Raw genomic sequence first — 63457 nt, forward strand, 5'->3', positions numbered from 1 at the left:
TGCATATCTATGCATGTTTGGCCAGCTATATAGATGCTCATCTATGTTCTTCATCAAGTTGACAGCTTTTTTTCTCCCCTGGAAAGATAACATTTATTATAAGTGTAAGCAATACATATTGGCTGGAAGTGAGTTTGTGGCACATCCCTGCACCTCATAATCACTCCTGTCTGGAGTTAAGTATCCCCCATGATCTATTGGCTCCATTTCTATTCACTGCTTTTACCAAAGCGCTAGGTAGCTACACAGGGCTCCGTTAGGGACAGAATGTATAATAGCTTTAGTTCATAGAAGTCCCTGCTTTGCATGTATAGGGGGTGACTGTTTAGCATTATGACTGAGGTGATTGAGGCTGGTTTCTAACAGATGTTTAACGACGGTGTTAAAATATATGACAATGTAAAGGCTTGTGAGTTACACGGACGTGATGCCATTAGGGTCGAGGTTTTAGACGTGATGACAATTATCAGTTTGGCTGAGAGTCCATTGTGTTTGGATTAATTATACCATGGGTTATTGTTATTTTGTGGAATACGCAAATCAATTCTTCAGAGAGTTGGACCTACAGTCACGGAGTGAAAAAAAAAAAAAAGTCACTTGGAAATGATTGTTTTATGAATTTTGTTGAGGACAGTGTAGGATAAGGCTAATTTCACTTCTTTCCATAAAATAAATACAAGATAACAATATCTCAAGGGAGGCCTGGATTCTTTAATTAATCATGAAATTAGCTTCCTTTGCTAACTGCCTTGCGTTTCAGTTGCATCATGGGAGTTCACATTCTGTTGTCTTCCATTCTTATTTTTAATCACTTGTGGGAAAGACATTATTCTGCCCCCAGCATTGTAGTAATAGTTATTTTGGTTCAAATTACCCAGCTGTTTACAGCAAATGTTCCAGGCTCACTGAATGTCAATATTCCTGATGCGATTGGGTTACATATAATTTCCTCCTCTTAGCTTTTGTATTCGTCCTCACAATAAGTTCTTAATACATTCTGGAGTACAGCAACTTCGCCAAGGAATGCAATTCACAAAGGTAACTGCCATCAGTGTGTACTGTGACTCAAACTACATTAGTTGTCACCAACTTACATTTGTCTTCCATTGTAAACAAACATTGCAATGACATTGGGGAAGTGTTCTGTCATCTCACCTGACTGTCATATCAGTTGTGGTAGCTATCCATCTCAAACAGTTAGCCTACTCTAACAATGTAACAGTGTTGTCATTTGGGCATGAGTTTGTTTTTTGCTACAGATGACAATCTGCCTGTCTTGCTAGCCGAATCCACCATATGGCCAGTGCCGGTATGTCTCACAAGTGCCTCTCACCATACTTCAAACATGCCAGGCCCCCTTTCCCTCTCCATTACCTAGCGAGGGCGGCCCATTTCCCAGCGCTGCTGCCTGATTAAAAAGATGACTCTCTCACAGCAAGCACTGCTCTCAGCCTAACAGCAGGCTGCAGCCCTGGCCACTGATTGGCTGAAACCGAAGGATTAATGGATATTTATATTTCATTATGTTTTATGTTCGCCGTAGAATAATGTATCACTCTGCAGATATTGAAACATATGTCAACCCTATCCACTTACGTACAATTCAATTTCACTTTAAATGCATTGATCAAATTTTATTAAAGTCCAATGCATCTTCTAAAAAGGCTCACTAACGCAATATGGCTGCGCCACATTTATCAGATAAGGGGGTTGGACACTGCGCTGTAATCCTGTTCAAACCACGCTGGTGACTTGTGAGTGGTGAACGCTGAGGAAGCTCTTCACTAAGTGAGGCCATGTGAAGAAATCCTGTATCGACACATTTCCTTCTCTCTGCAACATCATCCACCCCGTTACATGTCCTAGATTAACCCACGTCTGGCTGCACCCATTTCCACATGTGTCCGTGCAGAATTATTAATGCTAGGATCTTGGCGTCTGACATGGGGGTAAAGGAATTATCATCGTCAAGCATGGATCTGTTAGACAATAGAAACAAGTCTTCAGATAAAGACTGATCGCCTGAATCAAACACAATGTCTTTCTTTACGGGGTGCTGAGGTTGACGCGTTTCTCATGGTTAAGCCTGGGATTAGGGCCGAGTCTGACAACTTTAAGGAGCCCCATCTACGTCGAAGAGATTACCTTGTATAGCATATAACAACCAGCCACCGCATTATTATATTAAGTTACATTCTCAATAGCCCCTAGAAATGTCTTTCCACGATAAAGGGTCATGCATCGTCCACGGCCGAACGAGTCGCCTCCGAGAAAGAACTTCTCAACGTAGGAACAATGAGTCGGAAACAATGGCTGTCCGTTTTGTAGCCTTGCTTGAGTTTGCAGGCCGTGACAGACAGTGGGTCTGCTGTCAGCTTGTGTTCTGGCTGTCACAGTACACTTACCTCCTGGTGTTTCCAGTAATCAATACAGGACTGAAATCACCTACTGTTATCCACCTCTGTTACCGCCTGTTTTGTCCGTTCATTAATAATGAATTGGCTCCCCCTCCTGTCTCCACACCGGTGACTCTCTAGCCCTCTGCCACACACACACACACACACACGCACACACACACACACACGCGCACACACACACACACACACTGCCATAGAAACAGACACAGACAGACATACACACACACGCACACCAACATCAAGTCTAGCATTTCTATTGCATTTGCTAATCACTGATCAATAATTCAGGGGCTTCTCTCATCTTGAAGGGTCCCTGGCTTCCTGCAGCATATGGCAGAGGGCTGGTGGCGGTCAGGTTACCAGTCCCTTATCACAAAGGCTGCGGAAGAAAACAACTTGTTTAAAGTTGTTTTTCAGGTCTTGACTTTTGTTCGCAGCGTGTTGCGTTTAATGACAACGTGGCTACAGTGGTTATAACAGCCAGTGTAATTTGCAGTGTTAGTTGACACGATGGTTATCTAAAAGGGCCCTTTTCATTTCCTCCTGGGCGACGTCTGTCTGCCATTCAGCCTCACATTATCTCCCACACACGCCTTTTGTAATTTGTCCAGCACGAATCGAATCACAAAGGTCTCCCTCCTCACGCCCCCTAATATTCCTTCATATCTCACGTTTTGATAACTGTGCATATTAATAGCATATCTCACATTAGTATACAGAGTACTCAATATGCTGGACTCATGTCCGGGGTGCAGAGGTCTTTAAAAAGAGAGAGAACAGTTGTGTCGTGGGGTGTTTTTGGCCGAACGTTTGTTTTCACGTGGAAATCTCAGTGGGCGTTCGTCCCCAATGAGGGATGGCACCTCTCCGGCCTGCCCAGTGCATGCTGGGAGTGTGATTAATCGAGGATGTCCTCTGCGTTCACCGGATGGCCAACTCTGACCCTTTCTAAACCTAAAACACCATCTCTTTTTAGCCCACGTAACAACAAACAATAATGTATATAAAACATACCGATTATTTTCAAACTTATCTTTTCTGTTTACAGTGTGACTGAGGAACCTCGTGACACACATATTTATTTCAGTGTAAGCTACGCAAGTCAGGAGAGCAATGAATAAAATGGCACTATAGGGCAAAACTGTACAAGCCTACATTACATTAACATGCACGGCAGCAGCTGGGACGCTGGCAGAAGCAGCTATGTAACACTTTCTTTGTAACAAGTGACTGGTCACAAATAATTACAGTTGATAGTATGATCAGGAAATAATCATGAACCTCATATGTTGTCTCTTTGGATCACTGCTTAAATCACCTAGAGGAGAGACGAGTAGGAGAGAGGGAGGGAGGGAGAGAGGGAGAGAGGGAGGGAGGGAGGGAGAGAGAGAGAGGGAGAGAGAGGAAGGGAGAGAGAGAGAGATGAAAAGAGAAGAGAAGGGGAGCGGAGCAAGAGTCGGTTATGAAGGGGGAGGGAGAGAGAGGGGGAGAAAGAGAGAGAGAGAGGTGAGAGAGGGGGAGAAAGATAGAGTGAGGGAGAGGGGGAGAAAGAGAGAGAGAGAGAGAGAGACGAATAGAGAAGAGAGGCTGGAGCGTAGCAGGAGTCGGTTATGAAACCGAATCCGATCCTTTATTTATTAATTTCCTCCTCGCGCCTCCGTCACCTCTTCCTCGGCTAATTCTAATGAAGATGCCTCAAATGACTTCATTTAGAGTGAAGTTAATTGGGTTTGGTGCTACATGGGTGCGCTTCCTGCTGGAAACTTTCCCATGTTTTTTCTCTTCCCCCCCCTGGTTGAAAGAGTGGCTGGGCCCTTCCGTGTGTCACCCCGTTAGCCTGGACTGTAATTAGATGTGGCACCCGGCTCATAATGATAAATGCTGGGATGATGAATGGAAATGCAAATGTGTGTGAAGTGGCCCCAGCCATCAAAGAGGGAATATCATTAACACTTTCCTGCTGTCAAATCCATCATTGTCAAGGCTGGTTCTCCATGTCCCACTGCAGACGCAGAAGGGCTGGTTAGGAGTAAGGAGTTGGGGACTGGGGTGCGCGTGTGTGTGTGTGCGTGTGTGTGTGTGCGTGTGTGTGTGTGTGTGCGCGTGTGTGTGTGTGGGTGGGCGGGGGGGTATTAAGACATCAGCTGGCTCTCAATGCCTTTGTGTTTTTTTAATCTATTCTCAATTTTTTTATTGCATGTATTGATACGATCATTTTCAGTCATTTTCGTACACTACACATTATTAGTTTGTTCACGCATTGCATGGTTTGAAATTAATATCAGGATTCAGGTTCCTTTTTCCATCGGTTGTCTTCCCAGGTCACACCGGGGCATCGGGGGTCACGGCTGTGACCGAATCACCCTGTTTCCTCCGAACAGGAAGAGGAACAAAGTGCTGATGCTTCGTTTCTTTGTGCTGCTTCATTGCCAAGATCCTACACTCCATCACATACAGCTGAAGACGACACCTGTGTTCAGGACAGCAAGGGCTCTTTAAAACACATTATATGGGATCTTGGATTACATGAGGTGTGTGTGTGTGTGTGATGTGTGTGTGTGTGTGTGTTTGAGCGTGCGTGTGTGTGTGTGTTTGAATGTGTGTCTGTGTGTGCATGTGTGTGTTTGAGTGAGTGTGTGTGTTTGAGCGTGCGTGTGCGTGTCTGTGTATGTATATGTGTACATTTGTGTTTGAGTGAGCGTGTGTGTGTACGTGTGTGTGTTTGAGTCTGCGTGCGTGTGTGTGTGTATATGTGAGTGTGCATGTGTACGTACCTGTGCATACCGTGCATTATGCACGTGTGCCCCCTGCTTGTATACCTGCATCTACATGTGTGTTTACGTACCCAGATGGGTGTCCGATTCGCCAGCCAGCCAGCTACTGGGGCGCTGCCCCTTTCTGGCGCGTGTTCAGTCAGACCGTGGTGTCTCTGTCATACAGGCTCTTTTAGGCAGCAGCCACAACAACACTGGCTGATGTCACAAGCCCGTGCCTTCTTTTGTTTTTTTCCTTCCTATCTATAATTCAGAAGCCGCTGTCGGACAAAGCTGCCTTGCCGTGTAAAATAAACCACTTGCTGATTCACATCTTCCCCCTTGTCGCAATTAAACATTTGTTGAGGTGTAAAGAAATGGTGGATTTGTCCTCCATTGCGCGTCGGCAAGTAGGGCGGATTTCGGGTGACTCGCGAGCATTTGAATGTATAATTTTTTCTGGAATTAGAAGACGCTTCTTTAATTGGACCCTAAACGGCTTTGTTGTCGTTGGTGTCGCCCCTGAAGCGACGCTCATTTGCGCGCCGCGCATCTCGTCAGGATTGCAAAGTCACTGTTTACCGCATCAACTTAATGCGATGATATGCCGGGTGTCTGGCTTTTGCCACTGGCTATAGTGTCGCTAGCTCATTCTTGGTCCCTGTGACTAATCGAGTGAGGTTTACTCATGTGTAACTTACACAGTTGTCCTTGAGCAGGTAACTCGATAGGGTCTGTGTCTCAGAGGGCAATCCAGGCATAGCATCAGGGAAAAAGAGACAGGTGTCATAGCACTGCTCACACACAGAGAGAGAGAGACAGGCATCATAGCACTGCTCACACAGAGAGAGAGACAGGTGTCATAGCACTGCTCACACAGAGAGAGAGAGACAGGTGTCATAGCACTGCTCACACACAGAGAGAGAGACAGGTGTCATAGCACTGCTCACACACAGTGAGAGAGACAGGCATCATAGCACTGCTCACACACAGAGAGAGAGAGAGAGAGACAGGCATTATAGCACTGCTCACACACAGAGAGAGAGACAGGTGTCATAGCACTGCTCACACACAGAGAGAGAGACAGGTGTCATAGCACTGCTCACACACAGAGAGAGACAGGCATTAAAGCACTGCACACACAGAGAGAGAGACAGGCATTATAGCACCGCTCACACACAGAGAGAGAGACAGGCATTAAAGCACTGCACACACAGAGAGAGAGACAGGCATTATAGCACTGCTCACACAGAGAGAGAGAGACAGGTGTCATAGCACTGCTCACACACAGAGAGAGAGAGACAGGCATTATAGCACTGCTCACACACAGAGAGACAGGTGTCATAGCACTGCTCACACAGAGAGAGACAGGCATTATAGCACTGCTTACACAGAGAGAGAGAGACAGGCATTATAGCACTGCTCACACACAGAGAGACAGGTGTCATAGCACTGCTCACACACACAGAGAGAGAGACAGGCATTATAGCACTTCTCACACAGAGAGAGAGACAGGTGTCATAGCACTGCTCACACACAGAGAGAGAGACAGGCATTATAGCACTGCACACACAGAGAGAGAGAGAGATAGAGAGACAGGTGTCATAGCACTGCTCACACACAGAGAGAGAGACAGGTGTCATAGCACTGCTCACACACAGAGAGAGAGACAGGTGTCATAGCACTGCTCACACATACAGAGAGACAGGCATTATAGCACTTCTCACACAGAGAGAGAGACAGGCATTATAGCACTGCACACACAGAGAGAGAGACAGGTGTCATAGCACTGCTCACACACAGAGAGAGACAGGCATCATAGCACTGCTCACGCACACACGCACACACACACACAAACACACAGACACACACCTACACACACACACACACACACACATACACACAGACAGGCGTCATAGCACTGCTCACACACACACACACATACACACACACACACACACACACACACACACACACACAGACAGACAGGTGTCAGCACAGGTGAAAGTGAGAAATGCAATGACACAGCACACACATTTGTACAGTTTTGCTTCCTCACACGCTGGTGATATTTCTTGTAATATACTCATTATGTAGAACAGTCTATATCGTGATGGTTTGTATATTTACCAATTCACCCGATATAGTCTTTGGAAATTGTTATTGTTTGCTTTCCCTTTTCAGATTGACATTGGGTGTTCTTGATAGATTATTCTGGTTGCTGATGGTACCCTTAATGTGCTTAAGTGTTCCTCTACTTAACTATAGAGGTCACCTAGCTCTCCAGATCCACTGTTCAGATATTTTACACTGGCGAAAAACACCCCCAGGTTGCCAGGTTTTATCTCATACCTGCTCACTACAATACTACGGTCTTATGTACAGTACGCCCCAAAATAGCTCAGCATCAACTGCTGCTTTTTACAACCAACTAACAATTCCTGGATGGTTTTCTTTCCTGTAGCGTGTAGAAAACGGGTGAATCCACCGAGCAACGCCAGGTGACGGGCCTCTAGCTGGGGTCAGGGGAACACAACGCGTCCTACGATGAGACCTGTCCAGTTCATACACCCTCTCCGGCCAGACGATGAGCTCATCTAATAAGAGGCCTTATTTGTAATCAAATCTGTCATTAAGTATTCATTGGATCAAAAGTTCAGCGGCCGTAGTTGCTGCATCAGGCAGATTGTTAGGGACTCGGCGGGTGAAACCAAATTAGAGTGAGGCGGGGGGTGGGGGGGGTGGGGGCTGATGGTGGTGGGAGGGTGTGGAGGTGCGGGGGTGGGGGTGGGGGGGGCGTTGCTGCTTATAAATAATTTCCGCAGGCGACTCTGCTTACCAGTGGCTGTGTCCGTGAGGACGAGGTCACTCTGTCGACTAGCGGGAGAGTGGCTTAGCGTCACACAAGAGCTGAAACCCAATCACAATAGCCGGCTGGCCCTGCAAGCCGACGCCCGGGGCTGGACAGGAGTGGTGAAGGCGGCGTAATGAACGATGTTACTGTGTTATTGCTCCGCCTGCATCAGATTGCGGGGGTAAAGTTACCCCCGCGCTCTCTGGAGAGGCGACGTGCCCCAACTGTGAAATGATCGCTGGGAAATTCGTATAATCAAAAAGGTGCAAAGTGACTAAGCGCGGTCGACAGCAGATCAACATCCCGAGGTGGTGTTGGCTGCGACGTTGTGAGGACCGTCATCTTGAATGGTCCGAGTCTGTCTGGTCCCTATTTCCAAGACACCAGGGCACTGCAGATATAAGGTCATCTAACAGGTGATAGGTCAGTCACTGTATTGTCTTATGAGTCTTATGAGATGACAAGGTAGCCACGCCCCTGTCGCCGCCCGTCTCACGCCCTTCTAGATCCAACGTGTCAAGGATTGCACAGAGGAGGAGCTGTGGGGTTGTTTTTGTACAAGGCCCTTTTTACTGGAGAGAGAGAGAGGGGGGGGGAGAGAGAGAGAGAGGGGGGGGGAGAGAGAGAGGAAAGAGAGAGAGAGAGAGGAAAGAGAGAGAGAGGGGTGGGGGGAGAGAGAGAGAGAGAGAGGAAAGAGAGAGAGAGAGAGAGAGGTGTGCGGGGAGAGAGAGAGAGAGAGAAAGGGGAGAGAGAGAGGGGGGAGAGAGGGAGAGAGAGAAAAGAGAGAGAGAGAGAGAGAGAGAGAGAGAAGAAAGAGAGAGGGGGGGAGAGAGAGAGAGAGAGGGAGAGAGAGAGAGACACCCAACCTTCTATTTCATTTACTTTCCGCCCTGTTATCCCTCAGATTCTCTCACATATGACATCTCAGGTGTGTGCGTGAGCGTGCACGTGCGCGTGTGCGTGTGTGTGAGTACTGGTCTGTGTTTCTAAAGCACAGAGGGCAAGGTGAAACAAACCGCCCTGACGCAGCACAGACAAGCTAAACAGACGACGCGTCCCGGTCTCGTCTGCTCCGGACTGGACAGCTTGAGAGTTTGATGGACCTCTTCTCAACCTGAATATTTCATGCCGAGGTCCATGGAGGCTTGCTCTACTCTATCCTGAGGATATGTAGCCTCCAGCAAAACACTCTCTTTGGGTGACTTTGGTTGTAGTACAATGCTTCTTCTTGTTTCCTGTTGCCACATTGTCCACAAAGGTAGACATTAATGGGACTGACTCACACGGGCGGACCAGAAAGCAAACAAGACATGAGCATGAGAGAAAGTTAGAGAGACATGTAGACCATTTGTCATTTCCAATATTGCCCAGCCACAACAAAATGAAATGACTTGTATTCTCTTGTATCATGACTTATTAATTGTATGTTCTCAACCGACCTAGTCATTGTAGCATCGCAGCCTCCTCTGAAAACGTCAAAACTCCAGTGTTTTGAAACTGACAACGTGTCTGAGAGATGTAAGGTCATAACTGTAACAGCACTTCCAGGGAATAGATATATCACATTTCAGAAAGATTGATTAAAAAGACCTTAGGAATCTTGGAACAACTTTAGGGAACAGCTACAAAAGGCCGTGTTGCCTTCAGCGAGGAAGGAAGGAAGCTGCTTGGTAGTCTCCATCCCTGCGCTGTGATCTATGATGCCATGCTGTCTGAAGCTGCCAACTAGATTGCATCAGGGTTCCAGACGAACTTCACCTGCAGCTACAGACGTCTTGTCAGCTTCCCTGTAACGTGTGTACACACACATAAACACACACACACATAAACACACACACACACATGCACATGCACACACACATGCACACAAACAAACACGCACGCACGCACACGGACGCACACACACACGGACGCACACACACACATACACACACAGACACACATTCAAACACACACACACATACACACTCACTCAAACACACACATACACACACACACATGCACACACACACGCACACGCACACAAACAAGCATGCACGCACGCACACACACACACACACACACACACACACACACGGACATACACATACACACACACGGACGCACACACACATACACACACAGACACACATTCAAACACACACACACACACTCCCTCAAACACACATACACACACAGACACACATTCAAACTCACACACACACACACATCCCCCCTCCACAAACCTCCAGCACATCGGGGGCTGCCTCACAGCGAGTGACAGTCACGAGGCTCCTGTACACAATGTCAAACTGCTGCTGAAATATTGGAGGCACACGATAATTGGTTTGGATCTGGGCAACGCTAGATCTGGGCTGTCGTAGGCTAGTGTGGCGAAAGGTATATTAGTTCTCCCTGCCTCCCTTCACCACTACCCCCCCCCCCCCCTCCCTCCCTCCTCTCTCTGCCCCTCCCTTTTTTGTCATGGTAGCGTTTTGAAGGTGATGATATAGTCCCGAACCCCGACTCAGAGACATCTGGGGTTATTTCATCAAAACGGATGACCACCGTAATACGCCGCGATGCCTCGGAGGTCCTGCCCAGCCGGCCGCCCTGCGAGGTGCGTCCTGATCTACGGCGGAGTGTGTGTGGGGTGTGTGTGGAGTGTGTGTAGCCCCGAGGACACGGCAGGACACTGAGAGTAACACCGCTCAGCATGTTTGCTGGAAATCCAATTATTCTTCCGATGCTTTGAATTCAAAAGTGGATTCGGAGAGTCCTAAAGCAATTATGACTGGCTGAAATAAGTACGGACGGTGGCCCTGCGAGGGCCAGCGGCTAAACCAATATTGTTTTTTGTTCACAAGCACCTCGGTGTCACCCTTATTCCTTTCACACATTGGAGCCTAAGTACCTCAAATGTTCTGTCATTCAGCTATTTTGGAATGCATTACTGGCGCCCGTTAGCGAATGAAAGGCAGATAATATCCTTGATGTCTTAATGTTCTGTCTTTAAATCCAGCATATCATTTTATTTGTTTTGATTTGCAGTACAGTTCAAGGGTAAATCACATTGGGGTCACAAGTTATAATTATAGCGTCGGCCTGTTGCTCATTTAGCATCTGCTAAATGACTGTAATGTAATGAAATGTAATAGCTTAGCTCCACACAATGATCCCCGAAAAGAGTAGGTTACAATGTAGTTTAGACAATCCAAAATGCAACTTATAGTCTATTCCTGCCACAGTCACAATCAGTCACATGATGCGTTCACTATGACATCATAGAACAGGTCTATTCTGTACAATGGACTGGAACTCCTGGAACTGGCCGCCATCATGGAAGTAGAATGCCTCATACACCATCGCAAATCTGACCCGCAGAAGTAATGTAACTGCATTGTACTTGACTTCCCTATGGAGGACCAAAGCTTGTTTTGGGCGGTTGATGTGTTTGTTTGGGGGAGTCCTTGTCAGATGCCTTGTCAGATGAGCCGGGACGCTCTCATCAGGACGAAACAAGTGCACCCTGTCCGTTTTAAAACAGCATTCTTCTTCTTCTTCTCCTTCTCCTTCTCCTTTTCCTTCTTCTTCTTCTTCTTCTTCTACTACTTCTACTTCTTGTACTTCTTGTACTTCTTGTAATTCTACTTCTTCTTCTACTTCTACTTCTTCTACTTCTTCTACTTCTCCTTCTTCTTCTACTTCCTCTTCTTCTACTTCCTCTTCTTCTTCTTCGTTTGGGTTACTTGTTATTGTCCCCCCCCCCCCCCAGGCTTATGATAACCTTCAGTCCAGGACACAACAGTGAAAGTCTTAAGAGTCTCAATCTCAGGGTTAGGATCTGGACAACCGTCGTGGGTTATTACATAAACACACCGCAGTAGCATTGTTGCTTCACTGTTGAGCCAGATAAAAAATAAAAGTGAAATTCCTTTGAATGAGCAGCCATTATGTACATTGGTCTAATTGAATGTATGAATCATAGGGAGAATAGAACATGAGGCACATCCAATCAAAGATGATGCAAGGGCATCGGAAGAGGAAACATAATCCTTACAAGCAAACCCTTTGATGAGGATTACCATTGTCCCACATTAGCTAATATGAAGACACTCATGAAGCAAACCCCATTAAATATATAGTTTGGCACCCGTGACTGAAATCCTCTTTGCATATCGGTTGAAGGTGAAGACCATCTGACAATGCTATTTTGGAGATTGCTGGTGATCAGTGCGATCAATCATTCTGACAGAACCGAAATAAACAAGATCGAATGAGGCCGCAGCCTGTTTGGGACCAGGTGTCTCTCTGATTTTATCTGGGTGTAATCTGTCTTTACAGACACACGTACACACCAGCCGCAAGACACTACTTGACTACGTGTCATAAAGACCTTTTCGCTGTATTGACAAGTTTTTCCTCGGTTCCCATGTTGGAACCGATAGTAGAACACCACATCACGACATTATGACAATAACTCGAACTTCTAATGAGCAGGCCTACTTTTTTTTTGTATGAGTTGATTAAACAACATGTCTCCAACGGAATGTAATGTACCGAGCTGTACTTGGCAGATTTAGATCTGCTTGATCAGTCTACAGATATAGTTTTGTCCTGATGTTTTGCAATCATTTTTTCTTCTGAAGAATTATGTTCATCACAGCCAATGCGATATCTTTTCTTTTTCACAGCTATGAACATGTAATTGAGGTTATCTTTAATATTTCAAGTATAAACATTAGATTCATAAAATAATTAGCTATATATTACATTAATCACTACAGTATTCCGACTGCTGTTATTCTTCTCACAGAGAGGCTAACGTTGCATACAGTAGCTACTATCATTTAAAATGTCTGTGTATTGGTATGAAAAGCTAAGTTGGCATACTCCTATTTTATTATAAGGCTATTTTCTAATTCAGCTTTTTCTAGATTGCTTCCCCAAAAAGCAAAGTTAACAACACACATGGTTATAGACGATGGGCCTCATTCACCAATATCTTCCTATAAGTTCCGTTTGGAAATGTGTTCCTAAGAGCGTTTCTAAAGAAAGCTCCCGTCTGATTCACGACGTGTTCATAAACCGCCGGATGAGTTCTCACCTGCCTTCTCATCATGATGAATCCCATGGTTTCGTAAATTGAAAGCATGCGCCAACTGTTCCAAATTAGCATAGGTAAACACCCCACCAGCCCATATAAGGACATGCGACTAAAGGGTCACACAGATGTCAGTTTTCTGTATGACGGAACTATAGCATGGGCTATTTATATTGTTTACCATGCTATATTCATAGCTTCTTCTTGGGGGCTAAGTAAGCACATTGCTATCGTTTGTAAACAGCATTCACTGAACCAGTCGGCTAATCCAGTGGATTCCATCTGAAGCACCGACGATTCTAGGATCAAATCTCTAGGCTCAGCCCCTAGTGCTAAAACAGATTTGCCCTTTTTAGAATGACATCCACTGACATGTTTTTTGGTATATCATAAATACTGGTTATACCATGGTCTGGGTGAATACTCACTGGCTGGAGGGTGGTGGTTAAAACCGTATATTGCACACCTTATAATGCACACCTCGGCTGAAGTTTAATCACCGTTCTAAATTTAAACAATATTTAAAAATATCTCAGAAAATAATAATACAAATAAAAATAATGATTTAAAAAAATGTTTAAGGGGTGCTAAGATGAAATTTAGGGGTGCTTGAGGACTCTAAAATCACCCCTGATCTGAAGTCCTCTGACTTGCCGACGCATCTGACACAACACTGCCTTAACCATTATGCTATCGAAATGTAAGCGAGCATGTTCAGTTTACCACCACCTTGGCTTGGTCCTGAAGGCTTACTGTAATTACTGTAGCATAGTCCACTTCAGGTAAAGTGTTACCCATATTTCTATAATTTACAATGCTATATGCTTAGCTTGTTCTTGAGGGCTAACGTATAGCATATTGTTATTGTTTACAATGCTATATTCTTAGCTTGTTCTTGAGGGCTAACTTATAGGACATTGCTATTGTTTACAATGCTACTCCCCCAGGCCTGTTCCCGAGGGCTAAGTTGGCAGCGCTAACAGGTCATAGCAAAGGCAGCGCTGGCCTGTAGCAGCTCCTCTCCCCACTGCTGCTCGCTGACCGCTGGGAGGATCATAAACCTCTCAGTTTGATGATCAACTGAGCTTTAAATTAATTAATCATCATTTTATGCCTCATCAAGCACTTTGCCGAGCCTCGCAACGGGGGGCCGTCCCGATTAGCCAATGGAAAAGCCAATTGTTTTGTTTAGCTAGGTGAGTGTGCCCCCTCTCACAAACAGGGGAGTGGGAGGGAGGAGGGGATGTGTGTGTGTGTGTGTGGGGGGGGGGGGGGCAGGGGCGGGGGTCTGACAAGCTAATAAATATGTCATCTGTCTGTGTCAGTTCCCGGGATGCCTGAGCACCTGTAAGTGGTGGGATGCACTCGGCGGGGCAGGTTGTGACGCGCTTGGCGGGGCAGGTAGAGAAACTCCATCCGCGGGGGTCAGCAGCAGCGTCTGGCTGTGTCCACAAATAATGTGCTTTTCCAGCAAGATCCTCCGTGACCTCCCCCCCACCGCTAACCCAGCTACCGCCAGGGCAGCTGCAGTTTTAATAAAGGTGTGTGTGTGTGTGCGTGTGTGTTGGGGAGTGGGGCGGGAGGGTCGACTTTATTCCTTACTATGCAAATGCACCAGATTATCTCCATCGTCGATGTAATCCATCGTTTCTGCCGTCAGTGTAAGTGCAGAATGAATTACAACGATTACAATGCTTACAACAGTACCACATTACTGTCTGCGATAATGCACATTTGGTTTGAGGGTCCAGTGATATAGTTTCCATCATACAGACAAGACTAACGCTAGTGTAATGTTCATTCATAAAGATTTACTGTACATCCTAATGAGTAAACGTACAAGGCACATCAAGCATTGTACCCAATGCATCATTGGGACAAAATCTATTTGTGAAAAAGAGAAGGTATATTTTCTGATAAAGAGAGAGAAACACAATTTGAAAAAGGGGGGAGAACAAACACGTACGTTCCCAGCAGGAAGGCAGTGTGACCGCGGTGTGTTGAACAGCACCAGTGTTCAGGTTCCTGGAGCCCGGCTGAGGAGAATATAACAACACAAAAGGCATATCATCTCTGCTGTGTAGGCTGCAACTTGGCAGCAGAGCCTAAGCTGGCCAAAGCCTCTAAAAGCCTTAACATTGTCACTACAAATTTCTGTGCTCATGACAGAAAATGACACTGTGCTCTGCAGCCAGAAGGGTGGCGAAGCCTTGCCAGGGGCAGGGAGGGATAAGCAGATGTTGGGGCCCGGGGTGTTGGGGGCCCCGGTGGTGGGGCTGGAGTGTTTGCACCTCTGAAGGGCCTGAGGGAGGGAGAAGCTACAAAAGCATGTGCAAAGGAGAGCCAAAACAACAAAGATAACCTTGCCTCGGGTTCTATTCCGCTGGGTGTCTGTGTGTGTTCAGTCTGAATACTGTATATTACACATTAATTTCAGTCACAATCAACTTTTTAGATAGGTTCTTTGTTTAAATTAAAAGCAAATGGATGCTGATTATAGTGTTGAATTTTGAGCATGACTCCTCTTGTATAGTAGAAAACCCCATTAGTGTGAAGCCACTCATCTAAAATACGGTAACTCTCCGAGACTCATCCGCTGAGGAAAGTGGTGTAGATTAGAGTGATCTACTGACGGGTTCAAGGTTTTATCTGCACCTGCAGCGTCTGGAGCTCCTGAGGCAGATCTGGCTATTGACCCGGCGCTACCCTGTAGGGCCCTCCCCAATGTAGGGGGTCACAGAGCAGATTGGTTCATTTGCCCATCAATCAATGATGGCTGGCCCACCCAGTCCAGGATGTGTGGCAGTTAGGGTTTTCAGGACAAACGTTCCCTTAGGGCCGCGATAAGAACGTAGAGACCTCCCGAGTCTTAAATCACTGCACTGGGCTGAAGAAGCCAGAGAGAGAGAGAGAAAGACAGACAGACAGACAGACAGACAGACAGACAGACAGACAGACAGACATTCTACCTGCAGGTACGCACCTATACACAGGCCCACATGCTAACCACAAGCACACACACACACACATTTTATTCATTGATTTATGTCCACATAAATAAATGCAATAAATGTTTCTGAATTATGTTCTAATTAACTAAACCTTCGTATTTCCCGAAGAAGACTTGGTTTGGGAAGCATATCATTGTATGCTGTATTGGAGAGTGATAATCTCAATATCTCAATCAAGATTTCTATAATTGGCTTTTATTGTAATTTGCTGGGAATATGCTACCCATTTTGTCTGTGTTCAATGAAACAATTTCCTTGCTTGATCCATTTATATTCTGACCCACATCAAAAATGCCGAACACCACACATGGGTAAGGCTTTCGAGCACCAGAACCCAGTCTGACAGATCACTAATTGCCCATTTCTGATTTCAAACAGGCTCATTCAGGAACCTTCCCATGCTGCAACTGTGACAGGTCTGACTGACAGCACAACAGAGATAGAAGTGTGGGAAAAACACTCACTCTCACACCCCCTTCATGTTTAAGTTATCGCCTTGAGAATTTCTGAGGAAAGAGAGAGAGAGAGAGATTTAAAAAATGTATTTTGCCATCTGCGCTTATCTTTCCATCAAATATCCTACAGCAGTGTGCAGGTGGGAGGTTATCGAGCGATAATGGGAGGCAATGTTCGACACAGTCAAAACTATCCTAATGCCGTGGGTACCCATTTGTCAAAATGAGTAGTGGTCAAGAATCCTATTAATAACTTCAGCTGAGAAGTTGCTGCCCCTCTTTATGTCTTCGTTCTGTTTTTTTTCCGCCACAAGGAAAACTCCAAAGTTGCTTAGAATTCTCTCAAAGGCACACCCAGCACCTGAGCTTGATAAATCATTGTCCAGGTGCAGCCCCAATTTGTCAAAGTCATTCATTCTACCGAGCTTTAACCCATCTGTCATTGACTGAACTGAACCTGTGAGTGAACCTACGGCTCTGACGCGTTCAGGCGCGCGCACGTATGTGTACTTACATGTACTTATATTCCTCTCAGTGGTAAAACACCTTGAATGAAAGACCTAAGGTGGTCACAGGCAGACCTGGGTCAATTACTGGAATGTAATTGAGGTGCATTTGATTTGCCTCTCAGCTGGCACTTATAGGACTGAACCATAGGTGTTATTGCACAGGGCAAGAAAAAACAAGCTCACCCCAACTCTATTGGCAAACAGCATTTGAACCAGGTCGGTCACATGGACTGCAAATGTGTTTTAATGTTCACATCAATGACAGATTTGGTTCATTCACTATAAAGGCCACTTGTATCATTGTTGGGTCTTGGGGTTTTTGTCCTATTTTTTCCTGCTCTTTTGCCTTCCTTACCAGCCAGCCACGTCCAAAATAACGAAACCCAAATAAACGAATAACAACCGGGTTAGCAGGCAGCAGAGTTCCTGGGGTGCGGAGCATCTGGTGCATCACAGACCTCTGGGGTGGACAGACTTACAGACCTCCAGGGTGGACAGACTCACAGACCGCCAGGGTGGACAGACTCAGACCTCCAGGATGGACAGACAGAAAGAGAAGGACCCCCCCTGCTCCAGAACACAGCGCATTCCATCAGCAGATGAGGGTCTGGTGGTACTCCTCCTAACAACAGTTAGGAGGAGGGGAATGATAGATAATATACTTTAATAAACACAGCACCTGCCGAATTATTGTTTCAAGCCCCGGCTAAGCCACTTGACAACCGTTGTGGCCTTGAGCAAGGTACACCAGCTTAAAAACGTTGCGTGTTGCTTTGGATAAACATGTCTGCTAAATGACCAGATTGTAATTGATTGTCCAATTAATTGTAGTCCAATTAACTCCAACTATGGATATACAACAGTTGGGTAAGGTTAAGGTTGGTGAATAGTTAGTAGTTCAATGTTTGTTGATAGCTGGTTGAGTGACTCTGATTCCATGGTGAATTCGGGGTCTGTGTGGGTGTTCCTGTCTCAGTGTGTTCTTTCAAACCCGACTCACTGGTTCTTCAGCCTCAGTTGTACTTGGCAGGTGGCTGGAGTGTCACATTAGTGTAACAGTTCATGCTCAAAGCCTTTTGCATAGTCATTTATTGGTTACATAGGAATGTACTTGCCTCAGGACAAAGCCAACGCAGGTGTTTGCAAGTTAATTCGGGTCATGTAATGTGCCTATTATGATCGAACGGCCTTAAAGTTCAGTTCATGCACAGTAATGACATCCATGGCGACAATTCAATACTTGGAGGTGTCTCATGAAGTGTGTTGGTGTGTTGGAAGGTTCATTTGTGTGAGTGTATAATGTGTGTGTGTGTGTGTGTGTTGTGTTGGGAGGTTCATGTGTGTAAATGTATAATGCATGCCGTGTGTGTGTGTGTGTGTGTGTGTGTGTGTGTGTGTGTGTGTGTGCGCGCACGCGTGTGCGTGCGTGCGCGCATGCACGAGAGGGTACATGCGTTTTTGGTAGTGTGTTTGTAAATATGCATATGTGTGTGTGTGTGAGTCGCTCTAGAACATCCTATCAGTCAGAAGCCATTTCATAGTCCCCCACATCAAAGCGGACCCAGTGTTTGGGGACGGGAGACATTGGGGAGGAGGAGTGGCGAGAGGCATCGGGACGCTTAATGCGAGCCTGCAGACACACTCTGAGTACAGTTAACTGTATGTTATCAGCCACTGCCGGCAGATCCGCACAAACTAATTCCCTGGCTGGGCAGGGGGAGACTGGGAGGGAAGTGGATGGGATTTAACCACCGTTCTGAGTCAAGCTGCATCTGCATTGCAAAGCACACGGTGGATGTGGTAATTGACAGTGGGTTGGTGTGGGGGGGTGGGGGGTGGGGGGGGGGCACAGGGAGGGAGGGGTTGGCACGTTGACACTGGATCGGCGCGGCATTTCTCTGCTGGTGGAGCGGCTTTGTGTCTGAAATTAAGAGCGTGTTGTAGCTGGATGGTGTGTGTGCAGAACGGTCCGTCCGCAGCCAGAACAAAAGCTGGGTAGTGGAGCCCAGTCTCTACTGCCATGGTGATGATCACTCCAATGTAATTGAATATCGGGGGATTCTTAGAGTATATATATATGTGTATATATGTATATACATATATATACATTTATATATGCATATTGAATCATCCATTTCTTTACAGACGTCTTCTTTGGACGTCAAAGAAGATGCTACTAAATGCACTCGTTGGTGACACTAGCACAATTCATCTCTATGACTAGAATAGTGTCACTGGCCCGAAAATCTGACTTATAGACATATCTCCGACCAATCGTTGATAAAGTAACAGCTATTGGCAGCTACAGTATAAGTGCTTTAGGAAGCGGAGGACACAAACACATACATACACACACACACACACACACACACACATACACACACCGGTCTGGAACAAAGGCAATCTTAAAACCCATTCAGCTAATATGCAGTGACAAGGAATAAAGATTTAATTTTCACCTAATCAGATCATGTAAGGTATGCCCAGTCGCCCCGGCCTGTGCTGGGAGACAGGAGGGCGGAGAGACGCGGTCTTCAGAGAGATCCACTCACCTCTCATAAGCGTTGAGTCTCTCCCCCCTGTCCCCCATGTAGGTGTTTATTTGAAACGGTTGAAAGAAAGCTGCCAAGCCTGTTGTGCTAATATGGTTCACTGGTGCTTGAATGTTGTTTTTTTGTGTGTATGTGTGTGTGTTTTCCTTGACCGTGTGTGTTTGTGTGGTATGTGTGTGTGCTGGCGCTGTACCTTTGCAGGTCCATCAGTGCATTCAAAGTGACAGTTTTCTTTGAATTTCCCTGAGTTTTAATAGTGTCAGAGTGCGTTGATACCCTCTCTTCAGAGAGCCTTGTCAGCAGTAACAACAGAGCCGACTGCGCTACATCTCATATTCCAAGATTGACACGGCTTTCAGATTCTTCCCAGTAAATATTCTCACTTGGCTGGGCGCACTATGTAGAAAGCAGCCTCTTGGATCTTTTCAAGTATCATATTTCCCACAGTGCAATAGAGAAAGGCTGCATGAAACGCTTTGTGCATGTGTGTTTGCACGAGTACATGTACAGTATTTACATGTACTCACGTATGTACAGTATGTGGGTGTGTGTGTGTGAGAGAGAGTGCATGTGTGCATGCGTGTGTGTGTGTGCGTACATGCATGTCTGTATCTGTGTCTGTGTGAAAAATGAATGAGTATGACTCCATTCTCTGAGCCGGGGGTCTAGAGAGGGGTTACAGATGTTACTTCTACAAGCTGAACAACATGGAGGGATGCATACATTACCACACCTAGAGACGGTGTTTACACACCTTCACCGGAGCCTCATCCGTGAGGCTGCCTCCTGTAGTTCAATGGCAGTTGCCTCACAGCATTGCATTTCTTCTGACGTGAGACCATGCGTGTGTAAATGGTTTGCTTTTGGCAAAACAAAGAGTCTCTAGTGCCGACTATCCACCTTCCCACATACACACAATGAAGATACTTTAAATAAAAAATAAAAATAAAAAAAAGAGATTGAAGTCAGGTGATGATATCCAGGTGAGATTGTTCTGACAAGCTTTTAATTAAAGTTGTCCCACACCATCCTTCTCCCCAAGTCCCCGGGAGCGATGAGTCATTATGTGTATAGTGGATTGCCAGCCAACTTAAGAGTCAAAAGGGAAGTGGTTTATTTTCAAAGTTTCTGTTGACACTAATGGGACTCGCTGTTAGAAAGTCTGTTTATATCCTGCGGTCGGTAGAATCGTACCCAGCTATGGGGAAGTAAAGTGCCATATATGTCAACCTGTTTATGGCAATCATTAGGCTCATTTGCAGTTGACGGTGTTTGAGGAGACAGAGCCAGCTTAGAGACTTTGTAGACGATTATCTACAGGCTCCGACGCCATGGCTTCCTTCACTGTGGGGGCTTGAGTGCTCAACGCCCCACGTGTGCAAACAGGTGTGCGGTAGCTAAGCCAAGGGCAGTATGGTGTCTAGTCTATTGATATATCAGCATGCAGCATGCTGTGAGAACCACATTGTGAATTGTGCAACCCAGGCTTGGTTATGTCACAATAATACAGCCATAAAAAGAACGGAATCACTCACTTTTAAAGGTCAGTCAGATCATTTATGATAAATGTGCTTGAAAGCATTTCTGATTTCTATGGTACTGTACTCACCCACAAGTGTATTTTAGTTTGTCACATCTGTTTTTTTTTTCCCCCCATGCATCCGATTTGCCCATTCTTACACCTTCACACGAGAAAATACAGATTGCAATGAAATATGTCATTCTTTCCATATCAGCTGTGCGATTCCTTGCGGTATTGTTAACTGAACTAAGAGGTCAGCGTCACTCGGAACATATGAATTGTGTATTGAGCGTGGTTTGGCGCAATACTTTCTTTCTGAAATCGGTAAAATGCTGACAATAAACGATAGTAGAAGCATGTTGCAGTGCTGCTGGGGACGCAAGCGTTCATCCCGGCAGAATCCACAGTCCCCTCGTCACATCCCTGGAGAGGCCGAGCGTGTGGGAGCATGGCTGGGTGCCACGGGCCCGGAACATTCTCTGGGCACCGCCCGGGTAGCGTAGCTCTGAGCTGCGTGCTCCACCAGGGGGGAAAACGCTCGACACACACTCAGACATCTGCTGTTCGTGACTGTAAATCACTTCACCACAAATATGTCTTGTCTACATCTCCATTTGACACCAACATCGCATGCGTCATCATCAGCGATTCACAAAGTGCTGGCGTATAAGCTTCCAAATCCAATTTCTTTTTTTTTTTGCGCATCCGATAATTCTCTGAAAACCAGAGTCAATATTTTATCACAGAGATACAGCAAACACATGCAGATGCGTTGTTGATAGGTTTTCTCCTTAAATATTGATTTCCTAACCCACTCCAGCCATCTGGAGAGGACGTCAGAGTGCATGAAACGCATACACACACACACACACACACACACACACAATCATCCTACACTGCCATGATCTGAAAAAAAAACATAGCTATTATTTTCCAGAAATGAACAGAAACCCAAAACTAAAGGTTGTAGATCTCAATGTAATTTTCCAAAACACCTCACACCACAGCGTAATTGTTTACAGCGTTGACTCATCTGTTTTCCTCTCTCCCCCTCTAATGGCGTTAAAGTATTAGCCAAAAGGCTGCAAGCACAGACATAGCTGCTTCAGTCAGTACAAGCATATTTCATCCGGGTAATTGTATTAGTATGTAACCCCAATCTTCTGTAATAGAAAGATGTAAGCCACTTCCACTTGTGGTCAGATCAGCAGTCATAGCCTCCACCTGAACGGCTGGAAGTGGGGAATGGATGTATAATTAGCTAGGTGGCAGAGTTCTGCTGAGCACAACCAGGCATAGCTTAGGATTGAGTTGCCTGTCTGTCTCCGCCTTGTCCTCAGCCAAGAGGCAGAAACCAGCTGGCCTGAATTTCTGAGTGCCTTTAATGAATTGAAATCTCGGGGCGTGAGGATCCAGTGATTAAATGCAATACGACTAATATTCCTGGGTGAGTTGGCTGAGAGCCGCTGGTCCTGAGAGGAAAAGCAAGCTGGGCTCAGAAATGGGTCTCCTGCCATTACCCCCCCCCCCCCCCCCCATTCAGGGAATAACCCTGTTTAGAGCAGAGTGGAGGGTTGTTTGTGTGTCTGAGTCTGTTTGTTTGTGTGTGTGTGTGTGTGTCTGTGTGTGTTTCTGTCTGAGTCTGTGTGTTTGTGTATGTGTGTGTGTGTCTGTCTGAGTCTGTGTTTGTGTGTGTGTGTGTGTGTGTGTGTGTGTGTGTATCTATGTGTGTGTGTGTGTGCGTGTGTGCGCGTGTTGGGAGGGTCATTTGCACATTGTAGGTTTGCTTGGAATTTATATAATGTGGGAGAAACACAGAAGCCCGTTCAGATGACCTCAGATGTTCTAACGTCACGGTGGGGGACGTAAAAGCTTCAAGTCATCCACAGTGTTCATCATTTAATGTTTGGTTGAATTTAGGATGCAATGCAGCAAAAAAAAACTCTTAATTTCATTCAAATCATACACATGCACTTCCCCCATCCACCATGCATAATATACCCAGTACCTGGGATGGGAAAGAAGCCCAATTTGAAACCTGAACTTAAAAAAACAACACAAAAACACTCTAATCGACTCTAAATCGAATGCTTAAATCAGATTATCAGGCTTGCCTGCCAGATCATATCTAACATCCTGACCATGATTCCTAAACCTGACAGGGGGAAAGTTACTAGACTAGCTAAATGCTAGCTAAATGCTATTTAAATGTTAGCTAAATGTTAGCTAAATGCTAGCTTAATGCTAGCTAAATGCTAGCTATAGACGTGTCAGGCTCATTTAGGATGGCTCAGACAGGTATGAAGGGGAGAGCATGTCTTTTCATGTCTGGCTCATCCACCTGCTGATCTCACCCATCACAACCCCTGGGGGGATGGGGGGTAGCAGGAGGACAGGTTAGAAGCAGCGTTCACAGCTGCAGGCGAGGAAACAAAATAAGAGCGCAATGCTGCTTTGTCTCTAAGGCAAACACTCTTCATGTGTTGAAGAAAATACTTCAAACAAAACTCTGAGATTTCTTCATCTTGCCTGGCAGTATGTGAGGCCAGTATTCGTAGTGAATACTTAAAATGGTAGTCCTGCCTGAAAAAACAACAACACAAAAAACACAAGCCATGTATTCAGAGGTGCTGTGATAGACGATTTCCCCTCTTAACTTATAGGTCTTTGTTGCGAAATGTTATAATGTTTTAGATATTTCATGGCATGACTGACAAAAACTGCAGTCCACGAAGACCCTGTGTACAATAGTGACCCCTGTAGTTGGACCAATGCCAGGGGTGTAGATCTTAATATTAACTTCACATAAGCAACTGTTCTGTCACCTACAAGACCGAAATGGTTGTTTGTTGTCTGTGTATTTTTCACAAACATCACAAATACTTTTCAAAGTAAGAGGATTTCTGCAAGAGTTCTTTTTTTTTTTAACTCTCTCCTTCAATGAAACACAGTGAGATCAAATTTGATATTCTAAGACTTGGTTGACCAGGAAAACGTCTCACACACTTTGTTAGTGGATCAAGCAGAGGGGCCTGAAACTCGCTGGGGTATCAGGGAATCATGGGATTTGTAGTATTCAGTGCCCAAAAGAATTGCCAGTGATTAAATCCTCCTCCTTGAGCCTTGTCAAAACCTGACTTAATCATGTAAAACTTCTGTGTCAGCAAACCAGCTGAAACTTCAAAAGGGTCAACAATCCTGCTCGGATTCCGAGTCGGAGATGGCGACGATAGATCCTAATCTTCCTGTTGAGTTTGGAGCTATATTTATCCAGGCAGCAAGGAGCGAGCAGGCGAACTGAGGGAGAGATAGTGGGTTAATGCTGCTCTTATCCCTTTCCGAGGGTACTGGGCTTCTCCACAGGCCAAGCAGCGGTGGGGTGGAGACGGTCCCTGCCTGGTTGTGGCAGGCTGGGAAGAAATCATAGCAGTCATTTAAGCTAATGACTTTGTAGCGGCTTTGAGGGTGGGTGCTGGGGGGGTGTTGAGTAGAGCAGCGAGCAGAAGATGCTATCAGCCCCTGAACATGCCCTGTAAAAATGCAGGGTTTCTCTTTTCTGGCCTCTTGCACCTGTGTGTGTTCCCAGTCCAAGCCAAGCTATTTCAGCAAATCCCTTCCAGGGTTTATAAACAGAATGTTAATTAGCCTCCATATATTCTGGTGTGAGGGCTTTCTACAGCGGATCTTCTAAATAATGGCCGCTGTCAGGACGCTTGACAAAGTTCTTCAGGGGATATTGAGTTTGCCTGCAAAGCACGACAGAAATGTAATGCACAGTGCAGAAAACGGGTGGGTTGAGGGGAGGAGAGTGTGTGTGCGCACGTGTGTTTGTGTGCGTGTGTGTGTGTTTGTGTAGCTCACAGAGTGAACTGAGCGGCTAACTGACCCTGGACTCACATGTATGCGTTGCTAGGCTTTCCTTCAATGCTTGACGGTGGGCGGGCCTGACGCTCGCAACAACATCCGATCAAATTGTCCAAAACCACTTATTTGGAAGACTATGGAGGACAATATCTCTGATAAGACAAAGACAAAACTACACCACTAATATATCGGTAGCCTAATGTCACTGACCCAAAACAATTTAGAAAGTTAATAAACTACAACAACTGCTAAAGGTGCATCATATCATCATTGCTGTTTTTGAAAAAGCTAGGTTTGGACACAGCTGACAGCGATTCGGCTAACGTGAGCTAGCTAGCATTAGCTATTATCAAATGGCTAATGCCAGCTGTGTGGTAGAACTCAAAAATTATGCTGGCTAGCGAGTAGAGCAGCAGGGCTGCGTTCAAATTCAGCTAACAGAGGCGAACGTTCATCGCAAACATGTTTTCTCCAAACGGTCACATTTGAATGGCTTTTAATGAACGTTCCAAATAGTTCGCATAAACGCAACAATGTTCCAAAATACCGTTAGGCTACACATAAAAAGGCTTCAAGAATACAGTGTGTACTTGCTGCGGCATCTTTTGTCATTGATGACAAACAATCCCCATCTGGGAGCACATCTCCAGTAAGCCTGGGTCCATTGTGATCCTCGTTCCATTACTGGCGAACCTCTCCAGACTGTTAGCTTCTGTTAGCAAACGTTTGCGGCGAACACAAAGCTAAAGGAAAATAGTTCGCTAATGTTCGCTATGTTCGCTGAATTTGAACGCGCCCCAGGTTCAGCTGGATTTTCCCCTTGCTGCAACATCATTAAAACATGAGAATCATTCAGCTAGAATTTGCAATCTAAATATAATGTTACCCCTTATGTGCAATATAAAGTAACCCTGAAGAACGTTAGGTAGCGTGACAGGCTATACTGCTTGCTACCAGCCAGTGATCTCTCAAAACTAGTTATTTTGATAAACTGACTACATTTAGAGAATCTACATAATTATTTTCTCACCTGAAAAACTGTTAACATTTTAATAAGTGACATAATACCCGTTGTACAGACAAAATTACAACAGTTGAGTAATGGCTGCGGATGAGAGGCACGAAATGCCTGTGACATACTGCCATGCTAACTGGCCAGCAAGTGAGACGAAATATTGTCTAAATGTGTCTCGATTGCACAGAGCCTCTGCAGATGCCCGATTTCCCCTTGGCCTCTGGATCTCCTGTAGACCTGCGTTGCCGTCAGCATCGTCAGCTCGTTGAAGCCGTCATCCTGGCTGGCTTGTCCCTCTCCGTGGCGCAGGTAGTTGCATAATATGCAGGTTGCTTTCACGACGCTGTCTGCCAGTTCAGGGTTCACCTCCATTGGCCTTTTATAAACCCTGAAGTGTTGGGTGAGAATACCGAACGCATTCTCTGATAGGTGAAGTGCTCTCAACAGGAGGTTGAAGATGCGCTTGTCCGCCTTAAAACGCTTTCCAGGGTAGGGTCGGAGAAGGTATGGTTTCATGGGAAAGGCCTCGTCTGCCATGACATGGTTGATCTTCCCCAATTCAGGTGCAGACGGGAGCTCCAACCAGACAGGGGCTACCCAGAATGACTAGGTTAGCTAGATTAGCCAGTGAGATAGCTAGCAAGCTAACATTACTCACCCATTCAAAATATGACATCTAAATATATAACATCAGAGATACACAGATGTGAAATACTTAGTCAACGTTAGTCTAGCCTTACAAATAACTATTGCTAAAGATACTATTACAGTACAAGAGAACAAGTTTAACAAGGTAAATAACAGACACAAGTAAAGTTGTCATATCAAAGAAACTGAGGCTGGCTATATATTGATGATCTTAAACCACCCAAAGCAGAAATAATAGCATTATCTGTACCGTAGCTAACAAGAAAACTAGCAGGTTACCTTCCGATGATGACGGAGAGATGGGCGGAGCTCCAAGAGTTGCTCATAGTCAGAGATGGGCGGAGCTCCAAGACTTGCTCATAGTCACGTAGCTGCGAGTCACTGACTCACGTAGCAGCGTTAAAACCGGGTACATCTAGCTCCGCAGACGATGACTAGCGGTGGCAACGTTTGTAACGCTATGTGCACATTACTGCGGTGTGGCCATACGTTGTGGCACAACTCCTGGCGGTCTTGCTGTATTTTGCACAAGCAAGCAAGCGACACATGCGTTCTTGAGCTGCTTATGTCACAGGCTGTTTCTTCCTCTCACCCACCGCCATTACTCAACTGGTGTAATTTTGGCTGTACAATAGATACTGTGTAACTTATTAAAATGTTAATAGTTTTCCAGGTGAGAAAAACTATTAAGCACTAGCTTGTCATTCACTTAACATTGTAGGCCAGGTAAAAGGCCTCTGGCTTATGGAAGTCAAGGCAAATGAAAAATCAACCAATTAAATAAGCCCACACATACAAAACCACAGAAAATGTCATCATCAGTCGAGATGTAACCTAACCTGTGATTTGTCAAAATGCGTAAAAGTGGGCGTAGGGTATGCCTGCTCTCGAGTGGCTCATATTAGAATTCCCATTGACATTTTAACATTGCACGCTGTAGAAGCGACTAGCACGCTTCGCTGGCTCTGGCATACCTGGTGCCAGAATCCACCAGACGCCACTGTTCATAACATAATTCTACTGGATTGCTGTAAGGTAATGCATCTTCATCACAGTGGCAACACCCCCTCCCCTTTACTGTGACGACTCTATGACAGCCAAGCATAGCAGATACAGTTATCACAAATGAACAGCCTATCTAATATAAGTAGGCCGACTTGTTACCATCAGCTAATGTTCTATAATTTGTGGGCATACAGGGTAATGGACTTAAACAGTAACAGACAGGGCAATTTTAATTCTAGGCTTCTAACTTAACCATTCATTCTACTGGATTGCTGTAATGCACATGTTCACAACATCACCGTGACAACCTATAGGGCCCCCACCCTCTACTGTGACTACTGTGACAGGAAAGCATAGCAGGTACAGTTATCACAAATAAACAGCCTATCTACATAAGTGCTTGTTACCATCAGCTAGTTTTCTATAATGTGTGTATTTTTGTGCGTGTGTGTGTGTGCATGTGCGTGTGTGTAGTACATGTGTGTGCATGTGTGTGTGTGCGCGTGTGTGCATGTGCATGTGTGTAGTACATGTGTGTGTGTGCATGTGTGACACCAAGCAGTGATGATATTATTGCTGGCTTTCTTTAGGGTGTGTGTGGTTGTAGTAGTTTTGTAGTACTGACCTACATTAAAGTCGCTTTGGATAAAAGCGTCTGCTAAATGGCTGTAATGTAGGCTAATATCACTCACAGCAACATATGATATGCAGTTAGGTAGTTTGCTAGATAGTTATGGCTAGTAGTAGCCTACTTTGTTGTAACTTCCGCCCTTCTAACATCCAGTGCACGTCCCTGCGTGTTCGTGTGTGTGTGCGTGCGTGCGCGCGCGTGTGTGTGAGCGAGAGTCTGCCTCCAATTGGGTCTAATGGCGAGGAACTGCTAACAGGGTTAATGAGGGCTTCCTCCGTCGCTGTTTTTCATGTTCATGTACGTCATTATACCAGCGCATATTTACGTCTGAAGTCACCCCACAGTGAGTCGGCCTATCTGTCAGTTTTAAGGCAGTCAACGATGTTGGTGCAGTAACTTTTGAGATACCAAACGCTCACATTCCTCACAAACCCGTGTTGCCTTCATTGAAACTTTGCATTTCATGTAGCGTTGTATATTTATGTCTGATTTTCTGAATGATACTGATATAACATGACAGTATGCTGTGCAACACAGCATCTAAACTTTTCTGAGGTAACATTTGACTTCCTGTAGCTATTTCTGTACGCTACAGCCAAGCCACAACAAATGACATAATAATGTCTAATGTCAACAGTATGTAATGGCATAACGTGAATGGATCAGGAAATAGTTATCTCTAGTTTTATGAGAGTTCAGGAACACTGCATGACTTCCTCTATAATATTCAGTTACATGTGAATGTCATGAGAAACCATCGACTTCAAAACAACTGGCACGGTTCTGAAATGTTTTGAGTTCGGAAGGCCGAAGGTGTTTTTCTTGTCATCGGGCCATTTACAGAGGAATTAATGACTTTTGTTGTGTCAAATGTTATTTTATGAAAACGTATCTAATGTCAGAAAAACTGCCACCTGGGATTATGAACTTTGTAGAGGTGTGAGGGTAACAGGGTGACCCCTGGCTTTGTACAGTATGTATGTATGTATGTATGTATGTATGTATGTATGTATGTATGTATGTATGTATGTATGTATGTATGTATGTATGTATGAAATGGAGACAATGCACACAGACACACACACACACACACACACACACACAGACACACAAACACAAACAGATCTTTAACAGTCCCAGTAATGTCACCACACCTCTGTTCTGATTCTAGATAATAAAGGTCCTTTAACCTCAGGCTTTTCTCAACATGTCAGACTGATGGAGGCCCCGCCCCCAGCACTCCTTCTCAGTGTCTGTCTACCGACCGCAGCCATAAAACATAACTGTCAATTAAATGGTGGAAGCCAAGCGCCAGGTCTTAATGATCTTATTTAGATTCTGGTGTGGACTTCAGAGTTTGAAAGTTGCTCCTGTTCTTTCTCCTTGATCAGCCGGGGGAGAGAACATCTCCCCTGACACCTTTACGAGGGACAGGCCCCGGACTCACTTTGAGAGGGCCGTACCACTTTCATGTGCTTTATTGAACACACATGTACTCGATTTGTTCAGAATTCTCTTTCCTTCTCCCAACAGAACCTTATTTATGGCCCAGTCTTAATGGTGGATTCAGCTTGTGAAAATAATCAGTGTAGAATACACATTTAGGGCACACGTGCACACGCGTGCCACACACACACACACACACACACACTCAGACGTGCGTTATAAACACGTCAATACCCATCTCACCACATAAAAAGCATCTTACAATTTTTATGAAGCTGTAAAGGATTTGCTAAATTAATTGAGAATTGTAGCTACTTTGTTGCACATACAAGTTTGTTGAGAAAATGTCATTATAATAATGAACACATTTCTACCTGACAGTAAGAAGGATCATTTGTGATAATAATGTTCTACATACAACCCACTTGGGCTGCGCTTCAGTGAATCTTAGATATGATCCTTATTTCATCACGTGCAGTAAATGTTTATAGGTGATAAACCGCGGTAGCCTAAACGTCCCATGCACGTAAACTTGAACGTGAAGAACGGCAGGTGTGCGTCACAGATTAGACTGAAACGTTTTGAACAGTGAAAGGCTGGTAAAGGGAGAGCAGAGCTCATGAATTATCTGCATGTGAACTGCTTATTTGATCAACGATAAGAGGTTCGCCTCTCGGAGTCTTTTCAGATCAAGCCTACAGGCCCCACGACATCATCAATTATCAGTCAGCGACAACTGGGCTTATTAAAGACTGGCCGCCTAAACTAATTTGCAGGGTTCTCATCGATGATCTGCATTTTGGTAGTGATAGGTGGGATCCCGCCGATCAGCAGCGTGTCTTTAATTGCTATTGACCTCCAGTGAAAATAAAGGCTCGGCATGCCCTAAGTTTGCAAACATGGAGCAGAAAAAACAATTCTTCCAAAGACACTCCCTAATTGCAACTAATTGTGACATATACACCCACAGTGTTTTTACTCATCACACAAGTTTAACGGCCTGCTTGCGGCTTTTGTTTGTTGTGGACTACGTGCTCTTGCGTGTTTCACCTGACTTTGCCCCCAATCAAACAAGAGGTGAGTGCAAGTTCTTTTCATGCTTTCAAAGGCGGCTGCAGAGCAGTTTTACAGAAACAATAACTCTTTATTGAGAACAAATGTTGACATTTGAAGGGAGCAAAGAGAGGCAGAGCTCTGTGAGGCAACCTGGGGTGGAAACCGCCTCTGGTGCTATTTGACAACACTGGTAGTTCCCTCGGGAGCCCACCTGAGATTAAAGCCTAAATTTCAATAAATCAGCGCTAATGAAAGCCCTTGTACTGAGGTAGAAGGCGTTGCCTGACTTTCCTTAGGCTACAGAGAACGACCGCATATTAGGACGTTTGGGCCGAAAGGGACACTAAGGTGAAGTGGAGTCCCGCGAGATTCTAAACATTCACCTCAAATGTCATCTGAAAAACATAACCGCCACCGTCTCTGGAGTAGGCTAACCGAACAGTGAAGCCCTCCTTTAGTAGGCCTGTTTGATATTCCCAGAACTAGGGTAGGACCCGCATATAGTTCTGAATATCAAATAAGAGCATAGGCCTAGGTTACTTGATCTTGATAAAACATGGTTTGTTAGTTTCACAATTTTAATGTTCCTTCATTTAAATGCGTTGGTGCTACCTCCAGATTATATCGAAAATTATTCCATTCGGCTGAACACCCAAAATGTCTACATTGAAATGATTATTGAGAGGGCCTAAGCACAGTAGACAAATGTTAGTAGTAATAGTGGTAGTAGTAGCAGTAGTAGTAGGCCTAGTAGTAGTAGGCTAGTAGTAGTAATAATAATAAAAATAATAATAACAACAATAGCCTAATACTAATGCTATTAATACTAATACTACTACAAGTATCCGTAGTAATAATACTAATAACAACAACAACAACAATAATAATAATAATAATAATATCATAGCCTATGTGATTATTATTAATTGTATTCGTATTCGTAATGTAATTATTATTATTATTATTATTATTGAATTGTTATTAGTATTATTATGATTGTTATTATTACTATTATTGTTGTTATTAGTATTATTATTACTGTTGTGTTTATGATATCATGATATGTGGTTAAGTGTGAATTGTGAATAATTGAATCATTCAAGTAAATGAAGAACAAAGGAACCGCGGTCCGATTAGCCCCATCACATCACACAGCTCATTGGAGCTGGCAGATGTTTAGATAGGATTTTATGGATTGTTCAATATCGCACATAATGAACCCCAACTGACCATTCTGAGCTCAGCTAAAAGCTCACCGGATCTCCCCGCTGGGAGCGCAGAATGCTTCATCCTTTGGCTGTATTAATCATGGTGAAAAAATAAATGCAGGCCAAAATAAATAAGTGGGCTGTGTGGTTTATCTCAATCAAGGTCACGGTCACTGAATAGAACCAGACACTGTAAAAAGTACCCTTGGAAAAATGATATCTTTCTCACCCTGTATTAAGGAATGCATATGACTGAAACATATATATACCCGCCCTATTCACCCAAACCAATGACTGCCCGCACAGTAGGCTATTTCCAAAATGTGTATTTTACATTGATTCACAACTTCAAACTAAAACAGATCATATCCAGGTCAGTAATAAAGAAATTAATGAGTCTGGGAGATTGATATACAGAGGAAAACAGTTTAATTGGTTTTCCTTTGAATAATGGATAGCACTACCTCGCCAGTACACACTAGCGCGTTTTTATTTACAATCAGAGATATAAATTAGTAAAGTACTCTTGTTAACAAGATTGTATAACTTTCAAATGCGTTTCAAATAAAAACCATCAAGGTATTTACAAAACAATGTTCAGTTTCCATTGCAATACAACTTGCATAAATTATAGGCATTTGCCATCATTAAAAAAATAAATATCAACTGTGTTCCATTTAGGAGTCACCTGTTCGATGGCCTGACGTCATACATCCCTTTACAAATAGGCCTACGGTTTTACAGAAGGCCAAATCATGTTCACACGTAAAGTAGGCCTATAGGCTACCATATAGCTGTATACCGTGGCAAAGAAGCAAACTATGTATCCTGAGAAATCGCATGTCTTCAATAATCATTTACTACACTGGGGTATCTACTAAATTATTCACATTTCATGAAAACGAAACTTAAATGATACAATAACTGGTGTTTTGTCGTCACACTGGTGGTTTAGCGACTGAGGAATTAAAGTTCTAATGCGCAGCATCCTCCTTGTCACGGTGTCACGAGACGCGTTCCAGTTTAGAGAAAAGGTCAGAGGTGAGCGAGGTGGAGAGGTGATGGCTTGCTCGCTTTATTCAAAGCAATTGTGACACCTACCTGTAGACCAAGGGAACAAAACCTAGATCAGTCCAGATACCGAAGACCCCCAACAAGCCCTAGATCAGTCCAGATACCGAAAACCCTCAAAAGAAAAAGTTTGCTCGAGCCCTACAGTACTTCGCACTCCTGTTTTCGCTTGGCTTGGCTTAACAGCCAACCTTAACGGTGGCCCGCTGGGGATAGACAAGAACAACTGGTGTGGGCCAAGCGGTCAAAGTATTATTTAATTATTACATAGATAAAGTAATGCAAATTGCATAATCCCATCACTTTAAACTAACTAACTTCGTTTTTTAATTCTAACTTGATCGGTAAGGTTAGGGCCCTGCAGTGCACACATCAAATGGGTCCGTTAAAAATAGTCCCTCTTATGTGCTATGGCAACATTTCTCTGTTTATTGCACTCTTTAATATTGAGTTTCTTCTTGTGTATATCTGTGTGTGTGTGTGTGTGTGTGTGTGTGTGTGTGCGTGCACGAATTGATTCCATTAACTGAGGCCTACTCTCGCATGGCCAGATATCTCTCCTACTCTCGTATGGCCAGATATCTCTCGCCTAACAAAGTTGCCCCGTTTCTACTTGTGAGAGTAAGTATGTGAGACAGCGCAGTATCAACACATTCAAGGTCCGGTTGGCTGTCAAATATTCAATGACTTGCATGGGGAGATTACTCAATGAAGTGCATGGGGTCTAAATATAAAATGCAACAAAAAAGAAAAACGAATTCAGTTGGTTTGAAGTTAATTGCACAAAACACTAGGCTACATATCGTTTGTTGCATTAACGCATGTTACGTACCTTTCTTTGAGTCTAAATTTGAGGGTCTGAATTGCTGCTCAATCTGGTTTGGGAGAGTTTTAATGAACGAGTCATTGCCCTGCTGTTTGTGCACGGCGCTTGCGTCAAGAACCGAGTGCGTGAGTCCCTCAGGCGCTACCGCGGCGGCAGCCGCTCCAGAAGAATTATACCGCAGAATCCCTTGGCCCTGCAATGGGCTGAAGTTGCCATAGTTTGTGTAATTACTGTAAAACGGAGAGGTGTAATAAATAGGTCTTCCCAGGATGGAGGAGGCGGGGTACACGGCCCCGGCTGGGGACGTCGTTGAAGTAGTGGAGGTCAGGAGGCCAACACTCGAGGGACAGTTTTGCCCCAGGTGTTGCTTCTGGTCCGAGGTGGCGATCTCTGCTAATGACCACAGCTTGGGTTTGACGGGTTGATTCTGTGGACACGAGGAAGAAATTCTATTGTCGAGGCATGATTTGCTGTTGTTTCGTGAGTCCTCCCGGTGGTGATGTTTCAGAACCGGCGCTTCCACTCCTGTCAAGGGTGATGATGTCACCGGCTTGGGTGACAGGCCTCGTCGGCGTTCATCATTTTCCAGATCGCGGTCATCATCCTCGCATTTGTCCTTCGTATCTGATCCAGACTCACAGGCCATCTCTCCAGTCCGGCAGCTCACTTTCTCCCCGTCCGATTCCGCCGAGCAAGAATGGTCTGTGAGGGTGTCAACGTGCAAACTGATACCTACAATAAAAAGACAAATGCGGCCAAATTAATATACAGGCTAATTCAGCCAAAAACATGTTAATACTTAAATTAAACCGAAACAACAACAATACAAACACTTTAAAATAGGAATAAACGGGCCCAAGATGTAATATTCATATTAGGCTAATTGTAGCAATTGCAAATAATAATTGTGTTATATCAGTAGCCTGTAGGCTAACCGGCTACACGCACTGTTTAGTCTAAGCCTCTATCATCATGCAGCCGAGTCGGCTACATAAGACATTCATGCCCTCAACCCTGCAATGTGGGACAGCATTCAAGTCTTCAGTAATTGAGTTACCTTCGTCTTCAGCTGATATCTCGCTGTTGTCAAGGTTCTTTTCTGAACGGTCATCTTTTCTCTCGCCGTCCCCGTCATCCTCATCCTCGTCCTCGCTCTTATTCCGAGGGGCCCAGGTCATCTTGTTCTCCTTCTTGAGTCTCCTCCTGGCGTTGGCGAACCAGGTGGAGACCTGCGTCAGGGTCATCTTGGTGATGATGGCCAGCATGATCTTCTCTCCTTTGGTGGGGTAGGGGTTCTTCCTGTGCTCCTGGAGCCAGGCTTTGAGGGTGGCTGTGGCATCTCTGGTTGCATTTTTTCGGTACGCCGGGTCGTTGAGCTGGTAGGGATACCCAGGACTTCCATAGGGGTGATAACTTAATGCCCCTGCCATGCTTGTCGTGTGCGCATCGTAGGGAGAGCCCTAAAAAATAAATTAATTGTATTTTTCAGTTGGATTAAAATATTATAAATTAAAAAAACGCCACAATCTAAGCATTAACAAGCATGCTGGCATGTTTAAGTACAGGCTATTTCAATGGTTTATGGTCAAGATCATTATCGGATTGATTAATGCAGTTGTATTATGTTAACTAACAGATCGATGATGAATTGTATTTTCACTATTGTTTTTAATCACCAATAACTTCCTCGTTTGTTTTTTTTCAGACGACTGTTTTGTTAGTCGACAGACGTGTTAGCGTAGCACCGCTCAGCACCATCACAAATCCAATTAGCAAATCAGTAGAAATGCACCTTTAAAAAAAACTTGAAGTGACACGTCATTAGCATCGTTATTCATCCTTTCATGTTTAAATCTCTCTAATTTAACTTAGCTTAGGCTAATATAAATTCAAATTGCATTGCTTGCTTTCATCGTCTTAAATGATTAAACAACAACAACAATCATAGTCTTCCTACAATACGCAGTAATATGGACATTTAGCTAATTGTGCATAGGCCATAGTACGAAATATTCTATTAGGCTATTTTTAAGCTACCAAGTCTATTGTTGGCCATGTCTTCTAAATTCCGTGCGTAAAGAGTGTGTTAAGCACGGGCCTCCCACTGATATTAGTTTACAGTGAAGAAACACGTCTTTATCACTACATAGGCCTACTCTTTATAAACCCACCGAGTTTTTAATTATTTATAATGACAGGCCTAATGTTCGCGAATAAAGTTAACAATCACCTCCAAAATAGTCTTAATACGCGTAGAAAATCATTCCACTCTTTTGCAGGACTACAATTTGCCGCTTCCAACTGCGTTGCATGGCAAAGTCACTCATTTACTGTCGACTAGGTGTTCATGAAACGATTGAAAATAAATTCACATCGCTCTTTCTATCAAACGTATAGAATCATCAAATGAAATAACAGAAGTGAAATCAACGTAGGTTATTTACCATGTACGATGGGAACCCCGTGGCCGGATCTGTGGAGTATGGCAGTGGGCTGGAGAAGCCACTGGCTGAAGCCGTGAAAGCAGCGGATCCAGCGTAGGGACTGAAGGCAGAACCGGACCTTGCCAGTTCCTCGTTCCTCGGGGCGGCTAAAGCTGAAGCCCCATAAGCTGGACACGAATAGAGAGCCAAAGAGCCCGGGGGCTGGTAAAGGTAACCCTGAGGATACGACATTGGTGAGTGTGTGTATGTCGCCTCTTCCAAAGGAAACGCACGCGAAATCAACCCAACAATCACACGCGCAGAACAACCATGCAGACAATATGAAGAGAAAGAAAAAATAATCAAATGGGAGAAAAAAAACGACCCCCGAAAATTAGTAAAGCGCCCACATAAGAGGCATGCGTCTCGATCCCCTAGCGTCCGATGTTTTTACTACCCACAACTATGAAGTGAGGATTTGGAGGAAAGAGCCAGCAGAGTTGGGGAACAGGAGCTGTCACCCTGCTGATCTGAATATTCCATCTCCGCCCCTCAGCGTGAAATGGGACTCCGGAACAAAACCGACCCGGGGACAGTTGAGAAAGAGACGACGCAAAGACTATTCACTTTACCAATATTCTTCCTCAGCAATGCTTATTTGGGATTTTCCATAATTTAATACAGATTTTTTTTAATGGGCTTGTTATTGTGGTTGCATCATTTACGCAAAACAAAACCAGGCAACATTATTCTGTGAAATACAAGCACACCAGTGATTGAATATTAATAACTTCTTTAACGCGTATTTTATGAACAAGGTAGGATAGTAGTATTTGTTTCAACTCTAATTGGATAACGCAGTTTACAGGCTATCGAAAGTATGGACATTGGTCGGACAGTGGAGCAAACGCACGCGTGTGCTCTGTCTTCATGTAGTGCACACATACGCCTGTAGGAGGCGTAACTGCCCCCCCCCCACACACACACAGTTTGAGTAGAGTAGGCTACCTCTCTATTATTGGTCTTAAATTCAATAAAAACGAAAAACTACAGAGTAATCATTAAGGTGACTATGTCAGCTGTATTTGAGCATTGTTTTGCTGTGTCCCAGATATGCGATGTTGGGTATTAAAGTGTCATTTGTGGTTGACAGAGACTGTGGTTTTATATTCATAGGTTAAATGTTTGGTTTATGAAGAGCAAACACATTTGCTTACTGTAAACCAAAAAGTGAACGATGTCATTAAGGTACAAGGAAATTCATATTTCTGAATTCAATTTCACGATGAAGGTTTCATCATTGTGTTGATGATGCCCACTTGAAGGGCAACACAATTACACGATAGAAACGTTAACAATATCAGTATACAAACAAAAATCATGCTCATATAAATACAGATCATTACACGATTATTACTGTAGTTTTACATTCATTATTATTATTATTAATAGTAGTAATAATAATAGTAATAGTAGTTAGTGGTAGTAGTAGTAATATCAGTAATAGTAGTAGTAGTAGTAGTAGTGTTATTGTTATTGCTTTGATTTGTATTGTTATTATTGTCATTGATATGGATATTACAGTTAAATTAGTATCATTTCAATCACATTTCAATCTGTCTGACATATTTGATAAGTTGCCACTCTAACCTTCACCACCACTTGCTCATATTTTGGATCCTTGACGGACAAACATCAAGCACTGGCTATTATCCCAGGCAAGCCTGACGCTTTCCACCGTTGTCACATATTGCGGTGAAGGTCACGGCGAGGGCGGAGATTCAGGGCAGGGTTAGGGTTGGCTGTGGTAAACATCAGAGGAATCAGTGTTAGGTGTTCCTGTGAGGTGAGACTGAGGTGGTCTGGGAGTACTGGGAGCCCCACAGCAGGGGGCACTGTCTCCTCTGGGTAGGAGTCAAAACACACACACACACACACTCACACACACACACACACACTCACTCACACACACACACACACACACACACACACACACTCACACACGGGCGCAGTCACAGCAGGCCCAAGCCAGAGCCTCCATTAACACATACAGACTGCTCAACTCAGCAGCATGACACTAGTCTCAGTTTCTCTCTCTCTCTCTCTCTCTCTCTCTCTCTCTCTCTCTCTCTCTCTCTCTCTCTCTCTCTCTCTCTCTCTCTCTCACACACACACACGCACGCACAAACACACATGCGTGCACACACACACACACACACTGTCTGGAGCTCTCTCCTATAGGATATTTTAGTCCCTGCAGCAGGTCGGATGGGTTTATTTGGGATGTAAGAGAAGAGACTGAATATCAATCAGATAAAGTGGAGTGTGTGTTCATACAAGCAAATGTAGCACACAGTTAAAATTTTATCACATTTTCACGTACAGTTTAAATACTTCCTGTTTTTCTCTGTAAAATTTACTGACAAATTTGTTTCTGTACATTTGCTTGTATAAACTTGTGCTATATGAATAAAATTGACTTTGACTTTGACTTCCTCAAAGCTACATTCACTGTAGGGTTATATGTGTATTGTTACACTACCAATAACATACTGTATACCATTCCCTCTTAAGTATACACTCTGTGTCCTTTACATCAAGAAATGCCAAACAATTAGGGACATTTCCCAGTAGAATCGTCTTTTTGTAATTGATGAATTCTTTTGATGCATTTCTAATCAAACAATTCCATATGCTCAATAAAGCTGATTAGCTTCAGGGGGGAAAGGCCTTGTTGCCTCACATTGCCATAAAGCTCCACACAGATTTATGACAAACTCCATGTAGCCTGATTGAAAACAACAACTATTGATATTCTATTTTTTCCAAACTTGTTTACTTTGAGATAATGTAGACTTGCAGTGTAGCCGAAGTGAAAGAAGATCATTACTCCCCTCTGACGGGATAAATTGCCATGAATGAGCAGAATGGCTATCGGGTAGATGTGGTGTGGTGCTACTTCATTTACTCATATGGCTAAATGATTATTGATTTGTTATTGTTAGGCTCTTGAACCATGCTGGTTGAAGTGTTTGTTTTATTAATGTATTTCTCCAAGGCATGGCTCACTTTGAAACGCAATAGAAAGGTGTATGTGTTTGTATGTGTGTAAAAGTCTGCATTTACTGTATTTGTGTGAATGTGTGATTGTTTTGTGAATGCATGCATACATTGTGTGTGTGTGTGTGTGTGTGTGTGTGTGTTTTCAGTGCCTAGCAGAGGGTTCATGACCACTGCTGCTACAGTATCAGAGGAATGGTGTGTTTATGTAATCATATTGAGCAGTGTTAAAATCAATATCCTGGGATGGGATGATTAAACCCAAGCCGTTGTATTGGTCCTTCCACTGACAGCTTCAAAGTGATCTTGACTTATCAGGGCAGCACATTGAGTTTGTCTCCCTGAAAAACTATCTACCCAAATCTCTTTATCCTATATGCACTTAACTCTTGAGACAAAGCTCTTACTGACCAAGTGGCTGGAAACAAAAATGCTAGTTAGCTTCTACATGTTATGGATTTATAATACGGTATTCTCATACTTCAGTTTCCTGGCGCCCAGCTGAGAAGCTACATGTGTAGGGGAGATATTTGTCCAACTGTGTTGAATAAGTACCTGTGTTTACTGTTAATTTGTGTTCAGAGTCGTCTGTGTGTTTCATATCAGTGTGGTATAAAGTCCCACAAAGCTGAATGTAAGGTATCCAAACTACCCTGTATGTATTGTCTTCCGCTGGCTTTGAAGACGGGCTAACTTTTTCTTAGAATTTCCCTCCTGTGGGTGCACTGCATCCCACCATGTTCCAGTGAAACGAGAAACCAGAGAGAATACAAGAGATCTGTGTGTGTTGTAAACCATGTGTGCGCGAGACAGATTGGGTGTTCAAAGTGGTAAGTGAAGCTCACACAATGCCTATTGTTTTAGAGTTGTATATTTCATCATGATAAACATCCAACGAAGCAGCTCGAAAACAAATATAAAAACATTATTTTTAATGCTGTGAAAGAATGAGAAAAAACAACATTTGCCACTAGTGTCAGCCATTACACTGTCATATTTCTACATGTTGTTATGAAGCTAAAACGGGGTTTGTGGCTATTCTTCACTGCTTTGGAAATGTCTTTGGTCTTTTACAAGGGCCTGCGGGACGAGGGTAGTAACTGGCGACGACTGCCGTCTCACTGGCTGGCATCTGTATCCCTTGCCAGCAAGTCTAATCAGCAACCGTCCATGTGCTTGGCAGCGAAGGGGGTTTCAAATCATTCCCTCACCCCAAGTTAAAAACCCTAAGCCCTATCACTTTGGAAGCGGGCTACCTTACGGCTAGTCAAGCAGGGGTCTCTGATGTTGAGTGGAACAGCGAGATGCGTGCGGCGCTGAACACGCGCCACATTGCCACAGTCAACAGCATCACAAAGCTACTCTCAGGTTCAATTTGTTGAACATGGTAGAAAAGGACATGGATGTTGGGTAAACAGTTTCAGGATGAAGAGAGCAGAAACTCAAGAAACACTTGTGAGCAGGAATGACACATTGACATTACAAAAGCCTGTCTTGTTATACGTGCTTTGGCTTTCTTTCATTGGGGGGATTCAGAGCTAGACATATTGCTTTTCTCACGAGAGTTACAGAGTGCCTAGGTACCACACTAAAATAGAATAATGACCTAGAACTAACGTATTTCCAATTAATACAAAAAAGGCACATTATGAAAAGGGTGTAGATAAAAAAAGAATGAGGCATTAGAAAAGATGCAAGAGTGTTTGTTCGTCTGATTATGTTTGTATGAGATCCTATGGGAACACACCTAATGCCTGTCATGTTGTATTAAAGCCACTGCACCATTCATCCGAGTTTCGGAAGTGCCGGTACAAAGAGGTGGTATGTGAACAGAGAAAGAAAACATCACAGATGATCGGAATTATGTGCTGCATGGTTTTGGAGCGCACCGGCATCCAGACAGTTTGATTGATGAACCAAATGAGTCACCTAAAATCAAAGGGAAATAAAAGGAGACACAAAGGGGGACAATTTGAAATCGCTACCCCTTTCAGGTATCTCTATAACCAAGGGTCGACCAGATAGGGTTCCCTAGAAAGAGTCTGCTGACAGTTAGTGTCAGTGGGCTTTGTAAGCATTGTGCCGGGCCTGATAGGGTTACCGGTGGCTAATCCAAGCTGACCTTGGCTAGGACCTGAATGGGCCTGCTTTTGTACAGTTTGGACAACTGAACAGTGTGTCGGTAGTGACATATAGCGGCTACGTGAGGACTCTTGCGACGGACTCTTTGGTTGTGTTATCAGGTTGCATGTCTGGGAGTGCAAATAAACAACGTTTGAGGGAGAAGAAAGCTGACATTTACAGTAAAGTGGCTATGGAGAAGCTAAGTTTGTATCTCAGGGTTCAGAAGGTCATGTCTTGTGCAGGAGTGTTTAAATGACAAATCAAACGAATGGTATCGCGCTGAGATTCCATGTTGTCGCCGCGGACTAGATGTGCTAGAAATGCCACTGTTCCGGGAAACATGTTCTCACAAACCCCGTCACAAAGAGAAGGCCAAGCCTTGATGCCGGAACACTCTCTTCTTTCCAACATCAATATGTTAACAAATGTCTCCAACTGTTTGGGAAAAAGGGTATCTTTTTTTAAATTTTTTATCATAGACAGACAGAAATAGAACACAACTCTATTTTTCAGATTGACTTAAATAATTGTCTTTTAAATGGGATACTTGCACACTTCAAGGCAGTTCCTCTCTTTGAAAAGCAACCCTTTGTGACGAGTTCCATTAAAATGACGTTCACTGTTGGTCATGTATAGTTGTAACCATTATACTGAAACCCCCCATGGCCAGTAGCTGGGGATACTAGGACAGAGGAATCTATGTGAAAACCAGGGCTGTAAAGCACTGAGCGGCTCCAGTCAGCATAACCAGGATATCGCAATTGTCTGGAAAAACACTGGGGTTGGAAATCACCCTCACCTGCAGGCTAGAGCCGGGAAGGCAGCCCCTCTGCCAAAGAAAACTGTAAATTGAATGGGATTCACATCCCCTGAAGCTGGGAGTAATCCAAAACAGGCGGACTGTACGATTACCCGGGACATCAGGTGACACGCCAGCCAAGCGCCGTACCCAGCCACAAGATACTGTTTGTGTCAGACACTCGCTCTAATCAACGCACAGTTTTGGAACTGAACTCTAATACACTGGCTGGAAAATACAGACATTGTTGTTTTTGGTCCGAAAACTGGCAGAAATGACGAAATCCTCCCCCTAGAGATTAGTGCTGGGCCCATGTTTTTGGTAACCTACAGTATTGCAAACAACATACCTACACATAGCCACTGCAGTGGACTACATCACCACAGGCCGCAATGAATTATGAACGTATTCAAAAGATTGCAAACATTTTGATTTACCCGACCAGGGATTTAAGGAGCTGATCAATAATACTAGTCATATTATTCATCAATGGCATACTATTCCTTAAAGGCATCAGCATACACATAGAACATATGTTTTCCAATCGTACCCTGGTAAATACAACCCATTACAAGGTCCTCTGCGCTGTTTTTGTGGCAAACATTGTTCCGCTGTGGCTGGGGCTAAATGCCGCCTGTCAGTAAAGAGTAATTACACCATGCGATGTTGTATCTACCGTGTTAATCTGGGCACCAGGCTGTCCGCTAGTTTGTTTAATACCACGCTTTATTGTTCCGAAGTGCTCGATAGCAACCTGTAAATTCTCTGTTCACGTTTGCCCCCTCCAGCATCACGGCTCAGTAACTCGGAAAACGTTGAAAAAGGCAAACTGCCATTGATCTGTAATCAAAGTTTGGATAGGGGACATTTACATGTTGAGAACCATTACAGGAAAAGCACTGCGAGGCATATGTGGAACTAAAGTCATTTAGTGGGGGTTCAGAGAGGTATCGACTGCAGAAGGTAACATTGGTCTTAGAAAATCACTAGACTGTTATACAATATTGTGTACAGAATTCCACTAATTAGAAATGGGTGTGCATGCGTGCCCTATACGACTGAGCTCAGCTAATTATCTAAGGAGAATACAAGCTTTATGCAGCAAGTCTTAATACAAGATACAAAATCAGATAGCAGGCAAATGGCTCTTGAAATTAGCCAGGCAACCTATTGGCCAGTGGTCAAGTTGCAGCTGTCCGGGGACTAGAGTGCTTATGCAATGTGTTGCAGCTTCTGTTAAAATTCAATGATTAAATGAGCAAATACTTCCCAGATTTGTAGCGAGGAAAGGGGCTGTCAGTTTATTTATTCATAGCGTGAACATGAATAATTTAATGGTCAGCAGTTTTTATCAAGGGTGGGGAGCAGTATTGTCTATGGCAGTGAAAAGCTTTGGGACTTTTATATCTGGCAACTTTCCACTGTATTGACAGGCACTGGTGTAAGAGCTCAGTTCATTAGCATGAGCAGGGGCTAGGGGCAGGCCCAACCAAATACAACTGAATGAAAGGGTAACTCAAGTATACCACTCTTCCCATCTTCCATAGATAGATAGATCGATAGAGAGAGAGAGAGATGGGGGGGGGGGGGAGAGAGACAGACAGGCAGACAGAGAGAGAGAGACAGAGGCAGACAGACAGACAGACAGAGAGAGAGAGAGAGAGGGGGGGGGAGGCAGAGAGAGGTAGACACAGAGAGAGAGGCAGACAGGCAGACAGACAGACAGAGAGAGAGAGAGAGGCAGACAGACAGACAGACAGACAGACAGACAGACAGACAGACAGACAGACAGACAGACAGACAGAGAGAGACGGACAGAGAGAGAGAGACAGGCAGACAGAGAGAGAGAGACAGGCAGACAGACAGAGACAGAGACACAGAGAGAGAGAGAGGCAGACAGACAGACAGATCGACAGACAGAGAGAGAGAGACAGGCAGACAGAGACACAGAGACAGAGAGAGAGGTAGACACAGAATGAATGAAAAGGTCTACCTGGCCCCTGTAACTACTACCTCTCCTGAGTCTTCCTGACTGAGTGTTCAGCAGCTTGAAGGTCAAATGAGTTCTCTGGTCTGTTATCTGTGTGGTATTTGATGGAGAGGTCCTGATAGGAGAGGAATGAACAGAGATAGGAAACGGGGGGATCAACAGCTGGTGTTCATCCAATTATCTCACTTTTTCTGTTGGCATAGCAACAGTTATTTTACCTTTGACATATCAGCCCTTAAGATGATTTTCTTCCTGAATCTTGTCCATGTCCACCCTTCGTTGGACCGACTGGATTGGTTTGAAAACGAGACATGTCCAGTCAACGCTGTTGCGTCTGGTATGCTGTATATTTCTTGTCACAATAGTTGTGGCATAGAATTACAGTTATTTTTTTAATCCAACACAATCACATGTTCATTTTTTTTCACAGAATGAAAATCTTGATAGCAAATGAACAACATTACTAGGGAAGAAAAAAAGAGTTGCCTGTATGTTTAGAAATAGAGACATTGGCTACCTTTGAAAGAAGTCCCCTGTAGCTAATTATTCTATCTGTTATTGCTGGCGTCCATTATTGCTTGCCAACATCATAGATGAGCAGTCACTGATTCCCAACTGGCAGAGTTTGCAAGTCAAATGTCTTGGATTGTATAAGAACAATCCTCTTATATCCTAGACATCGGGCTATGTTTTATCATCAGCAACAGAAGTGAATAATTTCACTATTTTTGAGTGGTAGATTCATGAAGGACTGTGTTAACATTATTGAAATGCTCAATGTCACTCAGGAACGACATGGGAAGGTCACAGAAACATATAGGGTCCTAAAATCTTGGTGGCTTGCCGACGGCTATACGCTAGTGTTCCTCCAGCGGTTTTCCGCCTTAAAGAAGCTAGTAGCGTTCCCTAAGGAAAACCACCGCCGATATGCCTCCCAAAATCCACTGTTGGGCCGATATCAGCAGCGGCAGATTGCTAGCTGGGTGGGGTGACTGTGACTGGCATGAAGCTCTCAACCAAATGAATGCAGCAATACCAATCATGTCCTGCTTGCACGTACGTGCGCACAGAGCCACACAATGCATTCATGGACGGAGGTCTGTGCTCTCTGAACACCATTTCTAGTTCTTCAGTTTGTTTATCTGGCCACTTGGGGAGAATTCGTCCTAGTTCCACGGCAGTATGTGATGACACAGGTCCTGTCAATTCAATTTGTTTATCAAGAGTTGCGGGAAACATTAGGGAAGGTTAAAGTATGTTCATTGACCTCTTAACAACCATTCAATCGCACACTGTAATTAGTAACTCTCCCAGTCGATATGGTGACCACTAAAACGAGCCTCGGACAGTTTGATAGAACTGGCTGTACCCTTTTCCCATCAAAGGGCGATTATGTGACTGGCCTGGAGTAACTGGCAATAAAAGAAATGTCTCTCTTTTTATTACATCTCGGAATAGTGAACAATGAAGTGTTTGCCTCTGAGCCATTTATTCCAGCGCTGATATATGATTTGCACAGAACAGATCAATACAATGTTAGATGGTCTTAACTGAAAAGTACTGAGATTTCCGTCTGTCACAAGACGGCCCTGTGATATTTGTCTGTCACAGATGACATGCTATCTCTGGCAGGGCATTGGAGCCAAAACATTGTTATTGATCCAGTCAACACTGATGGCTTTAACGTTATTGAGGGTTCGCTCCCTCTGGGAACACATGGAATGGCTTCCTACGGGAAGAAGTAAGACAAGATCTGTCTGTTTTCACTGTGAGTTAATGTCAGTGTTGAAACAACCGCTTTGAGAGTGTAATGAGCACATTGGCATGGTAGTTTTAGCTCAGAGAGGGACAGGGGTTTGGATCTTCTTAGTGATCTTGGACGGCATGCTTTTTTCCACTTCTTAGGGTACATCTAAGAAGCAACCATTATTATTCGGAAGTTCAAGGAATGTTTATTTGCAAACACTGGCCCATACCTTCCATTGGATGTAATTGTGTTGCCATTTTTTATGATTACAGGGTAATTTGTATGCCCTCCAGATCATTCTAAAGCACAAGAATATGTGTGCATCTAACACAAAAATAGCCATGTCCTTCATAGATGTGGGAATCAGAACTTTGCAACTGAGCGGTCGCCATCAGAGGTGTGGCAGCCGAGATTGACAGAGACAGACGGCTAACCGCAAATATCCCAACCGCATTCTGCTGGGAAGTGAGGAAATATCGCTTTAGCGATTTTTTCGAGCGAGAGCTTTAGCCAGATTCTCTGGAGACAGATGTATTTAAGAGAATGAAGGCGACAGGCAGGCTTTCTCAGGGGTGTGAAACCACAGCTAGCCTCTCAGAACTCTCCCTGGGCGGGTTAACCTCCTTTAATATGACCCTGGCAAATCAAATTCAGGATGTGAAAACAAGCAACCTTTATCAGAAAGGAGGCAGCTGGGCTCCCCTTCCAGTCATACTGTACTGCCTGTATTTACAAGGGAACAGCACAGCGAAAAGTCCGGGTAAGTACTTAATCCCGTGGTTTGGCGGAAGTTGGAAGGGAAAATAAAGAGTGTGTAATGAACCCGGACAGGTTTCAGGAGCAAACCTCCTTTCGTCTTTGGAACCAAAGCCGTTGATTGCATTAAAACAGTTGGCTCACAAACAATAAACTTGATTCACAAAAAAAATCTGTGAGTATGTGCGTGTGTTTGTTTGTGTGTGTTTGTATGTTTTGTGTGTAGAATGCCTCTGGCAAAGGCTCTTTAGATCGCTGTTTGTTTGTTCCCTTCATGTGAGTCGAGGCCCTTGAAATGTGCTTTGGACCAGAGTATGGGAATATTTTCATTAATTCAATAATAGAACGATCTTAGAACATGGATATGGACTGAACCAAATTCTGTTTTATTACAGGGGTGAAATAAATGTGTGGAATGCGAAAAGCTGGACAATGTGAATTGCAGTCATAGCAGGAGTGGATTGGAACAGTCCTTTTATGATGTGGTAGCCCAGCCGGACACTTCTAAGCTCAATGCCAACCATAGTACTGTAGGTCATCTTAGTCTAATGGTAAATGACAGGGTTGGCATGTACCATACCTGATTTTGATGCCATACCTCACAGGAAATGACTTACTTCTGTGCTGACTTACTGGCCACTAAGCAAAGTCATTGCTAATGCCATAATAAAGTGACCTTATACTCTCAATCATAATTATTCACCACAGTACAGCATTTTCCCCCGATTGTCTGGTAAAAAAACACTGTGTGAGTTACCCATACGCTACTGTAGAGTACAATGTCATCAGATGTCAGTTTGAGGATTGCTAAGGAAGGCCACTGACACACTGAGTGCAGCCGGGGAGAAACAGACAGTGACAGTGATAGAATTTACTTGATGGTATCAGCAAAACAGCCATCCTGGCTTTGGCAGATTGAAGGCCATCAGACCATCTCCAGGCGCTGATCAGTGTAGCCAACTGACATCAGGCAATGATGTTAACTCCAGCCCTGAAAGAGGGCTATGAACCATGATCAGCGATATGAACCCATAAATAGAAATCCATTTTCCTGCCACGGGGGGTGAATATCGGTGTCCCCCCCCCCCCCCCCCCCCACCCCCTGTCCGGCCCCCTCAGCGATTCTCTCTTGTTCCGAAGGTTAAAGGATTAGAGGCGTGTTTTCAGGCTGGACTGCTGTCGTGGCACGGCTTTGCCCTGACCACACAGTACAACACCAGACAGGGTGTTGCAGAGATTAGTGGAAAATTCCCCAAGATGGTGGCCCAAGCACTTTCCCCCCCTTTTTTCTTTAAAGCTAAATAAGAAATGAGAACAAACCAGGGGTGTTTGTAAGCCTCTGTTTTCTCCTGTCCTGTTTCAACATGCTGACCCCGTACATGGCATACAAAAGCAAAGCCATTAAAAGTCGACGTACGAGTATGTTGTTGTTTTTGTTGCTTGACTATTTTCAGTTATGGTAAAAATGTATCAAGATGCCTGTAGTCCTGCAAGTTGTGATGAATTATTGATTGTCGGGACGGCTTCGTCAAAAGGTTGTGTTGTTCATGTACTTGGTATTTCTTGACACTGAATTTACCAAGAAGTGACACTAATATGTTCATGTGGTCCAAACTTGCTTACAAGCAGGCGCATGTTAGGCCTTCAGCCTGAAAAGCCGAGTGTCCAGGTATTGATGTGACTGGCCTGAAACATCCATGAGTGCAGTGGAGAAGAAGAAGGAGGATGAGGAGGAGGGGGGTCTGGTGATGGTGGAAATGGAGGAGGAGGAAGAGGAGGAAGAGGAGTGGGGTCTGGTGATGGTGGAAGTGGAGGAGGAGGAGGAGGAGGAGGAGGAAGAGGAGTGGGGTCTGGTGATGGTGGAAATGGAGGAGGAAGAGGAGTGGGGTCTGGTGGTGGTGGAAATGGAGGAGGAGGAGGAGTGGAGTCTGGTGGTGGTGGAAATGGAGGAGGAGGAAGAGGAGTGGAGTCTGGTGATGGTGGAAGTGGAGGAGGAGGAGGAAGAGGAGTGGGGTCTGGTGATGGTGGAAGTGGAGGAGGAGGAGGAAGAGGAGTGGAGTCTGGTGGTGGTGGAAGTGGAGGATGAAGAGGAGTGGGGTCTGGTGATGGTGGAAGTAGAGGAGGAGGAGGAGGAGGAAGAGGAGTGGGGTCTGGTGGTGGTGGAAATGGAGGAGGAGGAGGAGGAGTGGAGTCTGGTGATGGTGGAAGTAGAGGAGGAGGAGGAAGAGGAGTGGAGTCTGGTGGTGGTGGAAGTGGAGGAGGAGGAGGAGGAGTGGAGTCTGGTGATGGTGGAAGTAGAGGAGGAGGAGGAGGAGGAAGAGGAGTGGGGTCTGGTGATGGTGGAAGTGGAGGAGGAGGAGGAAGAGGAGTGGAGTCTGGTGGTGGTGGAAGTGGAGGAGGAGGAGGAGGAGGAGGAGGAGTGGAGTCTGGTGATGGTGGAAGTAGAGGAGGAGGAGGAGGAGGAAGAGGAGTGGGGTCTGGTGGTGGTGGAAATGGAGGAGGAGGAGGAGGAGGAGGAGGAGGAGGAGAAGTGAGGTGGAGTCCGGTGGTGGTGGAAATGGAGGAGGAGAAGGAGGAGGTGGAGTCTGGTGGAAGTGGAGGAGGAGGAAGAGGAGGAGGAGTGGGGTCTGGTGATGGTGGAAGTGGAGGAGGAGAAGGTGGAGTCTGGTGGTGGTGGAAGTGGAGGAGGAGAAGGAGGAGGTGGAGTCTGGTGGTGGTGGAAGTGGAGGAGGAGGAGGATGAGGAGGAGGAGGAGAAGGAGGTGGAGTCTGGTGGTGGTGGAAGTGGAGGAGGAGGAGGAGGAGGAGGAGGAGAAGGATGTGGAGTCTGGTGGTGGTGGAAGTGGAGGAGGAGAAGGAGGAGAAGGAGGTGGAGTCTGGTGGTGGTGGAAATGGAGGAGGAGAAGGAGGAGAAGGAGGTGGAGTCCAAGGTGGTGGAAGTGGAGGGGGAATGTGCGGACTTAAAAATAAAAATAAAAAATGTATGAAGAACACTGCCTTTCTCAACAGAGAGAAAGAGAGAGAGAGAGAGAGAGAGAGAGAGAGCAAACGGTTGCCGGTGACGCCGGGGGAAAACACAGTTCAAATAGTGTGAAGGCAAAGGAGCAGATCAGAGAGAAAGCTGTTTGCAATTCGGGCCTACAAGGCAATTCTTCCTCAGCTCCCAGGTGAGGGGGCTCAAAAAGAAATGAACCTTGGGTACCAATTTGCTGAGTTTTGTTCAATAGACGGGACGGAGCCTGAAGGTTTAGTTCGGGGCGGCGGGATCCGGGGCAGTAAACAAAATTACTTAAGGATGGTTACATATTCTCTCTGTCTGCGCTCATGCTTGAAGGAGACGAGCTCTTTGTCTCGGCTTGGTTCGACTTGAATTCCATGCGAATGATTTTGGATAGAACTCAAGTTTCACTTGATCAGGTTGGCATTAATTCTTACAAGCGGCCTTCATTGGTAGGCCTATAGTTCAGCTTGTACAGTAGGCATGCTGTACAGGCCTACACCATGATCGAGTTTAAGCGGAACTTTGGCTATTTCCTATTCGCGTTTTCCGATTCACAAATCACATCTACTGTAATGAAATGTTGAGTGTAAGATCTTGGTTTTTGAGGGGTACCTCATTTTGGTCAGAAGGTAACACTGTAGGCTTCTTAAAGCATGGTACCAAAGGCATTGCTAATATGATCACGATGCTATCCTCTTTCCAAACATCAACCCAAAGCTAGTATTTCTTAGCCACAGCGATACCGTTTGTGTTACTTTAAGTTATGTACTTTTATGTAGATATGACAACCGTTAATAACTGTATATATACAGTATCCATGGACAGAAGTCTTACAGTAGGCTGTGCAGGTTTGAATAATTGCAGCAGTGAACAGTCTTGGGGTGATAACACAAAGCATTATTCCACAGTGCGTTTGACGGAGGTTCATGTTAATATCCTCTGATAAACCTGACGGTGACATACATCCTAGCACACCTCTCTCCCATTTTACAATATGCTCTGCAGCTGGGACTGCCTCTCTGTCAGTCCCAGCGTCCCCGAACGCTTATTCACTTCCTTCTAGAACAATCTATTAATTCACCCAGATTATAATCAGCAGCGATTCAATTATTCCCGAAGCCATAACCGTAATGCAGTGCAATGACAGGCTATATATTCAAACCAATATTTATTTGTAATAATGCCAGCAGTCTCTCTGTCATAGGGTCCAGACAGGCGGGAGAGCTCAGCGGTCCCGAGACACGCTCTATTGAAGGCTCTCTGATTTATTAATGCACAGCCACTTAAAAGTCACTTCATTTTTTCATGCCTCCAGTCCACATATGTACGTATGTGTGTATGTATACAACCATTGTTGAAATACACAATGCAGTCTGCCATGAACATTTCTTACTCTGCTTTATATGCACAGCTCTGCCCGATCAATTCACCATACTCAGCTAAAAGCTCATATCGGCTGTGGTACATGAGGTCTATATCGCTTGTGTTTAAATATTTTGACGAGGCCTTCAGCTCATCGCTATTCCAGTCCTGATTTAGGCACGTTTCTATGATTGACTGTGAATGGGAGAGGCGGAAAAAAAACAACTAAAAAACAAACCAATTCCTCTGAGATTTGAGTTGTAGAGTTTTGGTGTAACATGGCAGCCCGAGCAGAAATAAAAAAATATTTTTAGTTTTGCTTTGATTCAGCGGTTGGAAATATTAGATGCAAAAGGTCCCTGGGTGAACATAATGGAGTGTCTCTAAACACACAAGAACAATATTGCTGGAAGTTTTTACTTTCTATTGAAAATGGGTGTTGGAGGATCTCCATCATCCAGGGCCTCACAGACGGCTCCAGCATAACTGGCCTGTGGTTCGTTTGGTCTAATTGCAATAGCATGTCTCCAAAGCGCCCAGTCCATAGTGTTTACAGCTCCAAAATTAATTCTCATCTGCTGTAATGTCAAAAACGAAGACCGTCCTGACCCCCGTTTGAACTCATCAGTTGAAATGAAGTTGTTCAGTGAGGTGGAGAAGACGAAGCGTGTAGTTCAGGTGGATTAATCACCTCCGCCGGGGCCCTCAGACTAGGCCTGGAAATGGCACTGCTCTCCCTGACCCTGGGAGATATAGTACTGGTGGTCCCTCGGTACGATGAAAGACATCATCCCTGACGTATACCGCACTAAATTATAATCTGAAATTAGACTTTCCACATAACGTGTGTTTCTCGATTGGGGTGCCAGTGTTTTTATGAACGGACCAGTTTGGCCCTCCATCATTTCTTTTGGTTGTTTTGCCCGGCCGTGTTCCGTACAGTACATCTTTACAATGTAATTATGTACAGAGCATGTTATGATTTCAGTATGATTTCTATGGCGGTGACCCGGCCATATGCACTGCAGCTGTTGCCAAAGGCAGTCATGCAAAGATGCAGAATGGTTCTAGTGCTGCTGTTCGCCAGATGTCCTTGAAAAAAAAAGACAATCGTTTGGTTGGGTCTGCCTGCAGGTTCAGGTGGGCGGGGTTTGCTTGTTTGGGAACAGCTCATTGGTTGAGTTGTGACACGAACAGTGAAGCACAGATGCACAGATTGAAATTATTTTAAATAGTATTTAGACCCCGATCCAATAAACAAATGAATGGAAGAATTGGGGGGAATCCTTATCTCGTGGGTTTTAACCCTTAGTAAATGGGTGAAACCTAGACGCAATAATGAATAACTTTGTTGTGTTGCACACCAGTTTGATATAGGTCAGATAAAGGTCAATATATTGTAACAAACCGGATACAGTAGTCATAAACATGGTAATAACTGAAACCATATACAGCACAGTAGTCATAAACATGATACTAACTGAAACCAGATACAGTAGTCATAAACATATAATAACTGAAAGTTTAGTCTTCCAATAAAACACGCAAAATAACTTAAGAGTCACAGCTTTGTAAAGTTAAAATGTGTCGCTTTTCAAATGTATGCATACATCCACACAAGTCCACAGCTTCTGTTTCCTCCAGTCCCAGCCCTCAATCACAGAAGTGTAGATGAACTAGTTGGCAGTGTGTGAAGGCGAGCTAATGTTGTAAGCCATACATTATATATCAGTCAATGCGTGTTGATTTATAAAGTCTTAGAACTTCTTGGGTATTGAAACTAAAGCAGTGCTTTTGTATACAGTTTGATACGCATACGAGAATGGAATATGATCACATTATTTTCTGGCTTCCCACAACCTTGACCATGTGATTTACGAAGCGCCTTCGAAACACAGAAAAAGAGAACAGTCTTGAGTCATTGTATTCCAGCGCATTAGAGTTTGCAAGACTAATGTTTTGGAGAACAGGAGCAGGATGAGTAGAATGCTCCTACAGCCCTGCGTGACTGGATTTGGTTGAAACGGATGTATACGCTCAGAAGAAGAGTTCCCGATGGCATTTCCAACTGGAAATTTTTAATCTCACAGCTGAAAACTTTGAATATAAAAGCTCTCCTCTCATCTGCTCTCCCTTTCTGTATTCAGATTGTCCCACATGTACACTCGCCACAAGCCGAGCACCCCCAACCACCTGCCAACCAACAGCTAATGTAAACGATGACACACAAGTAGATACAGTTGACTCCATTCGCCCTGATATGTCTGTCGAAACCATCAAAACAGCTCAGAGACTTATGAGGATAATATCAAGTACTGTCAATTCAACTCGATGTACACAGTTACCCATAGAGAATGAGAGTAGGAATATCATCCAAACATAACAATGGATAGGATGAGCGCTAACGTCAGTCAGATCTATGCTTTCTGGCGCTGCAGTGCTACACCTTATGTCTTCCTTCTGGAAAGCCAAATCGGTTCCAGTGTTTTGTGGTGCATGCTATTGTTGAGGTACTTACAATGATGGAACATTATCTCCCCCTCACTGGGCCTGGCCCTGGTTGCAACTCTGCCACATGTATAATTCATTGAGGAAATAAATTGTCAAGAGTTAAAGAACACAATGCATTTTGTACCGGGCAACACATTGCTTTTTAGCCTCCAAATTATTTATTGTTTCCTCTCCCCGGAGAGGTCAGAACTCTGACCTTCACAACTTCTAACTGGCTACTGTCATGAAGCTGAACGCTCCACCATCCCTCCCTCTCTCCCTCCCTTTGTTGTGTGGTACAGTTCTTCGAGCCACTAGCCCACAACATGCTCACCCAGCCCAGAAAACTCCGTCGACCCCTGACCCCCAACCCGTGACCCACATAGATCAAATAAATTATATTATTACAATCAAGCGTAGCATAGCACAGCCTAGCACTGCAGTCGTGTTGAACGGACAGCGCCCTGAGGGGGACGATATATATTTATTCAGTACAAATGTGAGTAAAACCATGAGAATATACTCCGCCCTTAATGGACGGACACACAACTTTTAATAGAATTATCTGTTGTCAGCGTGCGCTATTCTGAATCTATTGTTTAACGTAAGCACTCATCAGTCATGCCCTCTTTATGCTATTACTCTCACAGGGAAGGGGGCACATAGGCAGCTGCTCAGCACTTAAACAATAGTACGCAATATGTTATTAGGAACGGGGTTAGGATACACGCAGTCTTTGTAATTCCCTATTTGATAGTAAGGCTTACAACAATTAAGATGTTTAATTGAAGGATTTAAGCAGTAAGCATTCAGATGAGCAGAAACGCGGGAGGCTGAAGTTTGGGTGAATCTGAGTGCATTTGAATGCTGATGATCCCCCCCCCTCTTCAAGTCTCCCCAGGACTGGGGGTGTGAGGAGTTGATCGTTGTGTCGCGCTGATAAGCAAAAAAAAAAAAAAAAGTTCCCAGAGCGTAAAGAATTGTGCGGTGTGTGAGAAGGATAACCCATAATCTGCAGCCGCACACTGAACTTGACTGCTAATATTTGCATTGGAAATCAGGTAGAAGTATGCTAAGCTCTCCATTATAGCCCTGTGTGTGTGTGTGTGTGTGTGGGTGTGTGTGTGTGTGTGTGTGTGTGTGTGTGTGTGTGTGTGTGTGTGTGAAAGGTCTTCCCCCTCATTTGAATGTGCCCTCTTATGCATTAGGACATAATACACAGTTTTGAGAGGAGACTGGGGACACTTTATGAGAATGCATTTTTTAAATTATCCTTTCGCAAGGTTCATCCTAGGGCGAGGTGGGGGGGGGGGTGGGGGGGGTGTATACAGTTTGACCAAGTCTGTCAGGGGGCCTGACTGTTCCTGTCAGTTTATATGACCTCATCGTCCATGACAGCAGTTTTGAAAATGGAAGTGAAATATAAACCGTGTGATGAACTGTTCGCTCCAGACAGAAATACGGGGTTTGTTTCATTCGTCTTCAGCCACTCTAACCCTTCATAAAGTCCTGTTTTTCTCGTTATGTGACTCAAATAATATCCTTTGAGCAAATATAATTATACTTCCTGGAAAAGTGTCACAGTCATGTGTTTTTTGTGTCAAATATGTCTTATAACATTTCTTCACTTTAAGTGAGTATGTATCATGGATTTAACTTTATCCTCTTGGTTTTGCCCAAAACATCGTTATCCTCAATTAAACCATTACATTCAAACATGTTGTTTTGATCGGCCCTGTGTTGTGCAGTCAAAAGTATTAGCATGTCACAACAGCATTATTGTTGTGAAATGCTAAAGACAACAGAAATTAACAGCATTACTGTCCGTTATCTTTGTGTTACAAAGGTCGTTTCGATCCTTCGTCATATAAACGGCATCAAACAGATCTTTCGAATAACCAGCCTCACGAGGAGCAAGGAAACAATTATTTGGTAATAAAGTGATCTACTGTTTTATATTGTGTTTCATTGGTCCGCTTTTGCATAGAAAGCAAAAAGGATGAGTGTAGGGTGAATGTGTCACTCGTCCTCTCCTCACTCGTCCTCTCCTCACTCGTCCTCTCCTCAGCAGACCTTGCAGAAACACTGTCCTGTAATCTCAGTCTTTACCAAAGGAGGTGTTGGGCCCATGATTTAAGTCTAATGGTGAGGTGGGCACTCTCCATCTAATTGCTATTAGTACTCCACATGAAATTACTATTTACATAGGAGCAAGAAGTGCAATCATCGTTGTTCTTTGGTTGCCGACACCATTAGCACATTAGCTTTGGACCACACAGAAAGTCTCCTTATGGCGCTGAGAACCTAGTCTCCTCAGAAGAAATGCACAGTATGTTATTAAACATGTTAACCCGTCTGTATGAAAATGCATTACCCACTATCAAAGCAAGCTACTCTAGCATACAGCATGAACTAAGAAAGCTCTGGATCTCAAACATCTCAACTGATCCAATCACAATAGGCCTTATAGGCGTATTATATTGATGTTGGAAAATGCTGTGGGCTATATAATGAGAGTACTACTCACGTGACACTTGTGTGTTTCTTTAATTGGTACACTATATGGTATGTTAAGATACACACGAAAACAACTCAACATCAGGTTCAGTGTCTAGTGACAACACAAGGCCCGATATTAAGAATCTCATCTAATCGGCCGTGCTGCCTCCGCTTTCAAAAGTGATTTAAAACAGATTTTGTAATGGCCGAATCGCATAAAACTGTGTGAAATTGTGCAGATAATCAGCTAAATCTCTCAACATGAAAAGATAATTGCTCTAGAAATTAGGCGTACCTGGGGTTCATTCATTTGGTCATGGCTAGTTTCTTATATAGTGATGATCGGATATTAGTGCCAATTAAGAACGGGTCAGAGTTGTTGAAGGTCGGACATTAATGCATGGGATCATTGAAATGGTAATTATAAACAGATTAGAAAGTTACGGTGCTTTATAGGGGGTTATTAGATAATTACTTTCTGTGTGTACGGTTTAGTGTAATAAAGGATTATAGACTAGGCAGAGTATGTCTCCACTGGAGATGACTTGGTGGATGTAAATTAGCTTCACGCCTCTTTCCTCTCTTCCCCCTCGCAGAGACGCTGGGCTGAAGGAGGGTTTCTGTTGAACACAAACAGGCTGTAGAGTTTGTGTTAGTAAAGTGTTAGTACACCTTTCGATGTCCGAGGTCAGAGCATCTTACCACAACGCCACTGTAAATAAGGATGTTCTTAACTGAATAAAGATTAAATAATAATACAGAAATAAATAAAAACTATTCACATTTCAGTCACGGATGTGCATACGAGGGTAAAGTCAGTCTATCAAGTGATGTATATCTCATGGTTTGAGTTTTTATAAGGACCTCTTTTAGCTAACGGCTACTCTTCCAAGAGTCCTGAACGTTAAAACATATCAATACACAACAATCACGGTTCCTCCAGTGTTATACTCTTCAAACATTCACAATCCACAGGTAAATGACATGACAATTCATTACACCCTTGCTTCAATTGCAAATCCATGTGATCTCCATTGTCAAACCCCAAAGGCCCGAGTTACCATGTTCTCACTCATTTGTGTGTATATTTCCTGTTACTCAACTGTTGCCTGTGTGTAAAACCACTGTGACCCTACAGCTGAATGCAACCTGTCTGAGCCGAGCTGTCTGGTCCAAAACTACAGGCTCGCCTGCTCTCCTCTCTCCCTCCTTATCAGTTAAAGGAACTTGATACCATTTAGGACCAACTGAAAACCGTTTATTCATCAATTCACCGAGAGCTTTTCTCCACAGAGGAAACCACAGTTTGTCTTTCTTGTCTGACACCGAGGCTCTGAGGTCTCTCCCTGTCTCAGGCAGGTTACACTTGACAGTTGAGACCAGAGGTTGTTTTTTTTTATGTAACTGTTCCATCAGACATGGAGGCCAGGTGATCGGGGACACGACGCAACGATGCACAGCACAGCATAATTGTGGTACGTCTCAGATTAGGCGTTCCCCCGTTAAAGGGACATTGCACATATTTTTAGGCATGCTCGAGAACGGTCCACCTTTGATGGTGGAGGTTTAGCTGACGGTACGGCGGTGTGAAGACCCCTCGTCTCCCTCCGTAGCGCCGTCTTAACGATGTGCGGCAAGGCGAGCGGGAGGTCACTGGGCCAGATTCTTCTCGTGCCAAGTTACTGATTTTCGCTGGGGAACTACAAAGAGCGCTGGATTGGCCTCCATCCCCCAGATCTGGCCGAGCCGTCTCACAGGCTTTGGTTGACTCAGCACATCAGAGGGAAAAGGGCCGTGAGGCTCGGGGCACGCCGTCCTCCACCAAATTGTCGTCAGACTTGAAAGCTTAGAACTGGGGAAACATCAAACGGATCTTTAATTGTGTGTGTGTGTGTGTGTGTGTGTGTGTGTGTGTGTGGGCATGTGTGTGTGTGTGGGGGTCGGGGGTGGGCGGTGGGCGGGCTGCAGCACTTGATATATATATATATATGTATATTGTTGTTTTGTTGTTGTTGTTGTTGTTGTGTGTGTGTGTGTTCTGTGTTTTTAGGTGCCATGTGGGTGAGGGGTGCGTAAGCATATGTCAGAGTGTGTAAACAGCAGTGTGAACAATGTGAGCATCTGACCATATCAAAGACAGATCTTAACTCATTTTGGGGGTTGCAACACATGAATCGGCAGCAGGGCATTGATTATTCACACACTGGTTATTCACATCAGCTGTAAATGTTATCTTTTAACAGCATCTCAGTTTTGTCAGTTGGGTTTTGGAGTCGTAAAAAAGCACGGTAAATTTGTTTGTATACTGGAAATCTTGCTAGTTTTTTTCGGTTTGTGTCAAGCAGATGTGGGTGTCTCTGTTGTCATTATTGCCGTATGCTGTTGCTGTTTTGCAATGACTGTCATGATTCAACAACGTTGTACTGCAGATACTGGTGTTCAAGTTGAGATATGATACAGTAGAACTACAACACTTGGAAGTCTCGCCTGCTGTAATCTGTTGGGCGCACGTTGTCTTGTACATAAAAGCATGTGAAGTGCTTACTGAAAAGATGATTCCTTCAAACACTGAAATACAAATAACAAATGGACACACTCACTCAGACATCGTCTGCAGCAGGACCAGTTGGACTAATAAGCCTGCGATGGCGTATGAAAAGCCAAGGAACACGGTCACTCTCTCTCTCTGAAGTCTGTCGAACATCAGGTGGTGTTCCCTGTTAGTTATGACTGAGGAGAGGTTTTCCACAACACAAAACAATCTCTCAAATTCACTCCAAGTTATTACAACTCCGTTGTAGACCGGGAACTTGTGAAATGTTTCACTCCCAAGAGTTTAAACTGCGATGTGGGACTAGGATTTTAATGAGTCCTCAAAAAATCACATTAAAGGAATGAAAAAACAATCCCAAAAGATGGTGTATAATGTAACGGCACATGCAAGCCAGGTACCCAGGGTTTATGTGTGGCAGATCAGGCAACCTTGTTGACATAAATGTGTGCACAAGCCCCGGTTCCCATACACAAACAGCAGGAGTTTGCACAATTGCATATGATACACATCCATGTCGGCCGAGTTTGGAACATCTAAACGAAGGATTTAGAGACTCAACAGGGTAAGAACATAATTTGATGTTGATTATGTTTGAACAAACCGCATTTCAGACCAAAGATGTGAGGTCAGAAAAATGCCAACATAGCTTGTAAATCCTCCTTATAGCATCTTTAATGCCTTGGCTTTTGGCTTGCAAGTTCATGCGTGTCGTTCGTGCGGGGTGATCGTCGTTCGAGTCACAATGGGAACGCACCCCCCGAAAAAAGGTTGTGCGCCTCCTGCTTTTGCTGCACCGTGTCACGATGCCCCGTTCAAACTGGCTCTCTCCCGGCCGTCGTTTCCTCCTCCTCCTCCACAGCCCCCCCCCCTGTGTGTGGTCCTCCCTCTACGCCGGGCGCCATCACAGAACTCTTATCATCAGAGGATCGGCTGATTGGTGGAGTACCCCCCCCCCCACCCCTCCTCCACCTCCTTCAAAGGTGACCCATGTCATGTGACAGGGGCATCCGTCTCGATGCAGTCCAGAGTGTCCCGGTGAGGAGAAGAGGGCTGACTGGCAGGTGCGTGCGCCCCGGTGCATTGTGGGCTGTCCGTTGTCTGCCTGTCAGAGAGGCAGACAAACAAGCGTCAGCCCCTCTGATGGCTCCCGGCCCCCTCCCTCAGTTCTGCTCAGGAGAGATTAACAACAAAGTGGCTCCATTAATCCATCTGAAGTGACGCTGAATCTGAATTAAAGGGGGTGGGGGGGGGGGGGGGTAACGAACATGGCACTGCAGCTGTGTGGGCACCAGACAGAGAGAAGGAGTGAAATGAATTGACCTCCCTGGTAGCAATTGAACACAAAGGGAAACAAATAAAACACATTTCGCCCATAAACGTTGTGCCTTCCTGGCAGTAAGGGACTGAGAAGGGAGGGGGGGGGGGTGGAGTAGGGATTGAGTAGGCGTTGGGGGGAGTAGGGATTGAGTAGGCGTTGGGGGAGTAGGGATTGAGTAGGCGTTGGGGGGAGTAGGGATTGAGTAGATGTTTGGGGTTGAAGTAGGGTTTGAGTAGGTGTTGTTAGGAATAGGGATTGAGAAGGCATTGGGGGGTGGAGCAGGGATTGAGAAGGTTTTGGGTGGAGTAGGGATTAAGTAGGCGTTGGGGGGTGGAGTAGGGATTGAGTAGGCATTGGGAGGAGTAAGGATTGAGAAGGCACTGGGGGGTTGGAGTAGGGATTAAGAAAGTTTTGGGTGGAGTAGAGATTGAGTAGGCATTGGGAGTGGAGTAGGGATTGAGTAGGCATTGGGAGGAGTAAGGATTGAGAAGGAACTGGGGGGTTGGAGTAGGGATTGAGAAGGGGTTGGGCGGAGTAGGAATTGAGTAGGCGTTGGGGGGAGTAAGGATTGAGAAGGCACTGGGGGGTTGGAGTAGGGATTGAGAAGGGGTTGGGCGGAGTAGGGATTGAGTAGGCGTTTGGGAGAAGTAGAAAAGTGCGAAAAGTGACGGACCACCTTTTTTTTTCTCATGTATTTGTGAAGGTGGTCCTCAGAATATTTGTAAACAGTCAAAAGTGTGCCTTAAGTTATAAAAGGTTGAGAACCCCTGGTCTAAATGCTATGCACCTCACCCGAAAGCAAATCCCTAGTACATTGTCAAACTGCATGGCAATAAACTGATTGTGATTGTGAGTAGGGGTTGAGAAAGGGAAGGGGGAAGGAAGAAGTAGGACTGAAGTCTGAATGCTGGGAAAGGAGACTTCTGGGAAAGGAGACTTCCACAGTGACATCAACCTCGTTTCACACAACGTCTGTGTGTTTTTGTTTAGTTTTAATCTCGTGCATAATCACGTTCCAGTTGGGGGAGACTTTTTTTTCTTTTTGGGAAGAGTGAGAAACGCATGGCAGGGATCAAACACTATCACATTCATACATGTTTGTATCTCACACACACACACACACACACACACACACACACACACACACACACACACACACACACCTATTTACAAACATAGTTTTCAGCCAAAGAACTGTCATAGAATAACCCCCCTATTGGCATGAGTGCACTATAATTGTCTTCTTAAACATGTATTTGAGTTAAAGGCACAGCCTCCCAGACTGTCAGCTTGCTGTTTCTTGAATGGCAAATGTTTGTGTTCAAGCTTTCATTTATGGCTGATCTCCTATCATCCTTTAATATATCCACTAGGCTTTGGCAGGAGGTGTGGGGGCACGGCAGAGGCATGTTTGTGGCCCTCGGCTACTTTGATCTCTGTCTTAAGCACACAACAGAGTGACGACACGCCTGGGTCTTTTCAAGGCTTTCATTTCACCATACCTCAAACTGCTAGGACTGATCTACGGGGTGGACACACCTATGTTTGTGTCATGGCAGAAGTTTATAGAAGCCGCATCATTCATCTTCAGTTGTTGCTCGTCCTGTTTCGCCTCGGTATGAAGTCCTGGAAACGAATACCGTCTTCGGAATGGTGTTGTTTTCACGTGCGCCTGAGTACACTCGTAGATATCCCGTTCGCCTTGTGAACTGTACTTACTAGTGCGTACACTTTTGTTATTTGCTTTGAAGCAAGGCCGTGCATACTCGTTCGTGTGTTTTAGAAGGACATCTAGAGGTTCAGTCTCAGACTGCAGTTCCTCAAGTCTTCATGACCTCAGCTCCACTCCAGAAGTTGCCTGGAGGAATAATTTATGGAAATGACAACTTGCATTTAGTCACTGAAGGGGTAGTCACAATAACAGCACAATAGCTTTATTGTCAAGCGTCCCACGTTGTCATCTCGTCTTATCCTGCCTCGGCTGACCGGCTAAACTACATCTGGTGTTGTTGCTTGTCCATATTTTGCTAATATTTTTTGGTGTTTTTCATAGTGATATATCTGGGAGCTTCAACATTTTGATGTAAAACAGAGCAACATCTGGGTTCAATTCAGGCCGCTAATCCAGCTAAACCAGCTTTATATTGCATCTCACCACTTCTTAGCTGACTCAAATGAGAAGTATGTTGGGATCGCTCTCTTCTGTTTCGTCATATTAGAGATTATGTCATTTTGATAGATGGAGTGAAATACGGGAAGAAATTGTCTCATAAAATTGCAACATTTTTCATTCTCTATGCTAGGCCGCTAATATGTTTTTATTTAAGCGCGTGGTCATCATATTACGACATGCATGTGTTTTAAGTCTGGTGTCTTTCACGGGAAACAGGATTATGACAAATAGTGTAATATAAATAATTCAATTTAACTTCCAACTTGTCCACCCTGTTGCTCTCTCCTCCCCTCCTGCCCCCCCCCCCCCCCGCCCCCTCTGTGGGAGCCTCTTGTCAGAACTCTTCCAGAAGCTCTGTCGGCGGGGGCGGGGATCCTGGGGGGGTCAGGGTGGACATGTCCCCCCCAATATTTGAGATAATTAAAATTGTTCCCCCCCCAATATTTAGATTGGTGTAGTGGCATCCAAATGACCATACAGCCGCATAGGAAGATGTCCCCCCCAAAAAATACTCAATATTTCAATGTAAATGCCCCCTCCACCCCCAAAGTTGGATACAGATCCCTGCCACTGCCTGTAGGTACATTTGAAACCTAGAGGGCCTTTCACACTGGAAACGCTACGATCTCAACGCACTGGGTCCACGTCGGTCCACATCAGGAACCTGTCTTCTTGCGTCTGTCACAATGACATACCCAAGCTACATTATATATATATTCACACAGTCCTGACTCCCTTTCACTCAGTCATACGCCTCCTTAAATGTTTTCATTATAACCACAAACTGCTGTCTAGCATTCACTTAGACCGACGGTCCGTTATGCAAAACATTTGGTTGACCTTCAGTGTGCGCTGGAGGACGAGGGCAACTTCATGACACTGCATCAGGATTTCCAGGCTCTTCAGCTGTTTCAGCCATAGTCTGCGCCAGGTGTCCCGACCTCCCTATAATCTGCCTAGAACTGATGAGCTGTGCTGGTGGAATAGGCTTAAAAGAGCATTCATTTATAATAAAGACACTGTCAGATGATTATGCATATCATGCTTTTGAAATTGATCTTCACACGAATCGTCTATCATCACATGACTCCGGGAACGGGCTCGTCTTTCTGATGCAGTGCTAGTTCTTGGGAGTCAGGGTATCAAGGAATATTTAGTGACACGACACCGCACGGTCAAATCAAAGGAAGCTGTTATAGTTAGTTATAGCTATAGTGGTTATATTAATATGGAGCA

General features: G+C 44.6%; 1 protein-coding gene across 1 annotated transcript; it reads right to left on the reverse strand.

Moving 5' to 3' along the window:
• Positions 1 to 26167: 26167 nt before the first annotated feature.
• irx2a (iroquois homeobox 2a) lies at positions 26168 to 36601 on the reverse strand (the record flags this gene model as incomplete). The annotated part of the gene is made up of 4 exons (XM_084442015.1): positions 26168 to 26628; positions 33933 to 34658; positions 34984 to 35386; positions 36371 to 36601. 4 exons carry the CDS (start codon positions 36599 to 36601, stop codon positions 26168 to 26170), a joined length of 1821 nt encoding a protein of 606 aa, XP_084298141.1.
• Positions 36602 to 63457: the final 26856 nt, after the last annotated feature.

This window comes from Borostomias antarcticus (genome assembly GCF_949987555.1).
Source record: "Borostomias antarcticus genome assembly, chromosome: 8".
NCBI lineage: Eukaryota > Metazoa > Chordata > Actinopteri > Stomiiformes > Stomiidae > Borostomias > Borostomias antarcticus.